This window comes from Pangasianodon hypophthalmus, chromosome 4 (genome assembly GCF_027358585.1).
Source record: "Pangasianodon hypophthalmus isolate fPanHyp1 chromosome 4, fPanHyp1.pri, whole genome shotgun sequence".
Lineage (NCBI taxonomy): Eukaryota > Metazoa > Chordata > Actinopteri > Siluriformes > Pangasiidae > Pangasianodon > Pangasianodon hypophthalmus.
In genome coordinates, this window is record NC_069713.1 from 32,886,602 (window position 1) to 32,941,482 (window position 54,881).

At 36.4% G+C, this 54,881-nt stretch overlaps 1 protein-coding gene, 1 long non-coding RNA gene and 1 gene segment (V, D, J or C); 2 read left to right on the forward strand and 1 right to left on the reverse strand.

Annotated features, from left to right (window-relative positions):
* The first annotated feature begins 1,558 nt into the window (after positions 1-1,558).
* LOC113540254 (M1-specific T cell receptor alpha chain-like) lies at positions 1,559-10,594 on the forward strand. The segment is given in 5 exon segments: positions 1,559-1,631; positions 8,820-9,029; positions 9,182-9,226; positions 9,352-9,473; positions 9,995-10,594. Coding segments are annotated over 4 exon segments (420 nt in total).
* A 12,040-nt stretch (positions 10,595-22,634) lies between these two features.
* Positions 22,635-25,886, forward strand: LOC117597031 (uncharacterized). 2 transcript variants are annotated; one of them, XR_004577981.2, is made up of 3 exons: positions 22,635-23,229; positions 24,213-24,253; positions 25,659-25,886. It is a non-coding gene; the product is annotated as an uncharacterized LOC117597031 (long non-coding RNA). The 2 variants fall into 2 exon arrangements; XR_004577980.2 differs by having other exon boundaries at positions 22,637-23,229; positions 23,525-24,253.
* Positions 25,887-30,164: 4,278 nt separating this feature from the next.
* Positions 30,165-34,577, reverse strand: LOC113540068 (uncharacterized; the record flags this gene model as incomplete). Its single annotated transcript, XM_053233554.1, has 5 exons — positions 34,535-34,577; positions 34,079-34,418; positions 33,565-33,629; positions 32,606-32,779; positions 30,165-30,460 (listed from the first exon to the last, which is right to left on the reverse strand). Coding segments are annotated over exons 1-5 (918 nt in total), but the record flags the coding sequence as incomplete, so codon positions are not given.
* Between the last annotated feature and the right edge of the window lie 20,304 nt (positions 34,578-54,881).

Here is a 54,881-nt window from a genome sequence, read left to right on the forward strand (position 1 = left end):
AATGAAGAATATTATTTATGTTATTTCAACCTTTTCAGCTATTGTGACATTTTTCACAGTTAAAAACCAAATTACGATACTATGATAACTGAGTAAGATATTTTATAGTATTTTTGTTAAATACTGTTTTACATTTTAAGTGCTAATGTTGTGCATATTCATTACCATAGAATGTAAGTAATATTACTGGAAACATGGTTCTTCTTGTTCTGTAACATTATTCTAGCATCTAAAAAAGCTAAAAATGATAAAGCATACTCAACTTAATTGCGTGAACTGATATTAAGGATAGAGTTGTAAATTGTACGATATCAATTAAGAGTACAAAATAAAATTTATATAAAAAAAAAAACATTGATTACATAAACAATACATCTGTACAATAATATTTAGGTGTCGTAGTTTTGTGAAGTCCATAAACAAATGTCCAGTGCATAAGCTAAGTTTTAAGGTTAATAGACTAATGATATGGAACGGGAACTAAATTGACAGTGACAGCTAGTGAGTTCTTAGCAATTCATTCATGATATTCTTAATATTAGTGCATAAACTTATGTTTCTTCATTCATAATTCACATACAGTATACTTATGGTATAAATATTATGAGAGAGTTAGCTTAAATTTCTAAGTTTGAACAACTGAAGGTCTGAAGAAATGAATCTGGTTTTCTTAAAGCGGTTATTGTAGGGTAGTTTGATAATGTGTGAATACTGGAGCTGCAGTGGGAAAACTATTATTTGCTACTGGAATAGAGTTAATAATCGAATCACGTAAGTGCATTAACTATTTTATGCATTATTACTGACTATGCATTAACAACAATAATTATTACTTTTTCTTTCTGTTGTATGGAGTTAAGGTAGCTTTGCTTACTTATATTTAATCAATCACTAATTCACATTGACAGAATATGTACGATTAAAATGACAACAGCAAAGTGAAGAACCTAAAAGTAAAATAATCAGTAATAGTTATTGGTTTAGCTAAGCAGTTTTTGGTTTGTGGTCTCATAATGTGTGACTACTGGAGGATCTAAAGTTATCTTTGGAAAGGCAACAGAACTGATAGTGCTGTCAAGTAAGTTAATCGTCTTCCCTTGATTAATTCCAGGCATTAAATTTACAAGTTGTCTAAATTTTTTATCTTTTAAAATTAATAGCATTGCACATTAATTGGGAAACTTTAAATGAATATACTATGCATATGTAATTATGCTAAGAATACTCTATACTTCAATTTAAGTATAAACTTTTGGATTTACTTAAAGTATGAAAGTACGAGGAAAATTGTGATTTTTGAACAATAAGAACTCAAGAACTCAAATTTTAGTTGTTTTTCGTTCCTTTTCTGTTTAAAACACTGTACTTGCACGTATGTGAACAATCACATGTCAAATGATAAAAAAAAAAAAATTACATATATTAAGGGATCATGTATTTCTTATTGTGAAAGGTAGTAAGTAATCTTTAGATGTTGTATTCTTGCAAAGCCTGTGACCAAATATGATGTGAAAAAGTGAATTTGTATGTTGAATAGACATGGAATTATTGTCTAAGGCACTAGCATTGTGTGATGTATGGAAACCAGAAACTCATATTTGGAACTGGAACCAAATTGACAGTGACGGCTAGTGAGTAATTATTAATTCATTTTTATTAACAAAAAATAAATCTATTACATTCAACATTGAGTTTATTCCAATAAACATAGTCAATATCCCACAAATGATCAAACTATGAAAGAAAACCTAACTGAAAAGCATTTAAATTTAGCAAGAACATTATTTCACATTCCTACGATTAAATGTTTTAAACCTAACGTATATGGTGCTAGCAAATATACACAAATAACCCATATTTCAGACCCTGAACTCTACTGACTTCAGTAACTTTTTGTTGAGATGTTTGTTAGTGTGTGAATTACGCCAATAACAAGATCATCTTCGGAAATGGAATAACATTGATTGTTCAGTCTAGTAAGTGTATCGTTAACTTTTTCCTAAACACTTTATAGTGTATCATATCAACTATTAGCTTACTATAACATTACGTTACGCTACTATAACGTTATAACCCATAGTCACTGTCGAAATTTTATTTTAAAAGCAAAGGTAAAAACTACAAACACAAGAAATACATGCCATCAGTTAGGACAAGTTAATATAATACAGCACTCTGATCTGTGAAGTTTGTTAAAAAAAAAAAAAAAAGTGGGCATAATATATAATATTACTATTAACATTATAGTGTTATAGTGTTAATGTTAGAGTGTGAAATCTAACTCAAAATTTCATCCAGCTTATAAAATATTCTACAAGAACTTTAAATCCCTTGCATTCCTCGATAAAATACCAAATGGTACAAGATTCCAAGAACAGATATAGAAATCCATTTGTTTCCAAAACAGCTTTACAGAATGAAAGAAAATGTACAGATAAAGGGCTAAAAATGACTGTACATTATTCATCATACAGTAAGTTTTTGAGATGAGGACAGTGGTAGTGTGACTGATGGCTATAGAATAATACTTGGTAAAGGAACTTGGCTCACAGTTCAGTTACGTAAGTAAAATGACAAAATTCTAAATAATTATTATAAAGCACTGATAAAGTGTGACATTTGGAAACTGGAAGGTCATAGTTGGAACTTTTAGACCATAATATTTTCATTTCATTACATTTATCAACATATTTGCATAGCTGGTTTTATTCGAATAAAATTTAGCCAGCATTCCACAAAATATCAAACTATTTAAAATTACAACAAAAAATTAAATTACAACAAAGTAGTTTCACTAGAAAACTGGTCATCGCATTTGTTTAATATGAGCTGAAGATGTAACTGTTCTCTTTGATATCCATACCAGAATTAAAAAAAAGCCAAATTTCAGCCTCTTTGAAGATATTAAAAAATTGCTTCACAAAAATTAATTCACAACAATGGCTATTAATGTATACGCTTTACTTTACCTTTACCTAATGTAAGCAGTTCTTAATTTTAAGATTTAATAATGAGCTGTGGATGTAACCATATTCTTAATTAAAAAGTTAAAACAATTAGCCAAATTTCTCATTATATTGCTCAAAAAATGGCACAACAAACTTTTCTTGATTGTTAATTCGTTAATGTTGTGTGGTGTCGTGCTGTGTGAATGAAGGCTATGGGAAAATCATATTTGCTTCAGGAATAAAACTAATAATCCATACAAGTAAGTTTTTCATAGCTTCAGTAATAGACTATAGATGTGGGAATTATAAACCATTACTATGGCGTGATTTTCTATATTAAATATAGTAAAAATTGATTCACAAAAATTCTTTCACTGTACATGCATTAACTGGAGTAAAGCATCAACAGTAGTTCTTACTTTTAGATTAAAACATGAGCTGTGGACATAACTATTTTCCTAATTAAAAAGTTAAAATAATTGGCCAAATTTCTGATTGAACTTTTTGCACCAAAAAAACCCAACAAAAAACAATGTTTCTTGCTTATCATGGATTGTTAATTCACTGGATCGTTAATGTTATCTGGTGTCGTGCTGTGTGAATGATGGCTTTGGGAAAATCATATTTGCAGCAGGGACAAAACTAATTATCCATACAAGTAAGTTTTTCATAGATTCAACACATCAGGAATAATCCAAGGTTAAAATTTTCCAAAGTATTTTGCATTCTTATTTCAAACCGCAGCTTTGTTCATTAGCTAACTAGACTATAGATGTGGTACTTTTGGGCTAAAGCATCATCAAAGTGTGACTTCTGGAGGCTGGAGAGTTGTATTTGGAACTGGAACTAAATTGAAAGTTACTTCTAGTGAGTATTTACAAGTTTCAATAATAAAAACAATATTTTGACTCATTTTTAAAACATAATATTTTCATTTTGTTCCATTTATCAATATTTACTAAGCTCTAATAAAATGAGCAAGCATTCCACAAAAATCTATACAATTGTTTTGTAGTATAAGTTTATGAAAAACTTATCCTAACATTTGTTTAGTACGAGAGAAATCAGTAGGTTTTTTGTTCTGTGGTCAGTGGCTGTGTGAATGCTGGGAAAATGATATTTGCATCAGGGATAAAACTAATTATCCATACAAGTAAGTTTCTATACTTCAGCAATAATGTACAGATATAATTTTAAGTGAAAGTGTATGTAGTTGTAAAATTCATTATGTCTATTAGCTTATTTTTAAAATGCTTCAATATTGAAGGCTATAAGTTTAATCTTTGAGAAAATAAAGTAATTCACTATGTTTAATGAGGAATTTAATGTAAAAGGTAATTTAACTTGTAGACGTTTACTGTTGATAAAATCACAGGAATCATACTTACCATACTTACGTAATTTGGATCATTATATAATATCTAAAGGCTGTAATTGTCAGGTCCAGAATTCCTGTCCAACATACTGTATATTACTTTGCCAAGTTGAATTGTTTATGCTTAAATAAGATCTAACTATCTCTAGGATTAAGGTGGGTTTTTTGTTTACATTTTGATATTTAACCAAACTTTTTTGTCAACTCTATACGCTATTCTATCATCAACTATAGGTCTAGATAGACTATATATTATTGTATAGAGCACAACTAATGTGTGACATCTCAAAACTCGAAAGTCGTATTTGGATCTGGAACCAAAATAACAGTTGCATCTAGTGAGTACTTTTACACATACTTTTAATAATAAATGGACCAACTGAATTTTTTTTTATTTGATTTACAGACTGATGCATTTAATGGCATCGAACAATACATTTCATTTTTGTCCAGGAAAATGAATCAGCATCGCACAAAATATCAATTTATAAAAGTAAAAATGTCTAGATTTAGAATGAAAATCACAGTAAAGTGTGTTTTGTATAAATACGGAGAAACAGTTGATCAACAGTGTGTAGCGTGGTAAGAGCATAAGTTTTTGTTGTGCATCCAGTGTCTGTGTGAATACCGGGTATAAGATCATTTTTGGACATGGAACTCAAGTAATTATTCATTCAAGTAAGTTCTATGATTGGTGGTAGCCATTTTTGTGACATTAGCTGGTGTTAGCTGCGTTAATCTGTTATGTAAGCAACTTCCTAATTGTAAACATGTGCATCAGTGATCGTATGTAGCTTGGCCTACAACAACTTACTATCTTCTATCTTATGATGATGTGATAAAAATAAGAATAAAAAAATAAGTAATAAAATCAAAAAAGCAAGCGTGTAAGTTTTAGTAATTAGTAGAAATTAATTGAGAGAACCAAATGTGAGGAAATGGCCCAAGAATGATGAGAGAGTCATTTTTATTAACTAAAGTTTAGTTTAAATAAAAGGTTGTGGATGCAACTATTCTCTTAATGAAAGAGTTAAAATAATGAGCGAAATTTCTTAATATTCGTAATATTCGAACATTAATGCTGCGAGGTCTCGTGCTGTGTGAATGATGGTTTTCGTAAAATCATATTTGCAGCAGGGACAAAACTAACTATCCATACAAGTAAGTTTTCCACAGTTTTAATGGACTTGAGAAGAAAATGTATTGCTGTATGTACACATATAATGTTAAGTAAAATAAATGTAGCTGCAAAATTAATTGTGTATATTAGTCCTTAAAAATCATCTTTAAGCTTGATAAACTTCAGTGGATTGCTAGGTTTCTGATGTTCAGCCAACCAACATGTTTGTGAGTGGCAGGAAAAGTTATGATAATGTTATTGTAAAGCATTAATTCATTATGTGAAATCAGACTGGAAACTCTATTATGGACAAGGAATTAATCTCACAGTTGAAAAGAGTAAGAACCTATAAAAACATATAACTGGCAAAAAAAAATTAAGTAGAAATTGCATTGCTCAATAAATTATGTTGAATTTCCTAAATTCTCTTTATGAAGATATAAAAAGTGAACCTGAATCTCCCTTGATGATGTTTTGTAAAGTGTTACTCAGCATTTGTTTTCATATATATTTTAGGCGTTTATATTAGAAATTAACATAGATATGCAGAGGTATACAAAATGCCTACAATCATTACAAACGCAAGCCCGAGGTTTTTAATGAAAAATGTAACATGCTACATGGAATGAACACAGAATTCAATCTATGATTGATTTCCACTTGTGTTAACTGTTGAATGTAGTTAACTTTGGGGAAAATGATGATTTAGTGATTGCGCAACTAAAAATGTTCACTAAAATTGGATCACAGTTTCTCATTACAATTCATACATTACTCTCATGCTCTGTTGTACAGTAAAGCTAGCTATCTATGTTTAAAAAAAAAAACTGCTTCAGAAATCGTTTTCAGTGTGATAACTACGTCGATACTGGTATCAATATTAAGTATGTTAATTGTAGAACTTCTTAAAATTAAAATGATTTTAAGAAAATCGTTACAATACCATTAACAATTTTTTTAACCAAATCATATTTGCAGCTGAAAAACATTGGAACTCAGTCAGAAAAGAATATAAAGTTTCTATGATACAATGAAGAACAAATAGAATTGCAGCTAACAGCTAACAAAAGAGCAATGTTTATGTTTATTTATTAATATATATTTACTAAAAATTTAGTTAGTTTGAAATGAAAAGTGTTTCGATGTGAATTCATTACATCTGTAGCGGTAATGAATTGTAATGTAAATATCGTAACCTCACACATCCACTGTAAATAATAGTACAGTTCAATAAACTAAACAAACACATTTAATAATAAACTGCAAATAAAGAAACTTTTTAAAAGCAACACACTATAAATGTGACTATTAGACAGATTTTCTTTAGCAGTGTGAAACTTATTTTAAGTTTGGACCTGAATTAACAATATTATTTTGATGATAATTTAAACTATTAAAATGAACTATGCTTAGAAATAATTGAATATGAAAAAAACACAAAAATAGTTCAATAGATTCTGAAAAACTGGAAAGACTTTCCTTTGAAGGTTTCTGTCCTTAATTTGCATACTGTGTGAATGATTACAGTAGGATAATATTTGGTTCGGGTGTAAAAGTGACAGTTGAAAAAAGTAAGTAGAATTTGTCATTCATCAAAAACTTTATTACGCATACACGGGTGGACAAGTTATTAACCCATTAGCAGCGGGCTCATGTATTGGTTGTCTGATTAGGCTAGGTGTTAGCTAACATAACGTAATAATGTATGGCAATTTAGCTAGGTAATTAAGTACATTAATACAGAACAAGTATATAATCATGTAGCTTGATTATCATTTTTGCTGGTGGTGTTCTGTCTTTGCATTGCATGTAAAAATATTATTTCAGTCTGGTCAATGTCTTTATAGTTTTCCAATCCTTGTAGAAACAAGAATCTATTTGTAATGACACCTTAAACTGTGTGAATAAAAACGTAAGGATAACCTTTGGCCATGGGACAAAATTAACAATACAACCACGTGAGTATTTATTTAAAAAAAATTGCAAGTATTTTCAATAATCAGCAGGAAGTTTTTGTGTCATTACAAAAATGAAATAGGCATAAAGTATGCCCAAGTAAACTGTGCTTGAGTTCTGAAGCTTTTAATTTATGCAATATACTGTAGAAATGTTTGCATGCAGTAGGTCTGTACTAAACCAGTAGGATTTCTTAAATGATTCTTTTTGTAAAAATTTACTTATTTGCATATCAGAAACGATCATTTGCTATATAAACCATCAACATGGCATTTTCTCTAGGTTGCAAAATTGGCAGCGTTTAAAACTTGGGCAACTTTAGATATCCTAACTTTTCTTATAAATTTATGACGCAACTCGAAATATGACGGAATTATTATTGCTTGGTTGAATTATTAAGAAAATGTTTGGCAAAGACACAATTAACATGATAAATGTAGCTCGGGTTTTAGTTATGAGATCAATATCTGTGTGAACTGAGGTCAGTTCAATAACCTGTCTCCAATGCTGAATACAGTTGTCCTTGTACTATTTTCTGCAAAAGGTGTTGTAAAAAAACAACAAACAAGCTAATATCTAGCTCCATAAATAATGTTAAGCAAGTGTACATGCTCTGTGAAATTTTTAATAGATTGTCTAATCCGGATCCAAAAACTCTACTCCTGTGTTTGAGATAAAGGTAATCCTAAACAAAATGATAATAACAGTAATACACTTCTCTTTTCTAAATTTTAGGACATTAATGATCAAATTTACTGTACACTTTACTGTAGCTTATCTAGAATTTGCTAGTCTACAGAGTACCTAATTACAGTTGCCAAGCTACAACTGGTCAACTGCTTTAGAACTGCAGGTTCAGTATCTGACTTCCAGATTTGGTGCTAATAAATGGCTTAAAGTGGATTATTTTGGACTTTTGTGGAACCAAGAACAGCAGCACCACTAATGGTCTTAAGAAAGAATACACAGAATGGTACAAAGTAGAAGCTGGGGCTCATTTCCTTCTAGCCCAGACTGTGCATTCATACATTCATACATCCTGCCATTTAAACACATTCCCGAGTGTATGGGAGTACTTTCTTAATCTTTGACTTTTTTTTTAAGAAGGAAAACACTAAGCAAACTGTGTTCAATCAAAATACAAATTACACAAAAGGACAAATGACGTGAGATGTTCGAGGTTGGAATGACAGATCTTTGCATATGCATACAATATTTTAACTTACAAAACTGCCCTTGCAATAGTTGGGGACATTTGTCTGTTAATGGTTATTAGCAACAAATGCTAACCCTTATGTACTTCCGCATTACATTACCAAACATGTTCTTTATGCATTGTTTGAAAATATGCTGATGGACCCTCAGCTTTAATAATTATATTAACTTTATGTTCTATGTGCATTTTCTTGTGTGTTTACAGAAGTAAAACGGGACCCGGAGTATTACATAGTTAAGCCACAGAATAGTGGCAGTGAAGAAAAAGAATCCTGCCTCGCCACTGGCTTTACAGTTCAAAATATCACCGATACAATTTGGCCACCTGGTGAGAAAGAAGGAGCAGTTCGGTTTACAGACGAGGCTTATTACAGCAGGCTCATACTGAATGACACCACCGACTGTAATGTAACCGGTGAGAATTTATAGACAACATGTACACTAGCCAAAATTGCACTGATTTCAGAGTTTTAGTATGACTGTACCAGAATATTACTGTACAAATATTTTGGATTGCTTACATCATTTTGCCCACATTAATATTTTATTCTTTTTTATACATGAAAGATAACTGTGGTACTAAGGCACCTGAAGTGGACAATTTCAAATCAGGTAAATGAAGTTTCGCTCTGATTTATTATTATTTTTTACTTACATACATTCTATAATCAGTAATTGTAGATTTTGAGGATACAAAACAATTTGCTTACAAATACTAATTTTTTTTTCTCCTGTAGATGCCAAGACCAACTTCTTCGCACTGAGCATCTTTTGGATAAGGGTCCTGCTCTTGAAGGCCATTGCGTTCAATATCTTGATGACGGCGAAAGTCTGGTTGAGTTAGTGCTTTTTGAATTTGGTAAGCATTCTTTGATTTACCACAATAGGTTAGTCTTGTTTGTTGCCAAGCCACAGATTAACACAAGTGGCAAATTTAAAGGAGGAAATATGTAGCCCAGCAACACAGGCCTTTATTTTCCCAACAGACATAAATACCCATTTAAGGCCTGAGAGCATTTCCTTATTTGATTAAGAATTCAAAAATTTTCATTTTCTGATCAATGGTTTGTTGTTAAGACCATTAAAAGCTTAATATTTGCCATTTTGGGCTTGGCCCATTTTTCATTTTTATTTTTATTTATGCATTTTTTTGCCCAGGAGTGTATGCTGCCTATTTGTCTTGGGGTCTTTGTTAGAATTTGCATGTTGTTTTTTTTCTGTTGTTCAGAGAGTCAGTTGAGTCAATAGTACCTCAGATGACTAAATGTTTTTAAAATGGTCTAGTGTAATCATTAAACATTCAAGATGAAGAAAAGGGCTAATCAAATATATTTTTTGTTTCAAATATTAAAATCTTTGTATTTTTTGTGTCTTTTTAAGGTGATACAATCCCAAATTGGAAGCCCTGGATGAATTTTGTGCTGTCTGTGTGAAGAAAGAGGAATGTTCTGCTCAACATGACAACATGGTTGTTGAAATGCAATGTAATATAGGTCTTATTTGTTCATTTAAGAAATAGCTCTTTCCTTTTTTTGTGATAAAAAATACTTACTATTCAATTCAATTTAATTTTATTTACATACTTTTTTAATTCACGCTTTTAACAATAGACATTTTCACAATGTAATACTCAAATCTAGCTATGATTACTTTTGACTGCTTGTTCAGAATCTGAATTCTACTTTCACTTACCTGCACTTATTAGGTCTGTTTTTTTTCTGTTTATTATTATTTTTACTCACTGCTATTAATCCTGTCTTATCATTTATCATTTATATTCCCATATTGGCTGAATCTGCATCGGTATCTCTTTATAAACATTAACAGAATATGTGTATGACTTAAAGTTGAAGTTGCTAAGATATGTGCACATGCATATACTATGTACGTGGCTTTATATGTATAGATCATTGTTCATTTATATTTAGGTATTGTCTTTTGCACATCAAAATAAATGATAAGTACATGAAATAATCACTAGATTTCTTGCAATTTTTTTTTAAACACTCAACTCTATTTCTTAAACTTTCTTAAACACTCATGTACAGGTAATGAACACAAGTCAGACTCTAGTAACATACTGTATCAATGCACTGCAAGAAAATTACATCTTAGCAAGTGGAAAAACCTTGGATACAGTCAACTTTATCTATATTTCCTATTATAAGATTACAATAAACCAAATAGAAGATTATTACACCTATTTCTAGGCATATCTTTCTTAATTTCTTTCCAAGTCTGAAGTAGTCTTGTTAATTTTGCACATTATTTTTTGCATTTATTTCTAGAAAGAAGCAAAATGACCTGCCAATAAAGTAAGATCATTTAAAGCTTGAAAGTAACACAGTGTCTAGAAACAGGTTTAATAATCTTAGTAAACTGTGATTATAGGAAGTACTAGATACTAGTTTACTGTGATTATAGGAAGTACTAGATAAATGGGTCTATTTTCATTATATGTTCACTTGCTAAGTTAACTTTTTTTGCATTGTTTGGATTGGCTACTCTAAATTGTCCCTAGGTGTAAGTGTTTAATGTGTGTATGTGTGTGCTTGGTGCCATGCAGTTGACTAGCCCAGTACTTCCCAGGAAAAGCTCTGGCTTTATACTTGCCAGAATAAAGTGTTTACTAAAGATAAAAGAATGAATCAGTTTTCTTACGTGACATAATCATGAGATACTGCTGATACTGACCTTGTTAGATAAAGCTAACGCCATAAATCGCTCTAGGACATTATTATTTGTTTCATTCCAATTATGTATCTAGCAGGGCACACAAAACGCAGACAAATACACATATAAAGCTTGTTTTTTTCTGTACAGCACTATAGGAAAAACTCACTCAGACTTTCATTATCAGTGTGCAGTGCAGAGCCACACTTCTGAGGAAATATGTGATTAGTCAGTACCCTTTTTTTCCCTCAGGCAACCTGGTACTCCATTCTGTGTACATACTTTACAAACATACACTGTACTGTATATAAATGATCAACAAAATGGTGGATAGAGCTTTGTAAGCTTTAATAGTGACCCTTTTTTTTAATCAAGTCCTCTTACTGTGTTTTTCTGTCTTGCAGTGTACCGCTCACTTTTTTTCAACACATGATGGATGTTGTCTGTGGTTTTCTTGCTCACAGTAAATGTGTGATCTTGCAGCATTTGCAGAAGCAAATGCACGTTATTAGAAAAACAAGCTGTGTAGTAAATAGTACTTCTTATATGTATGTATGTATACGTACTGTACTGTATGAGCGTCATTTGTTTGTATCCAAACGTTCAAAAAGTTTCACAAAATCATTGCGGTTTATTCATTTGCTAGATACTTTAATCGAAACCTACCGCTGAGGCAGAATACAATTTAAGTTCAAGCTCAAGCAGTCAAGATAAGTGCAAGATGATTACAGGAACAAAACAAGGCCCAGCTAAATACACAGGCTGGACTGAGTGTTAATACTCTTTACTGATACAAACACTAGCGATGAAGTGGCCAGTTTAACCAACAAATAAAACACATCAGGGTGTGCTGTGATGGAAAAATAATCAACAATGAGATGGTGTGATGCTTCCCGACTCAAAGTTACTGTGATGAGCCTGAAGTTGATTATTTTCCAATAACAGCACCCTGAGATGTTTTGTTCTTCTTATATCACACCAAATATAGATTTTATGATACGATTAAAAGACACGTCATACTTTTTACCGTTTAGAGATTCATTTAATGTCGTGTTCCTGTTCTCACTTACTATAAACAGTCATTCCCTCACCCGTCTTTCTTTTATTTCTCTCTTGAAGATCATTAGAGAAACAAATGTAGCTTGTCATTTTGACAAGAAAACACGAAACCTTCCGTCTTTAAGATTTTCCCTTGGCGGAAAACTTTACAAAAAGTTTTAAAAAGTTTACAACAGCTTTACCTCTGAGTGTTCTCAGACAAAGATGCTATAGATACAATAAATAGTAAATAGAAAATAAATAAATCCCAGAAAACTTTACAATATCAAAATCAAAAACTTTTCATGCGGGCGTACAACTTTCTTTATTACTATAGAAACAATAATGCATTAGAAAAGGCATTTTAATATAAACCTTGTAGCCAGAGCTGCGGTTATTTAAGGAATAAAACACAACGGACCTTGCTGTGATGGGAAAATAATCCATGATGGGGTGGTGTGATGCCTTTCCCACATTGAAGCTGATTATTTTCCTATAACAGCACAACACGCAGTGTTTAATTCCTCTTGTGCCACAGCAATTTGCCATGTCCAAAAGCAATCACAATTTATTAGTGAACATCACTTCAAGCATTCATCCATCTATAGTTACATTTAATGTTGTGGAACATCTGCGAGACAAGTTAGTTCGTGTCATCTCCCACACACAGTGAAACACTTGTCGAAGGAATGTGTTGAGGAAGATTCTCGAGTCATTAAGAGTTTCTCGAAATTTGTAATATAATCTTTAGAGCAGATAAAATTGAGCAATTTATTGACAGTCATGTTCATATCTATGGCGTGTAAAAGCTTAGAAATGTTTCATAAGGTTAATTATGTGTGGAAATCCCACATAACTGTGCAAGAAGTGCATTAATATTAACATAATTCACCATGTGAACCGTAATTCATTATTCAGTGCCTTGCATAAGTGTTCACCCCCTTAAACCTCTCCACATTTCATAGTGTTACAACCTGAAGTTGACTTAATTGGGATTTACTTAATATGTTTCACATTTGAACACACAAGATGTATATTTTACCATAATGCACAGTTTAAACAAGAAAGCAAACATTTGATTAAAGCATAAGTATTAACTCCTCTGGATCACTTGGTAGAACCACATTTGTCTTCTGGGATATGTGTCTTCAAGCTTTGAGCATCTGGATCCTGATCTTTTTGTCCCCCTTTTTTTTGCAAGTTTCTCAAACTCTGATATTTAATCAGATTGATGTGTGTGCTTTGACTGGGCCATTCTAACACACTCACATTATTGGTTTGGAACCACTCCAGTGTAGCTTTAGTATTTTGCTCAGGGTCAGATTCAGATTCACTGATGTCACAGTTTACACAGTTAATAAGGAGTGTGTGTATATATATATATATATATATATATATATATATATATATATATATATATCCACTGTACATATATATAAAGTCTACACACCCCCGTTAAAATGCCAGGCTTCTGTGATGTAAAAAAATGAGACCAAGATAAATCATTTCAGAACTTTTTCCACCTTTAATGTGACCTATAACCTGTACAACTCAACTGAAAAACAAACTGAAATCTTTTAGGTTGGGCGAGTAAAAATAAAAAAAACAATAATGTGGTTGCATAAGTGTGCACACCCTTAAACTAATACTTTGTTGAAGCACCTTTTGATTTTATTACAGCACTCAGTCTTGTATGAGTCTATCAGCATGGCACATCTTCACTTGGCGATATTCGCCCTCTTCATTACAAAAACACTCCAAATCTGTCAGATTGCGAGGGCATCTCTGTGCACTCATCAGATCACCCCACAGATTTTCAATTGGATTCAGGTCTGGGCTCTGGCTGGGCCATTCCAAAACTTTAATCTTCTTCTGGTGAAGCCATTCTTTTGTTGATTTGGATGTATGCTTTGGGTCGTTGTCGTGCTGAAAGATGAAGTTCTTCTTCATCTTCAGCTTTCTAGCAGAAGCCTGAAGGTTTTGTGCCAATATTGACTGGTATCTGGAACTGTTCATAATTTCCTCCACCTTGACTAAGGCCCCAGTTCCAGAAGAAAAACAGCCCCAAAGCATGATGCTGCCACCACCATGCTTCACCGTGGGTATGATGTTCTTCTGGTGATGTGCAGTGTTCTTTTTGTGCCAAACATACTTTTTGGAATTATGGCCAAAAAGTTCAACCTTGGTTTCATCAGACCATAAGACATTTTCCCACGTGCTTTTGGGAGACTTCAAATGTGTTTTTGCAAAATTTAGCCAGGCTTGGATGTTTTTCTTTGTAAGAAAAGGCTTCCGTCTTGCCACCCTACCCCATAGCCCAGACATATGAAGAATACGGGAGATTGTTGTCACATGTACTACACAGCCAGTACTTGCCAGAAATTCCTGCAGCTCCTTTAATGTTGCTCTTGGCAGCCTCCCTGACCAGTTTTCTTCTCGTCTTTTCATCAATTTTGGAGGGACGTCCAGTTCTTGGTAATGTCGCTGTTGCGCCACATTTTCTCCACTTGATGATGATGATGGTCTTCACTGTGTTCCATGGTATATCTAATGCCTTGGAAATTCTTTTGTACCCTTCTCCTGACTGATACCTTTTAATAATCAGATCTCTCTGATCCTGAGGAAGCTCTCTGTGGACCATGGCTTTTGCTAAAGCCTACTAGAACAGCTGAACTTTATTTGGGGTTAATCAGAGGCACTTTAAATGATGGCAGGTGTGTACTGACTGCTATTTAATGTGAGTTTAAATGTGATTGCTTAATTCTGAACACAGCCACACAGCACACTTATGCAACCACATTATTTTGTTTTTTTATTTTTACTCACCTCCCTAAAAGATTTCAGTTTGTTTTTCAGTTGAGTTGTACAGGTTATAGGTCACATTAAAGGTGGAAAAAGTTCTGAAATGATTTATCTTGGTCTCATTTTTTTACATCACCAGAAACCTGGCATTTTAACAGGGGTGTGTAGACTTTATATATCCACTGTATACGCTCCTGGGGGGAAAAACAGGTCAAGCCCAAAATGGCAAATATGAAGCTTTTAATGGTCATAACAACAAATGATTGGTGAGGAAATGAGCAGGAATGAAACAGATGCACTCCTGAGAGCTCCTGTGCCTCCATTCACTGATTACCTTTTGCTGTTTGGGGAAAGCTTCTTGTATGCAAAATCATGATAATGATTAAAATGTTTGATGTAAAATTCAAACTAACACATGTCTGGGTGTACAAAATTTTCCAAAAATATCTTCTGGGATTTTTTTTCTTTAAAGATTAGTGATTATGTGGTTATCTGCTGCACCTGATGCAGCTCATCAAGAGCCACAAGCCTTAAACATTTAAACAAATTAAAGGGAAAAGCTCTCGCATACTGAGCTCCTTTATCTATCTGTTTCATTCCTGCTCATTTCCTGACCAATGATTTGTTGTTAAGATCATTAAAAGCTTTATATTTTAAGTGCACTTAATGCATTAATCCATATTAAGTGCATTTCAGTTCCAGGTTGTAACAGTCCTGGTTAATATTACAAATTTTGGTGATGTTAAAAAAAAAGACACCAAGATAAATGATTTCAGATCTTTTCCCACCTTTAATGTGATATAGCAAGCAAAAAAAAAAAAATTAAAGTGAAAAACAATCAACTGTTTTAAGCTGGAATTACACTCTGCGATTCCAGCTCTTTTTTAAGATTATAATTTGTCACACTGTACGAGATGATCCCAATAAGAATTGAGTAACAGATTGTACAATAACACGTGTCCTTCATGTCAGATTAAGCGATGAACGTAGCTATTACATTGTGCCACACAGCACAGGTTTGTAGCTCTTCAACTGGAAAGCATAAAAATAATTTTACATTGTCATAACAGTAAATAAAGTCTATGAACAGAGTTCTTGCATGCTAATTAGCTACCCACGCACCTGAAAGCTATAATGCTTTAACTGTGATGAGACATTATAGAGATGTTCTATCTGTTGCTGCAATTCATCAAACTGCTTTTCTTTTAAATCACATTTTGTTTCCGTTTCGCCATCGCCACTGCCGTGTTTATAGCTGTAGTTTTGTGTAATCATATGCCGTCCTCCTATTGGACGAGTGTCGTAGCAGCGCTCACAGTCTGAGATTTTAAGGAAAATTTTCTGACACTGCCAGAACTTCATCAGCTGTCTTTGGCCTCACTAACTCAGCCACCTTCAAGCATGTCATATAATGCGTTCAAAGACCAATGATCTCAACTCCTGACCAAAGAGGATCCTTTATGATGTGCGATTGTGCTTGGCCGAATATCGTACAGTGTAACGCCGGCTTCAGGGGAAAAATATGAACTTACAATAATCTGGTTGCATAAGTGTGCACACCCTTTTATAACGGAGCATGTGACTGTGCTCAGAATGAAACAATCAGTAAATGTATTGTGGGTGAATATTTTGCACGTCACTATAATTTAACTGCAGCTAAAATTCTGTGTAACTTTATAACAGTAAACTCTGGTAGTGCCTCACGATGCCGCATTAAAAAAACATATTTAATTTCATGATGACTCATAAACATAAATGTGTTTTGTTGTATATGTCTGAGTCGCATTATTTATATTATTTTCCCCTGTTTGTTTCTTTGTTTGCTTGTTTGTGTGCTTGAATGTAATTTTTGTAATCGAACTTTTTTCTTAACAAATAGTGACCATGAATGTGGGTCGACCTGAAATGTAGATTTTGTTTGTATGTTTTTATGTTTTTACTTTGTTTTGTTTTTTTTTTTTTGGATTTTGTCATGGATTAGTAATAAGAGGTGCTTAGCAAGTATACCCAAACCTTTATTTATTTATCTATTTATTTATTTATACTGCAATTATAAAGTGTATTTGATTGCAAATCCATACAGATGTCACACACTCTTCTCTGCGTCCATGTGACAGCATATCGATTTTTGATTGAAATTAATTTTTGGTCTTTTTTTTTTTTTATCAGATCACACGTTTTGATCCGACCTCGTGTCTAAAGGGTGAGTCAAGCATTTTTATTGCTTAACACATTGTTTGCAATCACTATTCAGGTTGAACAGTCAGTTTGCTCACAGGTATAAGGCTATTATTGTAAGAATACAAAACACTTCTAAGCACTTATGCCTGGTTTATACCTCTATTGTCAGTGTAAATATATCCATAAACATATCAGTGAAATCTCTCTTTCCAAGAAATCCTTTCAGAAAGCAGATGTGCAGATGTTCCTTCACCTCCTCAGTGTAACTTCATTTCTTAAATTTGATAACATTCTAATAATTGTGTGAATTTGCTGCTGTTGATCAGTTTAATAAAAATAAAAATCACTGATTTACAAAGGAGGTGACGGAAATGTGAAAAGTAAGGCTTAACAAAGATTTTACAGCAAAAATACCAGCATGTGAGACAATAATATAAAACCAGATGAGTTAATTTTACTCAAATCACTTAGGGAAACTGATCGCCTTAAACTGTTTCAGTTTAAAAATTGATTGCTTTGAGTAAATGTATAAAGATTCGTGTTAATTTAATTTATTTGTTAGACTGATATAAATTCACTGAGTTAAGTTAACGAACTAATTAAGTCCATTTTGAAATGCTGTTTAGTTTCTCAAGCTATGTTAAAAATAAAACTCTCAGTAACTGCTTTACGCTCAATCAGATTAGTTTCTTCAAGCAACGTTCAGAGTTCTGATAGTTCAGATAAGTAAATGTGACATTTGTGTAGTGATTACTCATTTAATTTAATTTCCATTGTTATGTTTTTAAGTCTGTGAGCTTTTCTGTTAAAGCACAAGACAATAGAAGACAATCCTCAGTCGAAAACATCTACTATGTTCAGTTAACACCTGGGAATGTTGCTGTGAATAATTTATTTTCATGTGTAACTCTTAATGTTTGTTTTAATATCAGTGTACAAACGTTTCTGCCTCATGGATTTTCACTAATTTGTTATTTAGTGTCCACACATTACTGTTCTAAGTGTACAGCTGCTGTGTAAAATAATTTTAAAAACAGTTGCAAAATAGTCTCAAGATCTCATATTTATTTATGTTCTTATAATGTTTCAATGTGTTAGAAAAAAAAGGTGTCACCGCCGATGCTAATTGCGCCCACAACATCCGGGAAGCGTGCAGTGTTTTCCATGCTATAAAAACCAGAGCTGTGTCTGAAACGGAAACTGTGCTGTCTAGTTCAGCCAGCTGCAGAGCTCTCGGCAAGCTGCTCTTCTCATACACAGCTGCTTCGAGCCCACAGGCCACATCCATAACACATGTTTTCCATTCCAGTAAAATCCCACACACTTCCTGCTGGCTTTTGTAGCCTTAAAGTTATTTTTAAGTAAATGTTTTATTATACAGTTTATATATTTATATGGTGTTATAGTGATTGCAACAAAACTCAACAAACCTCTTTGAACCAACCTCAGATAAGTTTTCTTTCCCCACCACTAGAACATACAGAATGTTTTTACTGAATCATTTTTTTAAAATTAAACTTAGCACTTTTAATTAATTTCATTTTAAGCCAATATTAAAACAATCATATATTTCTGTAATGATTATATATTGATGTTATAATTATATACATTTAGATTTATAGATTCCTGATTAAATGAATAAAAAAAGATAACTGCTACCGTAAATACTACTATTTGTACCGTTTGTATCTGCAGGAATAACTGGCTCTATAAATACGTACTTCAATATCCACCCTTTTCACTTCCACAGAAAACATTACAATAATAAAGTTTCAATAAACTTTCATGAAAATCTGTGAAGTGTAAGGAAATGTACAACGTACCTACAACATACCTAACAACCTAGCACAAGATCTGCGAAAGTATAGAGCAGCAAGATGAACAAAATACGACTAATGAAATAAATAATAAATAAAATGTATACATGAAATGTTTTGATTTCACCTACCACTTTTCAAGGGAGGGACACTGTGTCATAAACATATCTTGTTATTTATTTTAAAAATAATAAATAAGCTATAAACCTAAATATGTATTTACTATATAGATATGTAATTATTGCAAAATTTTAATATTGGCTTCAAATAAAACTAATGAATATGCCAAATTAAGTGGTGTAAGTACATAATTGAGGTATATAATTGTATGTGTGTGTGTGTGTGTGTGTGTGTGCGTGAAAAGGAAGATCACTTTTACAAATCATTGTATTTCCATATATTTGTATTATTTGTATTTATATAATGCTAAAGGCGTGGTACATAATTGCATGATATTCATGTAAAATATGCAGAAAATACAGATTTCTGTGTCAATGAGAATATACAGAAAGCAATGAAACATCAATGATAACAAACTCTAAAATAGTTTCACTGTGAACTTTCTGCCGTAGATTAGGAGTTTTGTACCCCAGGCCTGGAAACACATTGTCTTGCATTGCACGTTTTTCCTTCTCATGACACAACTGATGTTTTCAGTCCCAAGTTAAACTGTTGATGATTTTATCAGAAGAGTTAACATTTTTTTCTTACGTGTATGACTGATTGCTTCACTAACACAGTTTATTCCATGACAAATATCGAGAGAGACATCATTTATTTCTCGTAACACCATATTAGCATGTTCTTTTCTTCCCACAAACTTCTTTTTCTGTGATGTAGAATCTGAACAGGGATCTGGGGAGCTCAGTGATGTGTGTCTGCTAAGTTTTTAATATTTATGGAGGATAAATTTTAGGACAAATTCACCTGAAACTGAGGAGAGTACTATGCTACTTCTACTACTACTAATAATAATAATAGTAAGAAGAAAAATAAATGTAAACATATGTGCGGGACGAGCACTCTACTACTATTAATAATAAATATCGCAATCTGTGCGGGACAAGCACCCTTTGCAATTAAAACCTCTAGTGTCTAGCTCTGGCCAAGTTGCATATAACACTAAAGAGGAACATACTGTTAAAGTTTAATGATAGTAACTCAATGCTTACACTGTGAAGCGTGTGCTGCAAGCTGATTGGCTGATGTCTGCCATGTTTTTGATGTAACCCATTCATCAGTAGAAAACCACTCACAGATTAGCACAAAGATGCAGTACAACAAATCCCAACTCGATGGGACTAACAGTGTCGGGAAAACAGTTATTTGAACTTGACCCCACCCCCTGTGGAAGACCGCACCCCAGCGTCAGCACACGGCCTCGGCATTTATTCCTGAATAAGTCTTTCAAGTTTCATGGGAATCATGGGAATTGAGTTGAGTTGAGTAAATTAATAATTATTTGTTAATAACTGCAATTATTAATTGGCATGTTCTAGTCATGTTGTTTACAAATCTCTAACATGATTTTGATAAATATTGAGTTTAACACTCCACTGAGTCATTTGACCAAATTTGTAAAGATATCTCAAAATGAAACATCATACATTTGAAAGGTTTTATGCAGTAAGCCAAAGAATCAGGAGAAAAAAATCCATTTCAAAATATATTTTATTTTACAAGAAATATGCTTGTTTTTTTTACATGCATAAACATGAATAGCGCCCCCTAGTGACTAACTTGAGTGAGATTGCGTCAGCTACCAGTGGATCGCTAAAAGGTCATGCTGTTCATTTTGGTGACGAGAGCTCAATGATAACTCTCTCTTATAGACGCTTGAGTAAATTAAGCTCTGCCCTGCAATGATTGAATGGGATATGGTGGCCATATTGTTTACAAATCTTAACATGTTTTTGATAATTATTGAGGTTCAAACTTTGTAATGTGACACCAAATGTGTGAAGATATGACAAGTTCGCAAAAATAGGTTTTGCATATTTAGCAAATGATCATAAATCTGAGTGGGCAGAACTAAGTAGTAGGCAAAAGGCAAATTTTTATGCTGTAAGGAAATAAAGCATGGGAAAAAGAGAAGTTTCACTGTACACCTTATTTTATAAGAGATGTGTTTGTTTATAAGTGCAATACCATGAATAGCCCCCCGCAGTGGCACATTTGAGTGACGTAGCTCAATGTTTATCTTGTAAAATGTCTGCTGAAACCTGATTGGCCGATGACAACCTTGTTTTTTAAGTAATCAGGTTGTCATCATCAAAAATCCACTTGAGCACAGAGATGCAGCATACCAAATTTCAGCTTGATCGGTCTTACAGTTCCTGAGAAAGTTATCTGGAGTTAGCTCTGCCCCCTACGTATGACCAACCCCCAAACGTTTTTTTTAAACTATGTCAAAATCTTGTCCTGTATATGCCTTTCATGTTTCATGTGAATCAAGATTTAGAGATGTTTGAGGAAATTAGGCTCCGCCTTTTTGTTTGACCATATTGTTTACAAATGTTTTTGATCATTACTGAGGGTCACATTTTTCTGAGTCGGCAGACACCAGTTTTATGAAGATGGGACAATAATCCTGGGACAATTTCTCAAAAGTAGGTTTTGCATATTATGCGAATTAGGTAAAAATAGTGGGCGGAGCTAAATAGTAGGTGGGTGAACCCAAGAAACAAGTGGAAAAATTTTCACTGTATGAGTTACGTTTTCTGAGATTTGAGCCAAAAACATAAAAACACTTTGTTACAGCACTACAGTTAGGCCGATCGGGCTGATCTCTCTTGCCTGAGTAGAGGGAGGGACTTCCGCCTACTGACCACGTTTCAGGCATGATCAGTTTTAGCTGAGAAAAAGGAAGAAGAGAAAAAGGAAGAAAAATCATAATGAAAACGAGAGCGTTCTGAGCATTTTGTGCATGTCCCCATAATAATAACAATGATAATTAGTACCGTGCAAAAGTCTTAGGTACATGGAAAGAAATTCTGTAAAGCAAAGATGCATTTAAAATTAATTAAATGAACCATTTCTACATATGAAAATGGACTATAAAGAGCAGTAAGTGTTTACAGACATCATGGAGAACCTGCCACAGTCCTGGACACTTTGGCTGTTACACTTTCTTCAGTTTCTGGTTTCTGGCTTCATTATGTTTTAATTTAAACATATCAAACCTTTTTTCTGTAACTTCTATGAATCCTAAAATTGGCCTGAATACTGACCCACTAACGCAGAAGACATAAAACAAACATCTAAGACAAAATGTATATAAACAATTAGGCTGCCTAAGACTTTCGCACAGTACTGGACATTCTGTATATCACTGTATATTACAATGTGTGTATGAAAATAGCAAAGTGTGATAATACCAAAGTTTGTCTATGTACCGTTAATGGGATACGTTTTGAAAGTCATTTTGTCATAATTGGGCTGTTTTTGTTATTCAACATAATTTGGTTAATTATATCGTGCTGCTGGCATGCCACATGCATTTGTCACTGAATATCATTTGGTTAGAGATTAAAGAAGGCATTTTGTCTGAATAAAGGTCAATCATAGCACTTTCTGCAGAACAACATATTACTCAATATAGGTGACGTTTTATGTCTTAAGATGTGTGCTATGTGTTCAATATGTAACTGGTGGTTTATTTCTATTAATAAGTAATAGATATACTGTATGTTTATGTATTTTGTTTAAATGTATTATCATGTTTGGGTGACTGACAGACATTCGGTAAAGCAAGATATAGATCTTTAAAGCATGTGTGCTTTCATCTTGGTGTCATTTTAAAAGTAGGTAAGTGGGGTGAGATACGCTGATGGTTTTGCCACAGTGAATTATTTTCCTACGGAAGTGGGCGCGCACAGAATAAGAAATGACTGCTGACTTCCTGCCTACGTCAGAAGCGTCTGTGGTTGTTTTTCTCTGCTGAGAGGTAAACAAGGCAGGATGTGTGTGTGTGTGTGTGTGTGTGTGTGTGTGTGGTGACAGAAATGAGGACAGGAAAACTGATGCATGCGCCTTTTGCATGACATCTTGCATAAAGGTTGCACATGCAAAATCTGGTGCTAATTATGCACCATGCCTGCACCAGTAAGTAGCATTATATAGATACAAACAACACATGATGAATTATGATTGACATTATTTTTTAATATTTCTTTTATTTTTCATTTAGTTTTATTAAAACTTCACTGTGTAACTTAACTGTATTGAAAATAAATATTTTAATTATTATTATTAAGCTACATATTAATGATTTATAGTTCTTTATTATCGAACATTTATTTTTGAACGTAATTATTCATTATAATTATTGAACACACACAACTGTATGCTCCAGTTTTTAAACAAAGAATGGAAACATTATTGATTCATTTATCTTCAGTGACAGCTTTATCCTGGTCAGGGTTGCAGTTGTGGATCCAGAATACAGGAATACATCTTGAATTGGATTCCTGTTCATCACAGAAGAAAATAAAAATGTGTTTTTATGTATTTTACTCGTGCTCATTACTGTTACTCTGGCTATGTTAATCTTGCTAATACTCTTTACTGTTAATCTTGCTATGCCTTTGCGAGCATCATGGGCACGGATCAATAAGGAAGACGATTGCATTGCAAAAATTGCATACCCCATGGTTATGGACATTCATAACAATGTTCATTAACTGTCATTAAAGGTTATATATAATGTCTATATGCAGTAAGCTTGTTTTTGCAATACTTATCCACCAGGGGGTTTGAGGCGAATCATTTTTTGAGTCAAAAATTAAGTGCATGTTGCCATCTATTGTCAATCCTCCAAACTGTGCTTTACCAGAATTTTCCTCTTCATAATAGAGCCTGGAAGGCAGAATTATCCAGTTTGGTTTGCACTTATTTCAAATTCTGCTTGCAAATTAAAAATCTGATTTTTATTTCCTGTAACGATTACGATTTATTTCCTGTAACTGTTACGATTTTGTTACAGGGACTTTTTCCTTTTTCGTAACAATTCAACTGAAATCCAATTTCATGAAGAAAAAATAATGTCTTTATTTCCTGTGCTTGTGTTTGCATTACATCTCCATCAGAGGGCTTGAGGGCTTGAGGAGCAGTGTTTCAAAATAATAAAGTAAGCACATATTGCCATCTATAGTCAACACCTGATACTTATCTTTCAATTATTTATATGCATTTATCAGTAGTGAGTTGACTCTTCACACAGTTATAATGACAGCAGTCTGCGTGGACTTCCATTTGCTTTGAAACAGAAGGACAATCATATCGTTCAAATTTCATGACTGCTTTTTTTCACTCAAACTCAAATTCCAACAAAACCTTGTGTATCTACAGCACATTTTTAACTATATTTAGAAGGATTTAATAATTTTATATCAAAACCAAACTGAATTTGTGACTGTATATATTCCTGTGGTATTCAAACAAACACACAAACAAACAATTAAATCCACCAATCACACCTAATTCCTCATTAGGATTAATACCTCGGCTTAATATTATTAATTATTATTAATATTATAGGCTTAATACCTACGGGAGAGGAATACCTAGCCAAAGATGGCTAGCTGTATCTGTAGAAACTTGCCAGGGAGAGATCAGACATGCTATGTGATTCTTTTCCTGGTGTGTTGCTTGAGAGGACATAAGGAGTGATGTGGATGTAAATCAGCAGCAGAAGATAGAGTTGATTCTCATCGCACTGAAAAATGATGCACTGAATATATACAGTTAACGTCAGTTGTGTTGCTGTAATGTATTTTGCATTCATGTGGGAATGAAGTATTCAAAGTAAACTCAGTGCATCAGGGTGCTAAAAGATATCTTAAGGGCTTGGTAGATATCTTATACATACACTATATGGACAAAGGTATTGGGACACCTGACCATTACACTCATATGTGCTTAATGAACATCACATTCCAGATTTATTCCCCTGTGTTTGCTATTATAATGAGCTCCACTGTTCTGGGAAGCTTTCCACTGTCTGTTGGAGCGTGGCTGTGGGGATTTGTGTTCATTCAGCTACAAGAGCATTAGTGAGGTCAGGCGCTGATGTTGGGATGTCGAGGAGGTCTGGGGTTCAGTCGGTGTTCCAGTTCATCCCAAAGGTGTTCAGTAGGGTTGAGGTCAGGGCTCTGTGCAGGACACTCGAGCTCTTCCACTCCAACCTTCCCACACCATGTCTTCATGGAGCTCGCTTTGTGCAAAGGGGCATTGTCATGCTGGAACAGGTTTGGACTGGACCTCTTAGTTCCAGTGAAGGGAAACTGTAAAGCTAGAGCATACAAAGACATTCTAGACAACTGTGTGCTTCAAACTTTGTGGCAACAGTTTGGGGAAGAAACACATATGGGTGTGATGGTCAGGTGTCCACAAACCTCTGACCATATAGTGTATGTATAGCAAATATTCACTGATGTAGTATGTATAGAAAGCATATTAGAAAAACAATATGTTCTAAAATGAATGATATATTTCATATCTAAACACCATTTGTGTTTTCACTTGTCTTACAGCTTGGTTGAACTTTCTGAGAAGAACTTTACACTCAGCTCACATACCTAAAGCATGTCATGTGCATCATGTGCTTATTCCGAAAGCACTAGTACCCAGTATATTTAATTCAAATCATCATAATCTGAAGTCAATTAACAAACTGCTCTCCAGGTAACGAACTCTAAGCAGCTAAATCATTTACACTCCAAACAGAACTTCAGGATGGATTTAAAAAATGTGACAAATGTGACAAACATGTGCAGTTTTGACAGAAGACAACAAAGTGTGTGAAGAAGAAGGGACATGGACAGAAGTACAGTTATAGCAATTGAAATTTGGTCTACTGTAATTGACCATATCCTTTTTTTTTTTTTTTTACAATTAGTTGTATTTCTCAAGACTGTGTTCACATTGTGATGAGCAGGAGGGAGGGGCCAGGCTGTGAGGACGCACGCCTGGCACTGAGTTGGCTAATCAGTGGGAGAGAGGGATAAAGGAGCGGCTGGAGATGCCGAGGGAGAGAGAGAGAGAGTGATGTATGCCTGTTTTGTGTTGGTTACACACATCTTTAAAACTCTTCACACAGTTAGCACATAGCCGTATATGTAGACTGAACTGTGTGTCAATTTTCATTGCTATGACACAAAAAACATTGAATAAACTCAGCTTTCAAAATTCATGAATTCATTTCTCAATCAAACTCAACCTCCAACAAAACTCAGTGTATCTACAGCTGATGTTTCACATACCCTTTTCAAAACTAAGAAAAATAAGTCCAAAACCAAACAAAGTGGTGGATTAGTGAGTAGCGTCTTCTCACAGCTTCCGGGTTCCCGGTTTGATTCTAAGCTCAGGTTACTGTCTATGTGGCATTTCTGTGCATGTTCTATCCTTGTCCATGTCCTTCCACCTCCTAAAACATGCCACGAGGTGGACTGGCTTAGATAAACTCCCTGAAGGTAGGAATATGTGTGAATGAATATGATGCACTGCAGTTGACTGGAATCCCATTCAGGGTGTATTCCGGCCCCGTGCCCAGTGTTTCCCGAATATTCTCCAGATCCACTGCCAGCCTGAACAGAATAAAGTATAGAGTAATAAAAGAACAAATGTGAACCTAGGAAATAAAAGAGACTGAATTTATCTTTTAAATTTCCCTGATTCAAATGAGTACAATTCTACATGAATATTATATCAACATCCTGCACATTTCCCTCATTTAGCTGATGCTTTTATTCAAAGTAACTTACAATTCAGGCATCTGAGCTGTTGAAGGATCTTATTGTAAGGCCCATCAGTGGGAGCCTGACAATGCTGGGATATGAACTCACAACCTTCTGATCTGTATCCCAATGCCTCAGTAACCCAGTGGTAAGAAAAATCTCCCTGAGATGACATGAGGAAGAAACCTGGAGAGGAACCGGATACTGTGATCAATGATCAATAATGTTATTGATCATTAACTGTAAGCATACTGAACATTCCTTATGATCAGATTGTGAATAGGAGTTCTGGGGTGAGGAAAAGACATCTTTAAAACTCTTTATTTACTGTCTTGATTATGACAGTAGCAGTGTTTGGGAGATCTGTAGGTTATCTACAACAGCATAATGTGGGTCATAAGTGCTGAAAGCTCCAGATGAAGAAGTAGGATTAGCTGAGGCAGGTGAGCTTCAGGATGAATCAGGCAGGTCTGGAGGGTGAGAGGAGCCACAGCAGTGTAAGTGTGTCAGGTTCAGGCAGCAGGAGGATGTGTACAGCTTGATACAGAGAGAGAGGGAAAGGATTATTAGGTATGATAAAGGACAGTAGCTTAGTAAACATAAATGCTATATTTGAAGAGGAGTTAACAAGGCCCATGAAGAGAAACACATCAGCCCTACCATGAAGAAAGGAGGTGGATCTCTGCTGTTCTGGGGATGTGTGAGCCACAGTGGCGGAGGAAATTTAGGCAAAAGTGAATGCAAGATGAATGCATCACATTGTCAGAAAATCTTGGAGAAAAATTGACTGTATTGAAAGTATATATATGAATGAATGTACGTATATATAAAAATTGAATGTATATCATCCTGGCAGATGCATCTGGGGCGCACACTGACTTTCCAACATGACAATGATCCAAAGCACAAGGTCAGGTTAACCCTTCAGTGGCTGCAGAGGAAGAAAGTGAAGGTTGTGGACTGGCCATTATTTACTATTTCCTATTACAAGATTACAAGAAACCAAATACAAGATTACTAAAACCTAGTTCTAGACATTTTACTCATTTCAAGCTTGAAATAGTCTTTAATTTTGTTAATTTTAAGCATTTATTTCTAGAAAGAAGCAAAATTATCTTCCAATAGAACAAGTAATATGTAAAAAAAATATAATGTATATGAAAATATAAAGCTGGAAATGAGTAATAATGTCTAATAATAGGTTTAATAAACTTATATTTGGTTAATTGTAATTTTATAATAGGAAATACTAGAATAACTAAATCTGACTATATTCAATATATTTTCACTTACTAAGATGTCAGTTTTTGCAGTGAGTCTCGCTGAGCTACTTTGGGAAGAACTCAAACATGCAGTAGATGCAAGACAGACAAATAATTTATAAGACCTGGAGATATTTACCAAGACGTGGGCAATTTTACCATCTGAGAAAATAAGATAGAAAATAAATTCCAGGTTTTATTTATTTTATTATTATTATTATTATTATTATTATTTATTTATTTATTTTTTTTTACAATTACTTACACACATTTCTCAATACTCTGTTCAGTTTTGTGAAACTCTTCACACAGTTGGCTTTACCACCATGCAGCTCAGCACACCCTGGAAATACACCCTGGATAATACCTCACTACACACACACACACACACACACACACACACACACATTCATGCTGAGGGGCAATTTACTGTATCTTAGCCAGTCCGAGCATGTTTTTAGGAGGTGGGAGGAAACCAGAGAACCTTAAGGAAACCCAGATGGACACGAGGAGATCAAACCAGGAACCTTGCAGCTGTGAGAAAACAACCCTACCAAGTACGTGACCATGACACTCATAGGCCCAAAGATTTCCCGTTTTGTATAGATGGTAACAAAGTGAAAAAGAAAACACCTGGGTAAGAATAAATTGGAAAAATTGGCTAAATTGGTGAGTATTTGTTTGTTTGTTTGTTTGTTTAGTTTTGCCGAAGGTTGATTTTGAGTGAGAAAAGAATTCATGAATTTTGAATCCACATAGGCCGCTGTTTTGAAAGTGTGAACACAGTATTGAGAAATGCATGTAACTAATTGTAAAAACTGGAAAGAAATAAATAGAGAGTGAATGATTTGGGGTTTATGGGGCAAAAATGGGACAATGTTCAGTGAAGTGTGTTCATAATGTACTCTAGATGGCAGCATCGTATAAGGAAACCAGTAATTTCCTGCGGGTATTGTGAGTGGAATACTGTCATGGTGCCACTGTTAGTCTTGACAGCTAAGTTCCATTTAATTTTATTCTTAGTCTTTTGAGAAAAATATATTATTTTATTAACAACAATCTCAGCTAAAAGGTGAAGGAGAACAGAAAGCAAACAAACATATAAACACACTGAAAGGGAGCCTGAAAGTACTCAAGCATAAACGTATAACAATATACTGTACATAACAACTTCAACTCAAATCTGACAACAACAACAACAGAATTGCTTTCTTATCCATAATTAATGCAATGAGAAGCGCATTGGCATTTTGATCTGTGAGGTTATAGCTGGGTTAATGATCTCCACCTGTGTTTGATTAGTCATTATGGTCACCTGTGTTCTGCCTATTTAAACCCTGCTTTGGGGTCAGTTTGGCTTCCCTAAGCTTTTGTTGTTGTTATTTGTTGTGTATTAATATGAAACACAGGAGCCTGTTAGCTTCATGCACCAGTTTTTTTTTTTTTTTTTTTTTTTTTTACTAAGGTCAAATTTCCATCCTGTGTTTAATACAGCTGAATGGCAGGAACTGATCTCATATCATGACACTCCCTTTTTTAAACAAACATTTAATCCCCATGTTACCAGAACACCAAGAGTCAGTTTCCTAAATGTCTCATCATTCCAGACATGAATGCCACAGACCAACATATAACAGATTTGTTACTCTAAACAGTCCAATTAAACTCGAAACAGGTTTTTCCCTCATTGTGTGTCTATGAAAATGAAAAACGTTCATTTTCAAAGAAAGAAAGAAAGAAAGAAAGAAAGAAAAAAAGAAAGAAGAAAAGAATAAACAGCAGGGCTCCTGTCTGCTAGCTCGAAAGGCATGTAAATTATTGAACATTAGCAGCTGATCTGCATTCAGTTTAACAAAACTGTCTCAAAATTAACAGATAGAAAGAGAGGAAGGATAACAGAGAGAGAGAGAGAGAGAGAGAGAGAGAGAGAGGTTTGAAGGGGTGTAAATTATTGAACTTTGCATTTGCTCTCCCTTCAGAAGAACAAAACTGTGTTAAAGTTTTTGTACAGTGCAGTTGGATTTCCTGTCACTGTGGGCTGCAGAGCACAGTAGTATAGTGCAGAGTCTGATACAGCAGCAGAGGAGATGAGCAGATCCAATCGTTTATTTTTATCAACTTTAGGAAACAGACGTGATGGAAGAGGGTCAGTTTTAAATCCACTTGGAGTGATGAAAAGAAGGAACTCAGGTTTAGATTTTGGATATTGCCTGTACCACTGCAGGTAGTTGTTTCCTGTATAACTCGTTGTGTATCTGCAGGACAGAGTAACATTAACACCTTCATCTACAACTTCACGAGGGGAAAGTGGCTGTATTGAATCTGCCATGGAGTCACCTGTCATAGAGAAGAGAACATAATGTTTTTAACCTTTACACAATCAAACCAGAACTACATAAGTCACACCCACATTCTGATGTTTCTTAACACCACACACAATAATTAATCACTAATTCAACACTTAATATTTCTGAAAGAACAAAAAGTCAATGTAGAACTCACCTAGTGAAAGCCACAGACACATGAATATAACAGTGAACATGATGAATGGTCTTAGCTGAATGAAAATATTCTTTCTGTACTCTGATATGTTAACATCATAAAGGTTGATGAAGCTCCGCCCCACAGCATCACATGACAGTGTCACCAATGTTACTGACAGATTGTTGATTCTTACTGAAGCATCCTGGCTTTACATTCAGCATCACATGGGGAAACTGTCTTACTGATAATAAAGGTTTTTATTTATATTTTATACCAGTGGTGTCAAAGTCATTTTAGATAATGGGCCACACTACAGTAACTTTAATGTCAAGTGGGCCAAAAAAAAAAAAACAGTTTAGTGATGAATAACACACGGGGCAGTCGTGACTTAATGGATAGTGAGTCGGACTTGCAACCTGAAGGTCGTGGGTTCGAGTCTCAGGTCCAGCAGGGATTGTAGGTGGGGGGAGTGAATGAATGACCAGCACTCTGTCCCACCCTCAATACCACGACTGAGGTGAGACCCTTAAGCAAGGCACCGAACCCCCAACTGCTCTCTGGCACTGCCCACTGCTCCGGGTGTGTGTTCACGGTGTGTGTGCACTTGGATGGGTTAAATACAGAGCACAAATTCTGAGTATGGGTCACCATACTTGGCCACAAGTCACTTCACTTCACTTCATCAACCACTCCACTTAAATGTGTTCATTTACCAGCATTTATCTGAAAGCTCTATTCTGAATGTACAAACAGGAAGTTGTAATTGCCAAAGTATTCACTCCTGTCACTGTGAAACCTCTAAACTGGTTCTTTTGGAAAGAGACACAGTTACAGAGTGAAAGTAGCACAATGTGCCAGTAGATGAGTTTATTGCTCTGTTTTGCCCTCTAGTGGAATTACAGAGACTAGCACATTTTCCCTAATCTTTTCATTCAATTACTTCCACAAGATAATTTGAATTTCGAACAAAATTGTGGTGGGGCAGATTAGCCAGTACCCCATTAGAGCTTGGAGTGTCACTTCTGCAGCAGAAGTAGTGCTGTAATGAGGCTGACTGTCTCCATCTTGTTGGAAAAGGATAACATTTTAAACTCACTATAATTTGTGGGCTTATAAATGTGAAATTCTAAATTTTAGTATCCAATAGTCCATTAGAACATTTTTACTTTAGCGACTATCACCTTAAAATACTTGAAACATGAGATTGCACTTTATGAAAACGTCTAAAACATGTCCAATTCTTCCTTGTTCATTTCCCTGTACCTCTCATTTCAATGTTGCCAATGTTATTCTTGACAGCAAAGTTGCATTTACTTTTAGTCTTAGTTTTTTGAGAAAAATAAATAATACATGTATTAAATTAACAGCAAACTTGCCTTTATCAAACTTTTTAATTCCACTGCAGCAGCAGTTGTCCATTTTCCTCCCCTTCCAAGGGCCAAAGATTTATTTGGGACACAGTTTGAATTACAATTGTACAGGTTTATGAGATCACTGAGAAGGTGAAGGAGAACAGGAAGCAAATAAACACATCACTGAGCTGAAAGGGAGCCACACACAAAGCAATCAAGCATAAACTTATAACAAGATATTACATCAAAGTCCATGTAAGGAGCAGGTCCACTCTTTTCCTCCAAAACTCGAATCTGACAACAACCATTACATCACCAATCATTCTCTCACTGTGTGTTTATAAAAATGAACAACTGTATAATAACAATAAAGAGAGAGAGAGAGAGAGAGGGGGGGGAGGGGTTTGAAGGGGTGTAAATTACTGAACTTTGTTATTATTGAACTTATTGATCTCCCTTCAGTAGAACAAAACTGTGTTAAAGTTTTTGTACAGTGCAGTTGGATTTCCTGTCACTGTGGGCTGCAGAGCACAGTAGTATAGTGCAGAGTCTGATACAGCAGCAGAGGAGATGAGCAGATCCACTCGGTTATCTCCAGGAACTTTAGCAGACATTCTTGGGGGTCTGTTGGGACTCAGAGCCCCACGTTCAGAAATATAAAGAAGGAACTCAGGTTTAGATTTTGGATATTGTCTGTACCAGTGCAGGTAGTTGTTTCCTGTATAACTTGTTGTGTAGTTGCAGGACAGAGTAACATTAACACCTTCATCTACAACTTCACGAGGGGAAAGTGGCTGTATTGAATCTGCCATGGAGTCACCTGTCATAGAGAAGAGAACATAATGTTTTTAACCTTTACACAATCAAACCAGAACTACATAAGTCACACCCACATTCTGATGTTTCTTAACACCACACAGAATAATTAATCACTAATTCAACACTTAATATTTCTGAAAGAACAAAAAGTCAATGTAGAACTCACCTAGTGAAAGCCACAGACACATGAATATAACAGTGAACATGATGAATGGTCTTAGCTGAATGAAAATATTCTTTCTGTACTCTGATATGTTAACATCATAAAGGTTGATGAAGCTCCGCCCCACAGCGTCACATGACAGTGTCACCAATGTTACTGACAGATTGTTGATTCTTACTGAAGCATCCTGGCTTTACATTCAGCATCACATGGAGAAACTGTCCTAAATATATTTTAAGCAAAAACACAAACTAGGAGCAGGAACTGTAATAAAAGCTAATAATCACAACAATATATTTCACATAATTTAATTATAAAATAAGTATCATACAATTATTAAATCACAATTTAAAAATGAAACCAGTCAATAATTTAATTACACATGATATATTTGTTATCATTGGTGTCTCTACATCTAGTGGAACTGTTCCATTTAAATTTAAACTAGTTTCTACATTGCTAAACCTAACATTTAAAACTAGTCAATCTGACACAGTCTGCTTTGTGTTTCTGTTTCTGTGTGTTTTTCAGATTCCATCAAACTAGAATAGAGCAAAGAAATCACATGTAGCAGTAATGTTGTAGCTGTAATGCTGCAAGAATGTCCAGAACAGAGTGCTTACTGGGGTTCTGATCCACAGTGTCCACTGGGTCCATGTTCCTGTCCTGGGGAACCTGACAGCATGGTCTTCAGAAGTCAGTGATCAGTGCAAGAAGGAGATAATGAGCAGTTAACCAACAGACTAGGTTGTAGCTGAGCTAACAACTCCTCATACAAAGGAAGCTCTGATTATTGGGATTGATAAATGACATTCTCAGGCCATAGGGACGGCTCGGGAAAATCTATAACTGCAGCAGTGATGAGGAACTGAGAAAACCCTTTGTATAATATGAATCTGTCATATGAAACACTTTGTACTATGTATCTGGGTTTGCTGTCACTGTGGGCTCCATGACACAGCTGTACACTACAGAGTCAGTCACTGCAGATGTTTTGTGAAGGTTTTACCGTCTCATCGGTGCAAAGATGATGGTTAATCTGACATCATAGACAGAGAGCTGAAGAAGTGAATGTAAAGATGTAAATAGCTCCATCTTGTGAGAAAAGCATGGCTGTGCTCCAGTCATGTGTAGTGCTTTTTGTACAGTGTAGTTGTGTTTCCTGTCACTGTGGGCGTCAGAGCGCAGTAGTACAGTGCAGAGTCTGTCACTGCAGCAGAGGAGATGAGCAGATCCACTTTCTTTCCCATTTTATCAAGTTTCATAGACAATCGTGGATGAGGTGGTTCAGCTTGTGTGACACGTCCACTGCCTTCATCAATCAGCAGCAGAAACTCTGGTCTTGATCCAGGTTTTTGTTGATACCAGTGGAGACTGTAAACTGATCCAGTATATGTGCAGGACAGTGTGATGTTGCTGCCTTCAGTTACAGATCTGGAGGGTTTTTCTGGTTTAATGCTGTTGTCTGCAGCCTCTGCTATAAAAATATTATAATAATAGAATCACCATTTATTAATAATAAATTAAAGTGGAAATTGTGGTTCTTGTTAATTGTAAACATGTATATTTTCATGTGTAATGTATATGACTTACCGATATCAGCAATAGTGAAGAAAAGCAAGAAGAGGAGTAACATTGTTATCCTGAGTGTTTAGTTCAGACCTCTAGCTTTAGAAATAAATGCCAGTGTTGTGTATTTGAGATTGTCTCTGATGTCTCTACATGTAGCTCCACCCACTCATATTTATTCATTTATTCATCACAACTCTGCTTCCTCTCATACTGCACAGGTAGCCTATCAGATTATTGTGTTAATTTGAGGACATTAAAATCATTCATTTGGCTGGCAGATGGGCTTCATACATAAGCTGTATTGGAATGGGGCTAAGAAGTAGATACCATAAGTACACCTCACAAAAGCTCAGATGGAGACATTATAGTAATGCTTTAGTTTATTATTGTGCTGTTACTCACCCCAAAGCATGTTATGTTTCTGTTTACATTTCTTAATATATGGGCATAAAAACAATAAGTCTGGTGTCTGGTCTCTTTAATTCATGTTATGACTCTGTAAATATTGTAGATTTCATTGATGCTGTTTTACATGTCACTTGAGATGAAGAGTAAATGAGCTCTGAGCATATTTACTGCCTCCTGAAGGCATTTTACAGGGCCATAATACTTCTCCATTCCCTGTAGTTACTGAAATACCACATGGATGGAGGTAGATCTAACATGTACATGTCATTTGAAATCATTTACATTTCAGGCAGGTAATGTGCTTTCTTAACTGGTGTGGTTCTGCATGCAGTGTTGCTTGTCTCTGTCTCTTTGTTTCTGTTTCCTTTGCAGCTGCTGCACTGTGAGCTGGTGTGTGTAAGCAGACCCAACCTTCTTGTGTGGAGGACATTGTGTTTTATATTTTGTTTTTTATTTTGCACAATTCTCAGTTATGCAGATTTTCAGTTCGTCACGTCCACCATGGACAATTCCCCTCCAGACCACCAGAGGACTCCCTTACTCACATTTTTTGAAATTCTTCTTTTGTTGTCTGCCCCACTTCCTTCCTTGTTTGTGCTCACCTGTTTTGTGTTCCTCTAATTAGTTTCCCTATTTAAGTTCTGTGTTTTCCCTCCTTAGTTGTGCAGCATTGTGTGTGTAGTTGGTGTGGCTGCTGGTGTGTTATTTGCAGCGTCAGTGGTTTTTGTTTTCATGTTGAGTTTTCTTTTCTTTGCCTCGCCTCAGTCTAGTCCCTTGTTATAGTTATTCTGTTATTTTCATGATACAGTTTTCCCATAAGGAAAACACCTGTTTTGTGTTCCTCTTCTATTATTGTGTACTTTATGGACAAATAGTGCAACTGTGCAACCAGTAAATTCATCACAGTTTTTGCAAGAAGTCCGGTTGGTTAAAAACTATCCACTGTCCACTGGTGGAGTCCTGAGTACGAAGGTGCTCATGGCAACTGCAGCCCCAAAGCCACTACAGCAATCGCAGTCCCAAGCCATTACAGTACAGCTCCCCATATGTGATCCCCAAGCCATCTCCACAGCCCCCAGGTGGCGCCATCCCCAGCAATCCAAATGGATCTTCAGGCCATCCATATGGGACCACCCCCAGCAGCAGTGAGCGAACTCAACCGATGAGAAGTCCAACCAGAAGTAGGGCATCAGGATGTGTCAGGCAGCGAGGAGGAGCAGAAGGGGTCAGGATCACTGGCATCTCAGAAGTAGCAGGTGTAGCTCGACAGAGAGTGAGAGAGAGAGTGAGGGGGAGAGAGAGAGATGGAGAGAAAGGAAGAGATTGTTAGCTAAGCTTTTGTCCTCTAATGGTTAAGCACGATGTACTTTGCATGCAGATTGCAAGCAGGGACTCTGGCAAGACTAGCTATGACAGCATAACTAAAAGGGAGAGCCAGAAGCTAACACAGACATGAGGGAGTCCTGGGACATAAAGCGGCCACTCCACCATCAATAAACCTGAGTGAACGTGTGAGAGTGGGGGGGCGACAGCATCCAAACATCCCAGTTCACCACAACACTCTATGCCTGTGAACCCTCCAGACCTTCCCCTGTACCTAAGAAAACTATTCACTAAAGGCTTGACTAAACAAATATGTTTTCAGCCTACACTTAAACACTGAGACTGTGTCTGAGCCCCGAACACTAAGTGGAAGGCTGTTCCATAACTGTGGGGCTTTGTAAGAGAAAGCTCTACCCCCAGCTGTAGCCCGCATTATTCGAGGTACCAACAAATAGCCTGCACCTTTTGATCGAAGTAGGTGTGGCGGATCATAAAAGACCAAAAGTTCGCTCAGGTACTGTGGCATGAGACCATTTAGTGCTTTATAGGTCAATAGTAGGATTTTATAATTTGATTGGGAGCCAATGCCGTGTGGATAAGATAGGGGTGATGTGGTCATATCTTCTGATTCTAGTAAGGACTCTCGCTGCTGCATTCTGAACACTGCATAACTCCTCAAAACCAACAAAAGATCTCCTAAGATAATGTTTGACGCTTTCAGAATGCTTGAATGTAATTTCAGAATACTATGATAGAGATGATGATGTCAGAATTAAGTAAGGACCAGACTAAAATCAGGAAGAACTGTGCTGAGAGAAGAATAATCTGCCAAATGAGCATCAGAAATATACTTTATAAAATGAAAGGAAGAAAACTGAAATGTTAAATCATAATTTCACATTCTCACGTTAAACAAATCTGACCTTCTCTCTGTGTGTAGACTCTTCATTCTGCTGATGAGGCTCAACACTGTATAATAAAAGTGTAGTTTTTGTACAGTGCAGTTGGATTTCCTGTCACTGTGGGCGCCAGAGCACAGTAGTATAGTGCAGAGTCTGATACAGCAGCAGAGGAGATGAGCAGATCCACTCGGTTATCTCCAGGAAATTTAGCAGACATTCTTGGGGGAGGGTTGGGACTCAGAGCTCCACTTGGAGAAATATAAAGAAGGAACTCGGGTTTAGATTTTGGATATTGTCTGTACCAGTGCAGGTAGTCTCCTGTATAACTTGTTGTGTAGTTGCAGGACAGACTAACATTAACACATTCATCTACAACTTCACGGGGGGAAAGTGGCTGTATTGAATTTGCCATGGAGTCACCTGTCATAGAGAAGAGAACATAATGTTTTTAACCTTTACACAATCAAACCAGAACTACATAAGTCACACCCACATTCTGATGTTTCTTAACACCACACACAATAATTAATCACTAATTCAACACTTAATATTTCTGAAAGAACAAAAAGTCAATGTAGAACTCACCTAGTGAAAGCCACAGACACATGAATATAACAGTGAACATGATGAATGGTCTTAGCTGAATGAAAATATTCTTTCTGTACTCTGATATGTTAACATCATAAAGGTTGATGAAGCTCCGCCCCACAGCATCACATGACAGTGTCACCAATGTTACTGACAGATTGTTGATTCTTACTGAAGCATCCTGGCTTTACATTCAGCATCTCATGGGAAAACTGACTTACTGATAATAAAGGTTTTTATTTATATTTTATACCAGTGGTGTCAAAGTCATTTTAGATAATGGGCCACACTACAGTAACTTTAATGTCAAGTGGGCCAAAAAAAAAAAAAACAGTTTAGTGATGAATAACACATCAACCACTCCTCTTAAATGTGTACATTTACCAGCATTTATCTGAAAGCTCTATTCTAAATGTACAAACAGGAAGGTGTAATTGCCTAAGTATTCACTCCTGTCACTGTGAAACCTCTAAACTGGTTCTTTTGGAAAGAGACACAGTTACAGAGTGAAAGTAGCACAATGTGCCAGTAGATGAGTTTATTGCTCTGTTTTGCCCTCTAGTGGAATTACAGAGACTAGCACATTTTCCCTAATCTTTTCATTCAATTACTTCCACAAGATAATTTGAATTGTGAAATTGTGGTGGGGCAGATTAGCCAGTACCCCATTAGAGCTTGGAGTGTCACTTCTGCAGCAGAAGTAGTGCTGTAATGAGGCTGACTGTCTCCATCTTGTTGGAAAAGGATAACATTTTAAACTCACTATAATTTGTGGGCTTATAAATGTGAATTTCTAATTTTTTATAGCCAATAGTACATTAGAACATTTTTACTTTAGCGACTATCACCATGAAATACTACATAAAAATTTATTTGGGACACAGTTTGAATTACAATTGTACAGGTTTATGAGATCACTGAGAAGGTGAAGGAGAACAGGAAGCAAATAAACACATCACTGAGCTGAAAGGGAGCCACACACAAAGCAATCAAGCATAAACTTATAACAAGATATTACATTAAGGTCCATGTAAGGAGCAGGTCCACTCTTTTCCTCCAAAACAGCTTCAGTCCTTCAACTCAAATCTGACAACAACCATTACATCACCAGTCACTTAAAATTGACTTGTAATTTGATGTGTGTGTGTGTGTGTGTGTGTGTGTGTGTGAGAATAACTCCCTGAGATGAAATGAGGAAGAAACCTTGAGAGGAACCAGACTCAAAAGGGAACCCATCGTCATCTTGGTGACACTCAATAGTGAGATTCTAAATCATCACTCTTCTACAGAGCACTATGTGTGTTGGAAAGATTTTTAGCTTTAAGTCTATAATATTCAGGTGAAGTTATTCACTGTATAATGAATGAGAATTGAGCATAGTTTTAGCAAGTTCAATCCTTAGGCTCATGTAGGCTTATTACATCTTTAGATACATCTTTCATGTATCCATGTGGTACAATCCACAGCAGCCTCAAGGCAAACTTTAGGCTATCCATGCAGGATCATTTTCAACAGCAGTGAGAGACTCTCAGATGAAGGATGCTTCAAGCTGAAGCTGTGCATCAGCATGGGCCAGGCAGGACCAGAAGGCAGACATGTTAGGCAGCAGGGATAACATCAAACTCAACAGAGACAAAGAGAGAGGAAGGACATAGATTTAAAGGTATGATCTTGTCCTGTAATGGTTTAACAGCCTAACTACAAAAAGTGAGAGCCAGAATGTAACACAGGCATGAGGGCATCCAGAGACATAAAGCAGCCAGCCACTCCGCCATCAACAAACCTGAGTGAACAGATGAGGGTGTGTGTGTTTGTGGGGGCAGACCACAGCACCCAGCATTCTAGTTTACCGAAACACTCTATGAACCATCCAGAGCTGCACCTTAATCTAAGAGGAAAAACTATTAAAAAAAAGGCTTGACTAAACAAATAGGTTTCAGCCTAGACTTAAAGATAGAGGCTGAGGCCGAGTCCCTAACACTACGCGGAAAGCTGTTCCATAACTTTGGGGCATTTTAAGAAAAAGCTCTGACTCCTGCTGTAATTTTTGTTATTCTAGGTACCAACAAAAGGCCTGCACCTTTTAATCAAATCAGGCATGATAGATCATAAAAGACCAAAAGTTTGCTCATGTATTGCAATGTCAGACCATTCAGTACTTTATAGGTCAATAGTAGTGTTTTATAATCAATGCAAAATTTTATTGGGAGCCAGTGCAGTGTACACCAGCAAGATCTACCAAGGCAAACTCACGTGGTAGGTAGAATGGTCTGCGGTTGATCTGCATTGTTGCACCAACTTTGGTTGATATATATCCCCACAACTCCACCTTTTGTTTTGATGCAAAGATCCGTAATACGATTGGCTCTGTACAACACAAAGCCAGGAAGTTCTACTGCCATATCTGGTACACAGTCATTTAGACAGGTTTCCATGAAAGAGAAGACAGAGGTGTGAGTGAAGTCCTTTTTACACCAAATGAAAAAACTGAATTCATTGACTTTGTTGGTGAGGGAGCGGACGTTTGAGTGAAGATTTTAATCCATTTTTCCTGAAGTGGATGAAGACACCAGCTTGCTTCCTCCTCCTCCTCCTCTGCTGCTGTATGGTTTGCTTGATTGTGATTACACCTGTCAATAGAAGGTTCAATTGATCTTTGGATATTGATTGTAATTTTGGTGACAGATTGGATGCAGGTGAGACTCTGATGTTAGAAAGGGTTTCACAAAACTTTAAATTACAAAAGTGTAAATACTAGTACATAATTACAAAGTTTACTTCTAGCTGCCTGTGCTCCTAGTAGAAATACTTATGTCTTGTCAGAATTATGTAGGAGGAAGTTACTCAGCATCCAGCATCTAATGGCCTTTACACATTCCTGTCTGTCTGGTGTCTGTCATCTGGCTTTGCTGAAACATATGTCATTGGCATAGTAGTGAAAGATAATACCATGTTTATGAATAATTGTACCTAGAGGTAGCATACACAGAGAAAAAGAGCAGTGAGCCTAGAACAGATCATTGAGGAGCAACAAAACTCACGATAATCCAAACAATGCTTTGAGATCATACACACATGAGATAATCATACACACACTGCAGCTCATTCATTAGACACTACATTAAAAAATGGAGAACACAGCATCCAGGGCATGTAGTTACAAAAAAAAGTTTATTGTATATAGTAAAAAACACAAAACAAATCACACCTAATTATGGTGAATTTACCGAAAAACGTTACGATCAAAAAAGAAAAAGAAGAAGAAGAAAAAACACATCAGAAAGATTATTCTGCCTCAGGATCACGTCTTTGAGCTGGGCCCGGCCAGAGGACTTCATCTACATCGCAGGCAATGTTGTCCCTTGCCAGGCAACGGGCAAAAAACCCTCTAGTGTGGTGACATTGCCACCACGCTGACGAGGGACTTCCATTATTGCACGTTGGCCAATTACGTTTCTCCCTCTCCTTCTTCTCTTCATAAGATTGAATACTGCTTCATCTACAAAACTCCATTCATGGGGCCTTTCCATGGAATCCAATTCAAACACTCTCTGTAAATGAAAATAGTCATTTACTGTAGTAAGTGATACTGAAAGACTTTTACAATAGTGTCTTTGTATGCACTCCTGATTTACCTACACAACAACATAGTGCACTTTACAGTAACTGTAGGCTAGAAGCTCAGAAGTGTACTGTAAGTATGTCTGAGTGTTTACTTACTTGCACATACTGATGTCGTAGATCTTTGACCCTAAATTTTGTTTTAGTGAGTGAGAATGTGTTTAGAGTTTAGCAGAAAGAGTGCATGAGATTTGCAAACAGTGTCTAACTGCCTGAACTTGTTTAAGGTTTTGCAGAAAGAGTGATTTATTCGACAAATTGGTTTAGGCTATTGAGAATTTGGTTCAGAGAATGGGGTTTATTGTCTTAGCAATTGTGAAAAACTGTAAATGTGTTGATACTGGCTGTTCCCTATGATCATATTGTGAATAGCAGTTCTGGGATGAGAAAAGGATAGTTTTTAGTATTATAGCAGCAGGGTTTGGGTATAATTGTACGTGCTAGATTGTAAGTGCTGAAAGCCCCCAAATGAAGAAGAAGGATTAGCTGAACCAGGTAGAGCTTCAGGATGAATCAAGCAGGTCTGGAGTTTGAGAGTTTTACAGCAGTGTAAGTGTGTCATGTTCAGGCATCTTCATAACATCAGGCAGCAGCAGTTGATGTACAGCTTGATACAGACAGAACAGATTATTAGGACTGCAAAGAGCACACAGTGCAACTACTTCACAGAACACTTCACAGGGTTCCAGGTTTGACCTTTGGTGTCTGTGCATGTTCTCTCTGTGTCAGTGTGGGTTTCCTCTGGGGTATCCATTTTTCTTTCACTGTCCAAAAACTAGCCAGATCGTTGGATCAGCTAAGATACACCGAGGAGCCATAGTGTTAAAACCAATGAGTGGTGAAGTTAATAACATTGATTATCTCATTATAATGGCACCTTTCAAGGGGTGGGATATATTAGGCAGCAAGTGAACAGTCAGTTCTCGAAGTTGATGTGTTGGAAGCAGGAAAAAAGGGGGAAGTGTAAGGATCTGAGCAACTTTGACAAGGGCCAAATTGTGTTGGCTAGAGGACTGAATCAGAGCATCTCCAAAACAGCAGGTCTTGTGGGGGGTTCCCAGTGTGCAGTGGTTAGTACTTACCAAAAGTGGTCCAAGGAAGGACAACCGGTGAACCAGCAACAGGGTCGTTCAAGGCTCACTGATGCGCATGGGGACAGAAGGCTAAGAAAACTGACTACGCCATCTTGTGGAGAAAGGAGAAAGACTTTAACACACCAAGGGTTTTTGTTTGTTTGTGTGTTTTTTAACTGAACTCTACCACTATGCCCCAGTTTGCACTAAAAAAGGGGATGCTGGGAATAAGAAGTCTTTTTTCATTCACAAATCATAACTAATAGTAATTTGCAGAACATAACTTTATTTAACTCCTGAACTTGTACAGAGCCTCAGCTGCTTCACTCGAGTTCAGCTTTCTATCTAATGTAACTGAGTAAGATAAAAATGTGTAGCTGTCGTGTTAATTCTTCTTTATTCTTCTTTCCTGTTTCTTTCAGCTGCATATGTTACCACAAATGCTGTTTGTGTCTGTGGTTAACTGATAACAAGTTGGTAAAGGGAGTATCTTTGATGTGGTTTTAGAAACTTCATATAAACCATTGTTATGTTTTTGTACAGTCTTTCATTGACTCTGTATTACTGTGCTGCTACTCTGAGAGCGCAGTGATAGAGTGCAGAATCTGAGAGCTTTAGACCTCTGATAGTAAGTTCAGTAGAGTCTGAGGTTGTTTCTGACTTGAATCGAGTGCCAGAGGGATTGTACTCCTCAGAACTTCGTGACTTTGCGCCTTTTAACAGTAAAAACTGTGGTGCGCTGTTAGGATATTGTTTGTACCAGTAAAGCCGAATGTTACTGCTGCTTGACTCGTATGAACATTTCAGAGTAACAGTGTCTGTTTCATTCCTGATAATGTTGGTATCTTCATCTGTTGGCCCAATTTTATCTGCAAAACTGCCTGCTGTAAAGAAGAACATAAAGAAATAAATCTGTAAAGTATTTTTGTAAACAAAATATTGACTTAAGAAATTGAGAAATGACTAGATTAACAAAAACATTGGATATTAATTAATACAGTTGATTAACTGGTGAAAGTGAATTACCTGTAGCTAGAGTGAGAATCAGTGGTGTGTATCTCACTATGTACAGTAAGTTGTATAGTTGAGCCATTTCTGAACACAGCTCTGTGAGGATTGTGTATAATAGTGCTGTATGTGCTGAACTTTACACATGAGGGAACACGTCTCTAGAAGGCCACACCCAGGAAGTGCTGCTGTTGTAGAATAACTTTGTACAGATCATCACTTCACAGTATCAGTGACAGCATGTGTTGTGTTTGAAAATTTAACATCTATACAAAAATCTAAGCCTCTGCCAGTTTGGATGTTTTCTACATTATTTGTACACTAAAAAAAAGAAAAAAAAGTGACTGGTGAAAAAAAAAGAGAATTTTTATTTGCCTGTTAAAATCAATGCATCACCTTTAGCAACAGACGTAAATTAATTTATTGACTTATTTATTTACTTACATAAAGTTGTCAATAAGTTGTTTGTTAATAATTTATTTTATAGTTTCTTGTGTCTTGAAACACCAGATGGTGCGACTTGGACACATCATCAGTGATGAACCCGGGGTCATAGGGTGTTTCAGGACTTGGATCATCAGACACCCTCACCCAGGCGACCCAGCCTGACTGGTGTGTGTAAGCAGACCCAACCTTCTTGTGTGGAGGACATTGTTTTTTATATTTTGTTTTTTATTTTGCACAATTCTCAGTTATGCAGATTTTCAGTTCGTCACGTCCACCATGGACAATTCCCCTCCAGACCACCAGAGGACTCCCTTACTCACATTTTTTGAAATTCTTCTTTTGTTGTCTGCCCCACTTCCTTCCTTGTTTGTGCTCACCTGTTCTGTGTTCCTCTAATTAGTTTCCCTATTTAAGTTCTGTGTTTTCCCTCCTTAGTTGTGCAGCATTGTGTGTGTAGTTGGTGTGGCTGCTGGTGTGTTATTTGCAGTGTGAGTGGTTTTTGTTTTCATGTTGAGTTTTCTTTTCTTTTCTTTGCCTCGCCTCAGTCTAGTCCCTTGTTTTAGTTTTTCTAGTTTTTGGTTCCTTTTTGGCATTTCCTATTATTCTTAGTTGTAGAAGTTTTACAACAGTGTTAGTGTGAGGTACCGTTGGAAACTTTTTCAGTGAAGACCAGGAGACTTGGATTCTCTTCAGCGGGATTCTTTATTGAGAATGAGCTGGTCGGTCGCTGCAGTCATCAAGTCTAACTAAGGCAGTGATGTCTTAATCCAATCAGCATAACTATCCTACTCAGATAGTTCATTATCATAGAAACAAAGAAAAATCCACACCTATGGAGGTACATTCAGGTACTGAGGAACACGAACAATGGTCCCCAGTTCAAAGGATATGAAAGGAGCACCAAGAACTATCAATTTCAAAAAGGTGATAGTTACAGTATCCTGGCTCATCTGACTTATAAAGAAAGGAACAAGACAGGCAGAGACTATACATGTCGAGAAAGAATAGCTCTTAAAATTTGTATTCCCACAGTACAATCAAATTATTTGATCGATTTTTGTTATTTAGATTGCTGTGTTTGGTTTTACACTTTTTCCTCCAGAAAAAAAAGCATTATTTGACTGGTTCTGTAGATTATGGAGGTCAAAATCTGGTCCTAGAGGGTCGACTAAAGCTGTTAAAGAATGAGTTGAATTAGGCGTTACAGCATAGAAATCACCAAACTGCTGGACTCCAAACCTCCAGCACCAGAATTTAGCAGCCCTAATGTAGAGAAACATACAGCGGAAGTGGTGTTATCTTTCTACATTTCTTCCAGAATTCAAAATGACAAAGCTTTTACCCAAGACATTCTTCATATTGACAATATTGGTCAGTTCACATCTAATGCAGCTGGAGAATAAGATCAGTATCCCCATATCTTTTCAGTATCCCTATATCTGTTTGTAAAGTACATCGCAGTAATAATCTGTGTGGCTGTCAGTACCTCTGCTTCACTGAAGCTTCACATTAAGGCATCTTCACATGAACATTTTAGGCAGAACACTGCAGAACTTTCATCTTCTCAAAACCAACAAAAGATCTCCTAAGATAATGTTTGACGCTTTCAGAACGCTTGAATGTACGCTTGAATTTCAGAATACTGTGATAGAGATGATGATGTAAGAATTAAGTAAGGACCAGACTAAAATCAGGACGAACTGTGCTGAGAGGAGAATAATCTGCCAAATGAGCATCAGAAATCTACTTTATAAAATGAAAGGAAGAAAACTGAAATGTTAAATCATTATTTCACATTCTCACTTTAAACAAATCCGACCTTCTCTCTGTGTGTAGACTCTTCATTCTGCTGATGAGGCTCAACACTGTATAATAAAAGTGTAGTTTTTGTACAGTGCAGTTGGATTTCCTGTCACTGTGGGCGCCAGAGCACAGTAGTATAGTGCAGAGTCTGATACAGCAGCAGAGGAGATGAGCAGATCCACTCGTTTATTTTTATCATCAACTTTAGCAGACATTCTTGAGGGAGGGTTGGGACTCAGATCTCCACGTTGAGAAATATAAAGAAGGAACTCAGGTTTAGATTTTGGATATTGTCTGTACCAGTGCAGGTAGTTGTTTGCTATAGCACTGCTGGTTGTGTATCTGCAGGACAGAGTAACATTATCACCTTCATCTACAACTTTAGGAGTTGTGAAAAGTGGCTGTATTGAATTTGCCATGGAGTCACCTGTCATAGAGAAGAGAACATAATGTTTTTAACCTTTACTCAATCAAACCAGAACTACATAAGTCACACCCACATTCTGATGTTTCTTACCACCACACAAAATAATTAATGACTAATTCAACACTTAATATTTCTGAAAGAACAAAAAGTCAATGTAGAACTCACCTAGTGAAAGCCACAGACACATGAATATAACAGTGAACATGATGAATGGTCTTAGCTGAATGAAAATATTCTCAGATGTTCAGAGATCTAGGGGACGTTCCTTCCACCATCTAGGCTCCAGAACAGAGAAGACTCTTGATGCAGGTCTTCCTTGTACCCTGAGAGATGGAGGGATCAGTCGAGCAGTGCTAGAGGATCAGAGGGAGCGTGGTGCAGTGCGAGGTGTGATAAGAGCTTTGAGGTAAGTGGGTGCTGGTCTGTTTTTGGCTTTGTAGGTGAGCATCAGTGCTTTAGATCTGATGCAGCAGCTACAGGAAGCCAGTGGAGGGAGCGTAGCAATGGGGTGGTGTGGGAACTTAGGAAGGTTGAAAACCAGTGGTGCAGCTGCATTCTGGATCAGTTGCAGAGGACGAATGGAGCTCAGAAGCAGAGCTGCCAGGAGCGAGTTGCAGTAGTCCAGTCTCGAAAAGATAAGCGACTGAACGAGCACCTGAGTGGGCTGTGTGGATAGGACTGGACGAATACTTCTTTAATAAATTAGTAATAGTGCAAAGACTATATATATAGTGTAGAGATGTCCAGTAATATTCTTTTCATGTGTTAATGCTGATGTAACAGTTTTATTTCACCTGAAATGTGGGAGTTGGTCAGCTGTAGTGGAGGCTTAGAGGGGAAAATGAGAGCATCTGTAATTCACCCAGGTTTTTAAATTGATGTTATTTTAAAAGCACAGTAGAAATTTGTTAATACATATTAACATTTCCTGACATGCAGAATTCCCTAAAATTCCTTTAAAGAAAAATCTGTAATTTTTCCATAACAAGTGATTGAATGTATTTGAAGATGCTGTAAAGACGGTCAGCTTCCCCCCCATTATGTGTCTATGAAAATCTTATAGACTGAGTGATGTCTATAGTGTAAATAAATTAATAGGTAGAAAGAGAGAGAGAAAGCATCCAAAAGTAGCAATTCTCCTGGTTTGAAGGGGTGCAAATATTTGAACTTTGCATTAGCTGCCAGGAACTAGACAACAGATAAGCTCCAATCAGAGGCCTAAAGTTCATGCAGCATTCAATGAGCACTGTGTCCATCACACTGTACTGTACTGTACAAATACTCTGGATTCCCTTTACGAGCAATACTGACATTACCTCCTCCAAAAGCACCCCATTCTATGGTTATGCCCAAATCCTCAAATTCTACAGCTGAAGCACCAACGCAGGTCAAGTGTTAACCTTGGAATAGCAAGGCTTAAACGCTGTGAGCCAAAAGTTGTTCCTGCTGGTCAGAAAGAAGTTCTTGAAGGCTGTGTGAACATAAAATCTGCAGGTCATGAACAATTTGCATTACTGGGGCAGCCATCAATTTCTCCCTTACCTGGTGGAATCTTCACTGATAGCTGTTTGATTTCCTTACCAAAGATCTCCCCTTTTAAAATCCCTGTGCAAGTAAGAAACGAGATGGACCATGACATAATAATTCCTATTAACTGTGTAATTGCTGAGTTAACTATTCCACAAGACATAATCCAAAATTTTCACCAAATGAGAACAGCAGTTTGTTCAAGTCAGCAAAATGCATACACAAGTTCAAACTTGAAGTTTGACTTTGGAGATGCTCCAAAAGGGTCAAGCACAGAATCAAATTGTCAGTTGAAACACCATTCAAGCAGTGTTCCCGTCCCATACATCCATGGGATTATGAGGCTGTTAGGAAAGCCTTACAATCCCTCCCATATGCAGGCATCATCCGAGAATCCGAGTCCCTGTTTTCATCATCTATCGTGGTGGTACGCAAGAAGAATGGCAACGTGAGATTATGCTTTGATTATCGGAAACTTAATTCACAAACCATTAAAGATGCCTATGCATCACCTAACCTGGAAGAATCTTTCTCTGGACTCAGCGGGTCGCAGTCTTTCTCCATGATGTACCTCAAGTCAGGATTCTACCAAATAGAAATGGAGAAAAACAGCTTTTGTATGCCCCCTAGGAATATGGGAATAGAATCGTATGCCACAAGGAATCACAAATGCCCCAAGCACATTCCAGCGTTTAATGGAGAAGTGCATGGGAGATATAAATTTGCACAAAGTGCTGGTATTCCTGGATGATTTGATTGTCTTCTCCAAAACATTGGAGGAGCATGAGAGATGGCTGACAAATGTTTTAAATCATTTGAGGGGATATGGCCTCATGTTATTGCCTGAGAAATTCTGCTTCTTTCAGACTTCAGAATGTTATTTAGACCATATTGGATCACATTATGCTGAATGAAAATTATACAAAGCATTTTATATAAAGGTGCTATGTATGTATGATTGAAGAACTGGAACAGTCTATATTATTGTGCAAAGTAGTATTCATAATCAAAGAAGTCAACATCTAGGGGGATGTGAGCAGGGTCCTAGTACTTGGCCCACAATAAGAAAACTGACGACGCCATCTTGTGGAGAAAGGAGAAAGACTTTAACACACCAAGGGTTTTTGTTTGTTTGTGTGGTTTTTAACTGAACCCTACCACTGTGCCCCAGTTTGCACTAAAAAAGGGGATGCTGGGAATAAGAAGTCATTTTTCATTCACAAATCATAACAAATAGTAATTTGCAGAACATAAGTTTATTTAACTCCTGAACTTGTACAGAGCCTCAGCTGCTTCACTCGAGTTCAGCTTTCTATCTAATGTAAGTGAGTAAGCTAGGGAACTATCTCTCAAAACAACAACGTCTTTCCCAAATCAAGAAACTGTTGTTTATAGCTGACAACAGGAGCCACCTAATAATATTTTATCAGATTTCCTTCAGATGTTGAATTTGTTACATTCCAGAAAGATCAGAAAGTTCACTGGACACGTTATCAGGATCTACTATGACATTGGGACGCAGTGTAGCCAAGTACTAGGACCCTTTAAGCTGCATTTCATTATAATGCCTGTATGATTATCTGGGGAGATTTTCTTTTAATAACAATGTAGAACATTATTTTAAAAAGGGTGAAAAACGTGCAATTGAAATAGCACAAGTTAATAATTTACAAAGTAATGAAGTGATTATTATGTGAGCTCCAGGAGAGAGATATTGCTCTGTGCACAGTGTGTGGACTGCGTGAGCTATAGAGTTTTACAGAAATCTGGTGTTTATTTTGGAGCTAAGTAAGCAACATTTAGATTCCATCACTGATCACGAACAATAGATGGAAAAAAAAGAATTGTGCACCTCTTATAGGTAAAGTAACATTGTCTTTGTCCCACAAGCTTCAATTCAATTTAATTCAATTCAGTTTTATTTTATAGCACTCATAACAATGGACATTGTCACAACGCAGCTTTACAGGAATATATAAATTCACTGCATAAATTTTGAATGTATAAATTGATCCCTAATGAGTAAGCCAGAGTCACCGGTAGTGAGAAAAGAACTTCCTGAGACAACATGAGGAAGAAACCTTGAGAGGAACCAGACTCAGAAGGGAACCCATTCTCATCTGGGTGACACCGGATAGTGTGATTATAAATTATTTCTCTTCTATAAATTCTGCAATTCTGTAACCAGGACATTCATTGTAGTTTTCACATGAAATCAATTTGTTGAAGGTATTGAGTGAAAAAACTGTTCATGGGCATTGCAGTCCTAAAGCTATCATAGCAATTGTAGTCCTAAGCCCTCATAACAAAACTGTTCATATCAATTGCAGTCCAAAGCCATCTTCAGGGTTTCGAAGTGGTACCATTCTCTGTAATCTCATGTGTCTTTAGGCTGTCCATGTGGGGCCATCCTCAGCATCAGCGAGTGACGAGAACTCCAACCAGAAATAGGGCATCAGGATGGCTCAAGCAGGTCTGGAGAGCAGAAGGGGTCAGGAACACTGGTATCTTAGAAGTAGCATGTGTAGCTCGACAGAAAGAGAGAGAGGGGGAGAGAGAGAGAAAGATTGTTAGGTATGCTAATTGTAATGGTTAAAGAATATGGACATTGCGTGAGTGCAAGCAGGGACTCCAGCAAGACTAGCTATGACAGAATAACTAAAAGAGAGAGCCAGAAGGTAACGCAGACATGAGGGAGTCCTGGGACATAAAGCGGCCACTCCACCATCAACAAACCTGAGTGAACGTGTGAGAGTCGGGGGGCGACAGCATCCAAACATCCCAGTTCACCACAACACTCTATGCCTGTGAACCCTCCAGAAATGCTCCTTTACATAAGTCAAACTATTCACAAAAGGCTTGACTAAACAAATATGTTTTCAGCCTAGACTTAAACACTGAAACTGTGTCTGAGCCCCGAACACTAAGTGGAAGGCTGTTCCATAACTGTGGGGCTTTGTAAGAGAAAGCTCTACCCCCAGCTGTAGCCCACATTATTCGAGGTACCAACAAATAGCCTGCACCTTTTGATCGAAGTAGGCGTGGTGGATCATAAAAGACCAAAAGTTCACTCAGGTACTGCAGTGCATGACCATTCAGTGCTTCATAGGCCAATAGTAGTATTTTATAATCAAGACAAAATTTGATTGGGAGCCAATGCAGTGTGGATAAGATAGGGGTGATGAGGTCATATCTTCTGGTTCTAATAAGAACTCTTGCTGCTGCATTCTGGACTAACTGGAGCTTGTTTATGCTCCTACTGGAACATCCAGACAGTAAGGAAATAAAAATAGTAAAAGCAGTGATATTATTTTTCTACCATAGCTATATTTCTGAAATGAAAGAAGGCTATCTGAGTAATATTATCTACATGAGCTTCAAATGAAAGACTAGAGTCGATAATCAGACCAAGGTCTTTTACTGATGCAGATGATGAAACAGAAAGGTCATCCAGAGTTATTATGTGATCAGAAAGCTTACTTCTAGCTGCATGTGGTCCTAGTACAAGTACTTCTGTCTTGTCAGAATTAAGTAAGAGAAAGTTAATAAGCATCCAGTTTCTAATGTCTTTTACACATTCCTCAACTTTATTAAGCTGGTGTCTGTCATCTGGCTTTGCTGAAACATACAACTGTGTGTCATCAGCGTAACAGTTGAAGCTAATACTATGTTTATGAATAATTTTGCCCAGAGGTAGCATATACAAAAAAAGAGCAGTGGGCCTAAAACAGAGCCTTGTGGAACACCAAACTTTACTTTAGTATGCGTAGAGAAGTCACGATTTACATCTACGAACTGATAACGGTCAGTCAAATAAGACCTGAGCCAAGAGAGGGCTGTTCCACTAAAGACTGGTCAATAAGGTCAAGCAACACATGGAGACACAACCCTGATCAGAGGCCAGTAGTATTTCATTTACTGCTTTAACCCTCCTATTATCTTTGGGGTCAGTTTGACCCCATTCAGTGTTTAACGTCTCTAAATACGTGATTAACATCTTTTTTTTTTTTTTTGCTTCTTATTTAATGACCTTTCCTAATTTAATGGGGACAACTGGGTAAACATAAAATGAACATGATGATATGTTTTCAGTGTCCAGTACACATTTTGTAGCATCAGTGTTCTTTGGGGTCAATTTGACCCCAGGCTGTTTTAGCTGTATAAAACATACAAGAAATATCAAAATTTCAGACACATTTGTTTTGGTTGTTTTGGATGTTAAACATCCAAAAAGTAACATACAATTTTATAATTTTCAAAAAACTTCCCTCTGCTTTAGGGCCCTAACCTAACATAACCATACCTGTAGTATTGCGAGAACCATTCCTAGTTCACATGACATGGGGAAGGGGAAAACATAATTCTCGCGAGGACATTGATAGTTCACCCTACATAGGGGAGGAGCAAACATATAAAAGCTTGCACAACAGCCTTCTAAGAAATTTTACTTGGAGTGGGCTCTCTTTTTATGCTCTCTCTCAATTGAAAATCAGTGAGGTTTTGTCACAGTTCTTTGACAGTGAAAGTGAACGAGGATAATGTTGAGGAGGACCCTGATTATGAGGCATCCTCCTCGGATGAGAATGATACTCTTGGTGTTGACCCTCCTGTTGTCTCTCAACCACCAGCAGACACATTACCTTCCAAAAATGGAAAGTTATTATGGTCCCTCTCCTCACCTGAACGGCAGGGTAGACTTAGTGCTGCTAACGTCATTAAAATGGTCCCAGGCCCACCAGATACGCTGAGGGTGGTATTAGACATGGCTGAAGGACTGAATGGTCATGACATTACATGTGATAATTTTTCACATTGTTCACCCTGGGTGAGGAACTACTGAAAAGGAAGGGTACCATGCAGGGGACAATGAGAAAAAACAAGCTAGAGCTTCCCTCTGAGCTTCTTGAGATGAAGAACAAGAAGGTAACATCTTCAATGTTTGCCTACACTGACAGAGCCACTGTCATCTCCTATTGCCCCAAGAAAGGGCAAAATGTTCTGCTGATGAGCAACATGAATAAATATGCTGTCCTGAGCACCAGAGAAGACAGGAGACCACAAATGGTCTTGGACTACAATAAGACAAATGGAGAGTTTGATAATCTGGACAAGGTTACAGCCACCTACAGCTGCCGATGCATGACTGCCCATTGGCCCCTTCTGTTTTACAAATAAAATTGTTCTAAATGTTTGAAATTGTGTTTGTTTTCCCTGGGGTCATAATACATGTTACTATCTTGATATCAGAAATTGTTCTTCTTTCCAAATGTTATAAATAACAAAAATCTGTACATAGAAATAATAAGCCTTTAAAACACCAAAAAGATCTTTCTTTAGTGTAGGTCAATTAGTTAGATTTTATGGTGATTTGCGAATTTTTCTATAGTCGTGCAATAGGTATTCTGGGATGTTTGGGGGGGTTTGGGGGGGGGGTCTATGTTTTATTTAAAGGGCTATTTAGGTAGTCAACAAATAAATGTAAAGTACTTGACACACGAACTTGGATAAAATTCATATTCTGGAGGTTTAAATTGCTGGGGTTTGACCCCAATGATAAAAGATGTTACTAATTTTGAGGATAACAGGAGGTTTAACCAGCGCTGTCTCTGTGCTATGATGAGGCCTAAATCCTGACTCATACATTTCATGAGTTATATTCCTGTGTAGGTATGAGCATAGCTGCTATGCTACAACCTTTCCTAGGATCTTGGAGATAAAGATAAACAACATTAACTGCTACTTAGTGGCCTGCAGCTGCAACCTAACTAATGCTGGCCTATAAAAATGATGTCAGGAAATCCTGAATGTCATAGTTCTAGTGAGAACAGAATAGTGTTAACTCAAAGGCTAAGATATCCATAATCCCACAATCATGCTTTAGAGTATATAAAAGAAACATTTTAGGCCCTTTATCATGAAAGTTGCATGCAGTCAAACTGACATCCAACGTTCCACCCATAGTTTCCTTATTCATCCATTTCATCTTTGTTGTATCTGTACAATCAAACTCACATCTGGTCAGAGTGTTCGTAAAAGGCCGCTGCCTTAGCTCACATCCAGCAGAGTAACATGCATCTGTACATACATGCATAATAAACACATGGACAAATGATTGAATTATAAAATGTATTAACTTTAACCACAAATGCTGTTTGTGTCTGTGGTTAACTGATACCAAGTTGGTAAAGGGAGTATCTTTGATGTGGTTTTAGAAACGTCATATAAACCCTTGTTATGTTTTTGTACAGCCTCTCATTGACTCTGTATTACTGTGCTGCTACTCCGAGAGCACAGTGATAGAGTGCAGAATCTGAGAGCTTTAGATCTCTTATAGTAAGTTCAGTAGAGTCACTGGTTGATTCTGCCTCTAATCGAGGATCACTGGGAGTGTCACCTACATACAGTAAATACTGTGGTGCGCTGTTAGGATATTGTTTGTACCAGTAAAGCCAAATGTCCCTGCTTGACTCATATGAACATTTCAGAGTAACAGTGTCTGTTTCATTCCTGATAATGTTGGTATCTTCATCCTTCGGCCCAATTTTATCTGCAAAACTGCCTGCTGTAGAAAAGAGCATAAAGAAATAAATCTGTGAAGTATTTTTGCAAACAAGTTAAAACATCATCTTAGGAAAGAAACAGCTTAATGTTTCAAATATGGGTATAAATTAATATAATTAATAAATTAGGAATTAAGAAATGAATAGACTCATAAAAACATGAGTATTAATTAATACAGTTAAGTAACTAAAGAAAATACATTGTATTGATTAATTCAGTTGATTAACTGATGAAAATGAATTACCTGTAGCTAGAGTGAGAATCAGTGGTGTGTATCTCACTATGTACAGTAAGTTGTATAGTTGAGCCATTTCTGAACACAGCTCTGTGAGGATTGTGTATAATAGTGCTGTATGTGCTGAACTTTACACATGAGGGAACACGTCTCTAGAAGGCCACACCCAGGAAGTGCTGCTGTTGTAGCATAACTTTGTACAGATCATCACTTCACAGTATCAGTGACAGCATGTGTTGTGTTTGAAAATTTAACATCTATACAAAAATCTAAGCCTCTGCCAGTTTGGGTGTTTTCTACATTATTTGTACACTAAAAAAAAAGAAAAAAAAGTGACTGGTGAAAAAAAAAGAGAATTTTTATTTGCCTGTTAAAATCAATGCATCACCTTTAGCAACAGACGTAAATTAATTTATTGACTTATTTATTTACTTACATAAAGTTG